Source organism: Melitaea cinxia, chromosome 10 (genome assembly GCF_905220565.1).
Source record: "Melitaea cinxia chromosome 10, ilMelCinx1.1, whole genome shotgun sequence".
Classification (NCBI taxonomy): domain Eukaryota; kingdom Metazoa; phylum Arthropoda; class Insecta; order Lepidoptera; family Nymphalidae; genus Melitaea; species Melitaea cinxia.
This window is the reverse complement of record NC_059403.1, coordinates 9676339-9730182: the sequence shown is the minus strand read 5'-3', so window position 1 is coordinate 9730182 and position 53844 is coordinate 9676339. Positions and strand designations below refer to the sequence as shown.

Genomic DNA, 53844 nt, shown 5'->3' with positions numbered 1-53844 from the left:
GGTTCTATAAAAAAATATTCCGCCATACTTAATTTGTTATATCTCAAAGAGATCAAAGAGCGTTTTCGATGAAAGTTCGCAGGTGGCTTTATTTCTTCAGAAATTAAAAAAAAATACCACTATAGAAGTATGAATCAATATATATAACTAAAACAAATTATCTACCTAAACCTACTTCTTTAATGTTATTTATACGTTTAGTATTTTTTAAGTAAATCACGAAGAACTAAACAATTAGACGCAATAGGAGACATTGCCCCACAATTGAATTGTACAATGAATTAATTAACTATCAAATGTGAAAAACTACTATAAGCCTTTTGTGAATAATGTGTATGTAAAAGATTTTAATCAAATATTCATTAGTCAAGATTCGAATTTGCTTGAATATAAAGAAGAAGTAGATTCTTTGATTCTTGTTCTTTTTCTTGACTTTCAATTAAAGAACAAAGAGTCAAAGAGTAAAATAGATCAAACGTAAACCTTAATTAATTTATAATATTATGTAATATAGTTTAGACAATAAAATAATTGACAATATTAATTAGGAAAAAAGTTATATACATAGAATTGCACTTATATTTAAACAGGCACAGGCTTCTTTCCGCGTTTTCTCTATATAGGAGAAGGATCAGAGCTTAATTCACCACGCTGCTCCAATGCGGGTTGGCAGATATATTCTCTACTAAGGTGTACATGATAACAACCGGGACCGACAGCTTTACGTGCTCTCCGAGGTACGATGGGGAAACCCACAAGGACTGCACAAACACCCAGACACCCAGCCACAAACCAGTGCTTTGACCGCTGCGCCAACGCGTCGTCATTCTCATTACATACAATTCTTACTTAAATATTTCATTGCCCTGAATTACTTAATTTTTATGACTTGGGTATGAATATTGATTGGTTTTAGTCAGACGATTATCATTACAGGTAGATAGATAAAGAGAGATGGTCAATATATATAGAGAAATAATTCTTACTGATTCTTCTCTGTAGAATCTACATTCCGAATAGGTGTCAGTTTCATAATGTTAGTTTATATAATGATCATTCAAAAGTGCTTTTGAAGCCAACTTGAGTAAAGACATTTTTAATTTTGATTTGGTATTGAACTTTTGATTTAAAAAATGTTATGAGTGTTAATCCTCCTGTGTTTTTATAGTGGCAATAACATATTTACGAATCGTTGCAGCCTTGGATTTATTATAATTGTTATTTTTCTGAAAAAAAAATATTTAAGTTTTTGTAATTAAAATGGAGACATTTAAATGTAGGGTAATAAAAAAAAGAATTAGAACTGTTTACATTTTGTATTTAGCTTAATGTTTTGTTTTCTTATGTTGCTGTATATACATGTATTGTAATGAATAGATTACGACTAGTTTTATAAATTTTGTGGTCTGCCTTAAAATAAATGATACAGGTACATTTTATTATATTCACATTTCTCCCCAATGACTTATTTAAATACCTTAATATACAATATTGGGATCACAAACTGTTTCTCGCACTGCATCGATCGTATCTGCGTATAATATACGATAGTTGTAATTGTTTGGATCTAAAACTTTTAATTGAAACTCTGGTAATCGATTAGAAATTACCCAGACGTTTTGTCGTTCCTCTTGATCAACTTTTATGTCGTTTGGAAATATTAACGTCTCTTTATTCCTCGCTATGACGCCTAGGTTTTGTTTTCGATACGGCTTTCTTGAATCCCAACACCCAACAGAGTCTTTTGTCACTAAACCGTAAAACATCACGCCACGTTTGTCAATAGCAGACGCAGAAGATTGGCCGAATAGTCCTCTACTTTCGCCCAATAATTTAAAATCGTTTGCGCTGTTGTTCACACGAAAGGAATCACGGAGAACTGATGTGTCCACATAAAATTCTCTGTAACTTGACATAGAGTGGAAATATAAAGTTCTTTGTTCATATTTATCGACAGGTGAGAGTGCAAGACCGAATATTCCGTCCGTCCATTGGAAGTTTAGACCATGCAGAGTAAAGTTAGACGCCAATGGGTCGGGATAGAAAAAATGATGTGAGAACTTCCAAAAACTCTCGTCACTTTCTCGGAATACTAGTAAACCAAACCGCCATGTGTCTGATATGTAAGCATGAAGATCAGAGCAGTCTTCTCTCCTTGTATCCAAAACTATGTTTGCATACAATGAATCTTGGAGAACGTATTGCTTAGGAATAACGTATCTTGATATAGGTGTGTCAGTTTTCAAATCGAATACTATAATACTTGGTGGACAAATTTGTTTAGGACTATCTTGAGAATCTATCTGTCCAGAATCCAGCACCCACAATCTACCACAATGATCAACATTCAATCGGAACACTGATGTCAAGCCAGTGCAACTACTATTTTTATCTGAAACAATTAAAGAAATTTATTTATTATATAAATAATTTTATACACGTTTTTTTTTCCTTCTTGTGTATCTATATACCTTGATCCGTTTTAAACAAATTTATGCATAACGCTAAATGTCAAAGCAAAAAAAAAAATCATAAATGAATTAAGAAAATATTTTCATCTTAAGTCACGTTTCCATACATTTTTAGGGTTCCGTACCTCAAAAGGAAAAAATGGAACCCTTATAGGATCACTTTGTTGTCCGTCTATCTGTCAAGACCCTTTTTCCCAAGAACGCATATAGCTATCAAGCTGAAATTTATATCAAACACTCAAGTCTGCTGTCCCTTGGAGCTGTGAAAAAAATTAAACTTCTAAGCCAATGCAATCAAAAGATACAGCCTTTAATGCTACATATTTTCGACACTCGCAAGGGAATTAAACACTACAGGGTACTTCCTTAAACTCAATATCTTGAAATTTTTTACGAAGCAACGTCGTCATATAGCACAGATAAAGGAAAAATTGCGGAAAATATAAATTTTTTGTTATATCATATAATAAAAATATTTTTAATAATTTTGTTTGTACTGAACCCTCGATGTGCGATACCGACTCGCGCTTGCTGGTTTTTGTATGATACGAGTATGAGCGCGGTAAGTGAGAATTGGGGCAATATGATTGTATTTTTTGTAAAAAATAAAATAGTGCACAAATAAAAGTGTATTTAAAAAACCGGCCAAATGCGAGTCGTACAAGAGCGTACGAAAGGTTCCGAACTATTATCTGTAAAAATGGCAAAAGAATTACGTTTGTTGTATGGGAGACCCCTTACATATATGTATTATTCTGTTTTTTTTTTCAAGTATTTTTTGTTGTAACGGCAACAGAAATGCATCATCTGTGAAAATTCCAACTGTCTAACAAACGGACGGACGGACAGCGGATTCTTAGAAATAGGATCCCGTTTTACCCTATGGGTACGGTACCCTAAAAAAACTTTACAACTTTTAAAAAATTGGTTGTCCGTAAAGTCGGTTTACGGACGATAGTTTTAAGTCATAACATCATATAAAAAAACGAAGAAAGAAAAACAAAAAAAAAAAACAAAAAATAGTAAACAATGTATGGTAGGCAGCCTTTTCGTAATCTTTATTGTTTTTCTAACATTTAGAATTTGGCACTATGTTTGTAATTAGTGGTGTCTATTAGTCCACATTCAAATTTGCTTCTACTATAATATATATGGTGAGATCTTGTGCCAAGGTGAGTAGCATTTTTCTGCTAGCCTTAGACATTTGCGGTAGTTAATAAAATAGTACCTGGGTCACCGAGCTTAGTTCGGTATTTCAAATTCAAATTCAAATTCAAAATTATTTATTTCATGTAGGCCAACCTGTGGCTCTTATGACACGTCATGAATCTACCATTTTTAGTCAATTATGTTTTTTGGAAATCATATTTAAATATGAATTACGCATTGATAAAATATGAATAATATTTTCCGATTTAACCGACATAATAAGAAAAAAATATGAACTCGTTATTTAAATAAGAAATCATGAGTGCAATTAGAAAAAAGGAAAAAGTCTAGAGACATGGGAATTTGAACCGTGGTCTTCTCAGTCGATCCCGACCGGCCGATTTCCTATCTGAACTATTACAACTTTATTGACAATTGCGAAATTTACATTCGTATTCTAACGATATTCTAGCCATTTTTTCATTGCCTAAAAACAGAGATAAAATGCCATTTTCTAAAAACGAATCCTAGTTATATCGATTTATTGCCCCCGAAATCCCCTGCATACTAAATTTCATGGAAATCGTTGGAGCCGTTTCCGAGATTCAGATTATATAATTATATACAAGAATTGTTCGTTTAATAGTATTAGATCTTTTTTAAATCATAGAAAACAAAAAACCTTGACAATAAAATTAAGCCCACGAGATTTCGCTCGCGTTTAATGACCCGTTTTGTAACACTTTTTTTTGTCCGACTACGGCAAGCCAAAAGCAGGGTTATAATTTTAGTAGTCTATATATGTATGTGTTTTTCTGTTCCCTCATATCTCCCAAACTACTTGTCATATTTAGACGAATGAGGTATCATTGGAAGTGTCTTAATTGTTCGCTAGTTATAGGCTATAAGGTGTCACATTATATTGAACGCGGCGTCCCTAAAGGAAAAAGTGATGTACTCAAATTTTTCGTTGTATTCGGGTTTTAGTTTTTAACCTTCTTTATCTTGCTTATACACATACCCTTTCGCATTACGAATAGGGTTGGAGCTTAATCTACCTCTATTTATTACTATGAGTAACATATTTAGACCATTATGATAACAACTAGGTTCGACAGCAGAGGATACCTACAAAGACGTCTAACTGGACCGAAAACAAATATTTGTACAAATTGTACAGTATAAAAATGAATATCCGCCCCGAGCGGTAATCAAACTCGTAATCGTCGGTGCTTATCGTCTTTGGGCGTTATTCGATAATAAATATTGAAACGCCTGTAAATTTTTTATTGCAAAATATATAGAACGAAAAAGTGATTTTTAATCCATAAATAATAAGTGATGATAATTAACAATGGAGTTAAAAATATATACTTTAATAAATTTTCATAAAATGAATACGTACTAAACGCTCTGTGGAAACTCCAATCTGGATAAGGCTTTAGACGTGGCGACGTCACTCCACCGTAGCGGGAAACAGTAGCCAGTGTGGCCGGAACTCCCTTTCGCCAGCTTGGTATCGTCACCCATATCCGAGAGCCCCATATCTCTAGGCCTAGCGGTAAGACGTTCTCTGGAATGAAATCCCTGAAAAATAGTATAATAGAATATCAAGTATCAAGTATTTGTTAATTATTACTGCATGATAATTGTGATGTTTCATTTCTCAAACTAACTTATCTTGGTGATCGTTACTTGTGGATAAAACAAAAAAAAAAAAAATACACCAAGACGTTCCGGAGAAAGAGCCCTTTGTCCAGCTACGGGATGTTACAAGTGGGATCAATCAATTAAAGAGATTAGAATCAAGTTTTATTCAATGGTTATTAACGACGTCTTAGTAGTTGTTACAGCTCTAGCCATACAGATGTCGCAGTCTGGGCGTTTGTGATTTTCGTGTATTTTCTAGACTGTTGTCACATGAATCACATATTATGGGTTGATTCTTCAGTTTGTATGTATTTAATGTTATTGATCTTTCTATATTTTAACTCTCTGTTATTTGTATAACATAAAATAATTACTTTGAAGTCTCTCCATTCACAAATTTATTAAGTTAACACGCTAATATATAATTGACTAGCCCATTGGCGCAACTGGTACAAATGGTACTTGTTAATTGGTATTTGTTACTACCCCAGTGTCTGCTACATGGTTGTGTGTTCATTTTTTATTTAATTTATTTTATGTGATCTCTAAACCTGAAGTGCTGAGAATTGAACCTCCGGACTGGAAACTACTGGACTTATTTTAATGAAAATTTGCACAGATTTTGTATGATATATGTAACTTTGTCCAACTTTAAAATATAGGCTATGTATATGTTATTTCGATATATATAATTATTATATTCACGAAAAAAATAAGACGGTACAAAGTCGCCAGGTTAGATAATATTTACCCATTCGCGATAGCGTAACGTCTGTGTCTGTCGGACGGAAATTCAAAGTCTACTTGCTTCCATTTGTACAGAGTGTTGAAGGGTGGAGTCTCAGTGTCCGATGATATCGACTGAAGCCGTGTTACTCCTAGCATCGTTAGCCATAAAGCCATACTCTCTGCTCGCATTTTATCTGAAACGATGAATATTAAAAATTACCTTTCAATTTTCTCTTCTTCTTTGAACCCCTTTTTACGAAAATTGTGCAGACGCAGGAGCATGAAATTTCGCACATTTATAGTTTATATAGAGAAGGAGTGCAGAATGCTATTTTTTTTAGTTATTCATGAAAAATACATTAAATCAATACAAAAAACATTACACACGCTACCATGTATTTGTAACTCACACGCATACATACTTTTTGTGTATTATTATAGACGTATAGTCTTTGATAACAGAACCTTAACAATATCTTAACTTATAATTAAAATTAATTATTGTCGAAACTAGGTAGTATCGAAAGTCTAAGGTAACCGATCATTTTAGCAAAAAGTCGATTTTTAGAAAACTCGAGCGTGTCAGATTATTTTATGTTATACAGTCGCTTCATTTTGATGTTCTCGTCGCACTGACCCTACATTTGACAATGATGTGGAGAAATTCCTTAATCTGACGGCTTAAAAAAATCTATTTTTACCCACCGCGCAAACCGGCAGATACATATTTTTCCATTATCAGAAACATTTAGGGCGCATATACTATTAATATCTGATGCCCTTTTTCTTTGTGACTGATTACACGCTCTCTTCAGCGCCGAAAGGATATACACAATAATACCTTTTTTTTTATTTCTAGCATTAAATCTTCACAATCCAATAGGTCGCCACGACACTCGAGTCAATCACTATTTAAAACTTAAAACTTGTGTAATTTTTGTACTAATTTAACGTTGAAAATTTTTGATGAGAAATAATAATTTTCGTCACTTACAAAATGCCCTAGTATTATCTTTTTAATTTTTTTAGTAGTAGTATTTAGTATTACCTTAATTTTTTTTTTGTTATTTAAAAATAGATATTCGTTTGTGCTAAATTCTAAAATTTTAAAAAGACTGACAAACAAGAAATAATTTTAGTTTTTATATTTTTTTATATAAACCGTAAACGGTCAGTATAAAAAACGTACATTTTTATTATTTTTGTAAAAAATATAATTAAAATGACTAAAGTTTTGCCATCATACTAAAAATCCACCCAGCTACTCCAAAGCGGGTTGGCGGGTATATTCTCTACTAGGAGTAACGATCGCTATCAGGCGTCTATGATAATAACCAGAACCGACTGCTGAATGTGCTCTCCGAGGCCCAATGGAGAAGACAAACAACCAGACCGGAATATTTGTACAGATACAATATATGTGTATTTCTGTTAAATCCTAATATTATTACTTCTTTTTACGATTTACTTGTTTTGTTTTATCAAGAAAAGTTAAGAAAATTTAAGAGAATTTAAAAAAATAAAAAAAAATATTGCATAAAACCAACGATTATTTCAACTGCTCCCGATTGACACTTTCCAAGGCAGGACAACGTCTGTCGGGTTAGCTAGTACATTATATTAAACAGATGTATGAAAGTATGATATAACGGTCACACATTTATTAAAAACTTTTACATAATTAATAACAATAAACATTAAGTAACTATAACTATAAAATCAATCAATATAATAAAATGATGCAATGAATTTCTAATTAACAAACAAATATTCATTCCATTCTTCTATTAACGAAGATTTTTTTTTTACTTTTGTCCATAGCATTTCATTAATCATGGTTTAGGCGATTAAATTTTCTCAATCGAATCCCTGTTGCGCGACGACATTTTGCTGGTGTCAGTTTTTTTTTACACTGAATGTAATTTAAGACAGTCTTATTCTGGTACTCTTTCTTGTCAATTTACCTGTGAGCGGAAAATTAATACCCTATTGTAAAGAACACTCTGATTAAGTAATAACTCTCTCTAATATTATAGGTTCTTAAATTATATTTCAGCTAGTTAGGTAAATATTAAATCTAATATAATTCAGGTGAGAACATTTTTGTTCTTTTTGTTTATTTATTTATTTAGAACAAATTACGAAACATACACTGATGATAGTTATCAAACATGTTTTACAAGAACATGATGAGTCCCGCTTTATTTACAAGTTGTCACAGCACGGTATATGGAAACAGTTAAAGAAAAATAAAATAACAAAATACATTTCTAATATATATGTTACAGTCAGAACTCTTAACCAGTCAAAAGTACTATTGACTAGCGAAATCAGTCAAAAGTACTTTTGACTGGACAAGTTGGTCAAAAGTGGTTTTGACTGAAAATTATTGGTTGTTAGTACTTTTGACTGCAAATTCGCGGTTAAAAATACTTTTGACTGACGCTCTCCGTCAAAAGTATTTTTAACTACAAAAAAGCGTCAGTCAAAAGCACTATTAACTCGTTAGATGTGAATAAATTTAGTCAAATGATCCTGATAAACCATAATAAATTTATGCCCGCGATCTTCTTGCGACTGCATGTCAATCAGATCGACTTGGCAGCGGCTCATTTCAGTGTGCAGGATTGTTTTCTAAACCTGACCCATCCTTTTCTTGCTTTTCTTCCTTTGGCATACTTCGCACATTGATAAATATATATTAATCATTTCTTTTGTAACATTGGCGTATTTTTTTGCCGTTTCATTCTTAAGTCTATCGCGACCACCATGCCCTATAGAAATATGAGCAGCATCAATAATGTCGTAGATTTCCTCAGCCGGCAAAAATATTTGATAGGTTCTGTGTTTGTAACTAATTTTTTTATACCACAAACTTCAATGTGTTAAAGCGTTGTAGTCTACTGTACTGTAATGGTGTTTCCTTTTCATTAAATTTCGCGTCTTCCACATCCATTGCAAACTTTTTTTCTTTTGTCATCACATTGAAATGACTATCTTTCACATCTTCCATCGCTTAAATTCTTTGCAAAAAGCCTTCTTTCTTTTCGTAGTCACTCATTTTTGTTCTAATATCAGCACGTTCTCCACTAATAATGAGTAATATAAAAGTTTATATGTGCGTTTGTCGTTATTTTTATCGACCACTTTAACTTTTTAAGAGTTTTGACTGATACAACCAGTCAAAACCACTTTTGACGGAATCATTTAGTCAAAAGTACTTTTAACCAGCTCCATTGGGCAAAAGTACTTTTAACTGATATTTTAGTCAAAAGTATTATTGACTAAAGCAAACGGTCAAAAGTACTTTTGACTGATTTTGCTAGTCAATAGTGCTTTTGACTGGTTAAGAGTTTTGACTGCAACATATATATATCTTATATATAAAATTTTCGTGTCACAATGTTAGTTACAATACAATACTCCTCCGAAACGGCTGGACTGACCCCTAGGTTATAAGGAGGGGGGGGGGGGTGAGGGATTTAAAAACATATATAACATATATGGAAAAAAAAAATTGCGGGGTTAGCTTGTGTATATATACGACTCTCGTTGATTCAAACCTGCGATAATTCGAACCTCTCTATAATTCAAAGTCGTCACGTTCCCTAAAAAATCTCTTTATATTTCGAACTAAATCTATACATTTTTATACACTTGGTAATTCGAACGAAAATACTATTGCCATGTAACGAAACGACGCGCTAATTCGAAGTCATCGGCGTCAAACACTCGACAATTCAAAGTTGCAGAGAAAAAAAAAACAGAAAGCTTGTAAGTAGGTACATTACATACAAATCCATATTAATTAAACAATTTCAATCAAAATTTAATAAAAATAATGAAAATATTATATTTAAACTATTGTGACTGAAATGCAAGATTAGAAAACAAGTTTGAGACAAATCGTTATTTGAGAATGCCTTCCAAACTTGATTTGGGGAAAAGTATGTATATATTGGGTCTACTTGCGCTCCTTTATCTAAGATTAGAACTATTTAACATAGGTTGTTAGATTTGTATTCGTAGGTCTCTCCCTCTTATATACTCTTTGGTCTCCCTTATATAAAACCATACTGATGTATATTGAGATACGGTTTGACAAAGTCAAAAGATGTTGGTAGATTCGAAGACCTTTGACATAGCCGACAAAACAAGATCGGGCGATAGTTGTCCGCAGACCCCATCTACCGCCTTTGTGAATAGGAACTATTCTGGCTTCCTTCTATTTTTCTGGCAGGATGCCTGTGTTAGAGACATGTTGTAGATGGCATATACCGGAAAAGACACTACTGCAGTACGTCGAACGAGAAAAACTTTAGGAATGTCGTCGGGACCCTAAACTGACGCTAGTGTCAAGTCTTTTTAATTTCTTTTCAACTTTTCCTAACTCTCACAAGTTAGATATTTCCAATGTACGTCTTAGGCCTTTAGTATTTTATAAAATAAGCTCTTAAATGACTAATTGTGATTAAAATGCATATTTATGTGAATAAATAACTTTAAACTCTTAACAATTTTTACTAGCGAATCGAAATGTACTATCGGTAACTTAAATGTATTTGTACTTTTCCTTTTTTTTTATTTTAGTACTTAACGATACTTAAAATGTTTGTGAATTGGTACATAAAACTAACTGACCCGGCGAACTTCGTATCACCATTTTATTAATGGATATTTCGTTTTTCTTTTTTTTATTTTTTTTTTTATTCAAATTTTGTCCTGACTGTAACAAAAAGAAACATCCAATTTGGTTCAGTCGTTCGGGAGCTATGTGCGTACGTACACATTGGCGCTTTCTATTTTATTTATATAAAAACTTATTTACTTGATAAGAATGCTGTACTTATCTTTAAAAAAAAAAGAATAAAATGTTGTGAGTTAACGCTGAGACTGAACATTGCAGAGAAAATGAATGAACAAACATTAAACAATTTTTATTAATTAAAACGTGTACCAACGGCAAAAACAAAAACAAATAATAATTTTTGAGCACGTGCCACATTTTGCGTAGACATTGAGTCACGTTGTTTCGTTCAGAATTCATTTACTACGCAATGCAAAATAGTGTTTCGTTATATATTTTATTCATATAATTACTTAGTAACATTTGTGTAAAGCCTAATATATATATATATATATATATAAAATAATTGAGTGTGATTATTGTTACTTTTTACAGAGTTGAATATTAATGCTTTTTAAAATTCTAAATGGTAAAAATAATTAAAAAGATACAAAAAGAAATGTTAATATAGATTAAAAATTATTTATATAATTTTTTTAAACTATATACAAACTAAATATAATTATTGTCTATCATTCAAACCAAAACTCGTAAAATAACAGTGTTTGCGAGCAAACACAGTTATTTTATCGAAATTGTTCGGTCGATATTTCCGTGTGTGGCAAAACGATTGTGTTAATAGCCTTAACTTTCACCATTGCCCATTACACCAACGGCTTATAATGTTGTTAAAACCATGAGCATGAGCAGAGTCACGAAATTTGTGATGTCTATAATGTGTATACTATTCTATACTATTTTGCGGACACCTACATAAGTCGTAACGGCTTATTTCAATTATTATAATGAAAATTTGCAATTTAATTCCAAAAAAAAAATACTCCTATGCTATATTACTAGTAAGCGTTGCCGACTAATCTACATAATAGCGAGTGTTCATTAAACTAAAAATATTTTTAGTGCCAAATTAAAATGTTTTTAAATTATTACTTAGAAAATATTGTTAGCATATTACAAAGGTACTTAGATATTAACCTAACTATTCAAAATTAGCGCATAAAGTAAGTTTGCGTACAGTGTCTAGTTATTTAAATGTTTTCAATGTTATATCGATTTAACATTTGCTTAAGTAACGTCAACGCAGCGAAAGAGTCACTTTCAAAAACGCTTCACTTCTCTTGAGTGAAAACGAGAAAAATAAATGTAATTAATAGAGCCCATTAAAGAATAGCTATCGTCAATTCTAGACGCTTCAAAGAAATCAAATGGCTGTGGATAAGCTCAATATCATATTCTTGTTTGTTTTAATAAAATAACTTAATAGGATTCTGTTTTTTTTTTAAATATAAGACTAGCTTTTACTCGCGGTTTCGCTCACATTGTACTTTTTTTTAATACAAAGTATCCTATATTACTCTAATACCTCCAAGAAGATGTATAAAAGTTTCATGATGATCGGTTAAGTAGTTTTCGCGTGAAAGCGTACCTAACAAATAAACTTACATTCACATTTATAATATTAGTAGGGATGTACCTATTTGTAAACAAAATGATTTAAGTTTCATCGGCTGAAGTTTGAAAAAGTTAGTTTCAAAAAGGCCTAACCTATTGTGTTCTATCAGGTAGGTATAATTATAATCTATACAAATAAATAAAATTGGAGTGTCTGTTTGTAATATAAAAATAACCGTTTTTTAACTAAATGTATATGGATGTATACACGGTACATATACCAAAATGATATTTTTTACAATTTTTGTCAGTCTGTCTGTCTGTTTGTTCCAGCTAATTTCTGAAACGGCTAAGTAACTGAGGCTACTTTTATTTCAGAAATATTTTTATTTTGTAAGTCTACGAGCTGACCATTTGTTTTTAAATTCCACGTGGACGAAGTCGCGGGCACAGCCATAGTATATTATAAAATAATTAATATATTTTTAAAACATTTTCCGTCGTTAACAAATCAAATAAAAATAACCTCTGTTTAATATGAGGCACTCTGTTTTTATTGATTTTGATTAAGTATAGGCAGATTACCTTTTCTTGTTTCTATTATTTCCATATTAATTGGACAAAACAAAATCTTGTATAAACAAACGTACCAGTGATTTACAATGAAATATGAATACAGTACAATTGAATATTTATACATGAATAACATACTAATTGTTGAATGTGAGTTAAAACTGTAATTTTATATTTCTTTTCACATTGATTATAATTGTGTAAACGAAAAAAACCGACTTCAATTACATCGACAAGTAATACAACGTAAGTAGACGAAAAAATTAACAAACGCACTAGCCGTCACTAAGATTTTTGAGGGTTTGCCTCGATATCTAGCTATCGCTAAATTAAGCTAATTGCTAAATATTTTGTTTACTAAATTGTTTGATAAATGTTATAAATCTGCATTATATGTTTAATGAAAGGAATAAAAAAATATAACTCCTATTTTCAAAAATAAAGTATAATTGTAACTTACCATTATTTCTCTTTTTATCGACAAAACTCAAATCATTTGTTTTTCCATATCTAGATGGATATGCTGGCGATCTGTAATATTCTCTCATAGATCTAGACGAGGGAACTTTAAATTGGTGTCCATAATTGTCATTGTAGTTGTTCCACTGCTGATTTACATTTTTAAATCCGTTATTTATATCGGCGAAAACCACTGACGGTGACGACCACTCAACGAACCACTGATGTGACACGGCCATTTTTGCTATTAAAATGTGGGTGCCATTAACCTAACAGTATTACGTGATTTACGATAAATGTTCGTGCACTATGCGGTAGTTCGATTTAATAGTAGAGTGCAGACTTACATCGTCAATCCGTGTGAACGTAAGTGCACCACCGGGTCTAATCTCAGTCTGTTGTAGAAGCGGTGGTCGCCCTTTCATAAACGGCTGATCACTTTGCCTTTGAATTAAAAAATATACTGCTCTTTACTATTAACATAAGTATATATAACTTCACGTTAACATTGGGTTATGTAATTTTATGCAAGATAAAACATTACAATTATATTTAGAAAAAATAAATGTAAAAAAATATATGGTAATTAACATTGAAAGTGGTATCGATGATTATCAGGGTCGTATATTACTTTTTACTTTTATGTGAAATGATACTTTACTTTCATTCGTAACATTCACATTTATTTTTATATAAAGCCTTGATCTAAAATCCTTGTAATAGTCTACGATTTAAATAACCTGGACTTGAGGGTTCTGTCGATAATTGTGTTTACTTGCAAGCGAAAAAACCGACTTCAATTACATCGACAAGTAATACAACGTAAGTAGACGAAAAAAATTAACAAACACACTAGTCGCCACTACGATTTTCGAGGATTTCCCTCGATTTCTTTGGGATTCCATTATCAGATCCTGATTTCCTTATCATGGTACTACACTTAGGATATCTCCTTTCCAACAAAAAAGAATTATTGAAATGGGTTCATTAACGACGAAGTTATCCCCGAACATACATAAAAAAATGTATATAGTCGAATTGAGTATCCTCCTCTTTTTTTGAAGTCGGTTAAAAATAAATGTAATAAATATCATAGGAGACTCAAATGCATAATTTATATCTTTCATCTATGATTATTATCATCTGCTTATTAACTGAACTACTTAATAATGGATATTTGTATTTTTACAAATATTAGTTTCCGGTTTGGATATCTATCCGTGTAGGTCTCCCCACAATCTCTCGGAGAGCACGTTAAGCTGTTGGGACCAATTTTGATCGTCTACGTATATTAAACTTCAATCCTTTCCCTAGATGCAGAAAAAGTCCTATACCAAGCAATGGACTGTTACCGGGTGAATCGTAGGTATTAAAAATAACGTTAGGTATATATTACATATTATCATTATTATATTAGAAGCTTAAAAATCTGATTGAGAATCCCACCTGTCTAAACTTTTCCTAATTTATCTGTGTGTTTTCGCTTATTACTTACATTTGTAAAGGCATCTTTCAGCTTAATACTTTTTTATACGTTTTAAATAAACCAGACGACGACTTTATTTGCTACTATCGCTAGTTAGGTCTATTACACATTATATAATATGTAACGTATTTCTTGCTACGAATCATCACAGTTTGTTATAAATCCCTTACTCGGCTCAGAAACATTAAACTACTTAACTAATAATTGTGTTTGCTCGCAAACGATCGACGAAAAAATAGTCAAGTAACTACGCGTTATCAAAGATTACTCAAAAAGCAGTTATTAGATCTCGATAAAATTTATATGTGACCACATGATAAACATAAGCTTTCGATTAAATTAAAAATTATCAAAATCTATACACCCAGTAAAAAATTATTGCGGATTTTCGAGAGTTTCCCTCGATTCCTCTGGGATCTCATTATCAGATTCTGGTTTCCTTATCATGGTACCAAACAAGGGATATCCCTTTCCAACAAAAAAAAAACAATTATCAAAATCGGTACATCCAGTAGAAAGTTATGCGGTATAATACAACGTAGGTCGACGAAAAAAGCGTCAAGTAAAAACGCATTATTAGACATAACTCGAAAAGTAGTTGTTAGATCTCAAATAAATTTAAATGGGACCAATTGACACACACCACCTTTCGATTAAAAAATTTTTGTCAAAATCGGTCCACCCGGTCAAAAGTTCTGATTTAACATACATAAAAAAAATACAGTCGAATTGAGAAACTCCTCCTTTTTTGGAAGTCGGTAAAAAAGAGTAGTATTATTTAGCCGCTATCTTATGTTAGGTTGAGGTACATCTACTATCGGGCAGCTCTAAAAGAGCAGAATATTTCCCGCTTTGCCTTACCTCGAAAAAACACAGCTACCAATTAAGGAAATTTAACGCAAAAAGTAAACATAAGGTGCAATAGTCCTCAGTTTCAGCTAATTGATTTGCGTATACGATAGTAAATTTACGAACTATGGCACCAATCAACAGCAACCATGTAGCCTGAAAGTATTTTATAGCGACTCTTGTTTTTATGCCATCAAATTAGTTATTCTACAATTTAGTTCTCAAAAATGTATGGAAAGTGCCTCGTGTTGTTAACTGTGTTCGGTGTAATATTTGCAATTTATCCGTATTTTGATACTCAAGACTTTATTTATAATGTTCCAAAGGTTTATAGAATCTCTATCACGTTGGATAAATTGTTAGAATATTATGAGAAAAAAATGTCAAAAGACCCAGAATGGTACATTGCCCTTAGAATGGCAAGAGGTATGTTTTTATAATTATTGTTAGTCATATCAGTTTACTTAAACTGTTTCAAGTATTATGTTGAAAATAAATAAGGCTTAAAATATTTAATTAAAAATGTAGAACAGTATATTCACAGAATAACGCTATCGTAAAATGTTACGAATTACTCGTAATATAATTGTGTTTGCTCGCAAACGAAAAAAAAAACCGACTTCAATTACATCGACGAGTAATACAACGTAGATCGACGAAAAATAGTCAAGTAACTACGCGTTATCAAAGATTACTCAAAAAGTAGTTATCAGATCTCAATAAAATTTATATGTGACCACATGATAAACATCAGCTTTCGATTAAATAAAAAATTATTAAAATCGGTACCCCCAGTAAAAAGTTATTGCGGATTTTCAAGAGTTTCCCTCGATTTCTCTGGGATCCCATCATCAAATCCTGGTTTCCTTATCATGGTACTAAACTAGGAATATCTTCTTTCGGACAAAAACAGAATTATCAAAATCGGTACATCCAGTAGAAAGTTATGCGGTATAATACAACATAGTATAGTATAAATTTAAATGAGACCAATTGATACACCACCTTTCGATTAAAAAAAAAATTGTCGAAATCGGTCTACACGGTCAAAAGTTCTAATGTAACATACATAAAAATAAAATAAAAAAATACAGTCGAATTGAGAACCTCCTCCTTTTTTGGAAGTCGGTTAAAAATTAAACATTGGCCAGTTGGGGCAGTTGACAATGTCTTCACTTTCCACTCTAGAGTTGTGGGTTCAATTCTCGCAATTAGGCTGATTATCATAGGAAATGACGAATTTATGTATACGTTGAACATAAAAAAAAAATAATGTTACCACAATATACTATACACTTAAATCATAAAACAGTAAAATAAAACTTAAACGTAAAAAATAAAAAGACAACCGAACGAATTATATGACCAATTAAAAAAGAACCCATAAATAATTCTCACTAGGTCAGCTGGAGTATACAATAAACGAGCTGGACAAATCAGTGCCACCTAACCTAAAGGAAAATTTACAGAATATATCGAGGAGAATGGATCGTATTTGGAACAGTACTGATTTTGCAACATTAGTTTACCGCAGTAAAGACTACGAATATGGTTTGTATCTTTCGTATTTTAGTATCAAGACCTTTAAATAGCCATCATACTGCTTTACATTTACCTACCTTATGATCTTTACATAATATGATTATTATCGTAAGTATGTGATTGTATACACGCTTAGACCTCTTTATAATGGAGCAAGGCCAATGTATGATTTTGTTTAATAAGAGTATTTCAATGGTTAAGAAGCTCTTCGTGGCAACTTCATTAATGCTTTAATGAAGTTGCCAAATTTTGCTTTGAAGGGGAAATCTCAAAAGAATCGTGTATCATAGATAACTATTTTGAAATTAATATTGTCTATCATTAAAGACTGTGCAATTAATCATACACGAAGTCATGGCCTATATATATTAACCAAATCTTTTTAAATGTTAAAGCGACTAACTCTATGGCATTTAAGGCCACATGCGAACATGTTTATTAAGTGTTATGAGTGTGATTTTTGAGTCATGATATAAAAATTGATTAGCAACGTAAAACAACATAGTTTATATAGCGTAAAACTTTTACATCCGGTGACCTCATTACACCTATATTATATATTATTCTATAAATTATTTATAATTATTCATGTGGATGGTTCCACACGTAAACTATGAAATTTCATTGAAATCAATGAATAAAAACAAGAAAAGGCGCTATACTCTACATATCTATATAGATCTGGTACCACAATACAAACACTAAAACCAAGTCATCAATGCGCGGCATACACAGATATTTTAGAAGCAGGAAACGAACAAGCCATACTTACGAAACTTATAAAACAAACTTATTACTTATAAAACTTTGTTTATAAGTGAGAATTAGAAACACAGTATTCAAACATTCGAAGTATTTAGTATAAAAGAATATAACGCCTTCATCACAGTATCTGCAATATCGTGAAACATCTAAACGAGCTTGTAATATTGTTTTCACCTCACACTATTAAGATATCACTGTTAAGATATTGGCGACGACTATCGACGACTCCTCGGCACGCTTTAAGTACTTTCCTTACAGAATCTTACAATAAAATTAAGGATGTAGTTAGATCGGTAGGTTAGGTTACGTACCACTACGTAGGTATATTTTCTAAATCTAAATTATATAATAAAAATATCATATCATAGTCTCATTAGTAAAGAGAAGAGAATTCCAGTCTAAGCACCTATGTACAAGTATGAAAATTCTGCCGTTTAATTCAATCCACTCAATGAAAAAGGCCTGCTAAATAAGTTAAAAGGTTTTTACTTTACATTACTTTTTTTTATAAACACATATGACTGTATTTTTAATGAATTTGCAAAAACTATCAGTGTTCCTCTACTATATTATGCTTGTATTATATATATAAACCTTCACCTAGAATCATGCTCTGTATTAAAGAAAACCACTTCAAAATACATTGCGTAGTTTTAAAGATCTAAGTATACAGACGGCGGGAAGCGACTTTGTTTTATATTATGTAATAATAATGTCCCATCTAGACTGTAAGACTTGGACAGGAATTGACACAGGTGCACTTACGACGTGAGTTTGCATCACGACGGTCATTCACTTTTACCTTTTATTCAAACCACCTAATCGACACGACCCGGTTACACAAATTTAATTTAAAACAAACTGACCCGATGACCTACGTACCGCCATATTTTTTCGAAAATACAACGATTTTATTTTAATTTATACAAACCTTATCCTGACAATGACAAAAACCAAAAAAGAATTATCCAATTTGATGCTGTCGTTGGCAAGTTATGCGCGTAAATAAATATCGGTGTTTTATTTGTAATTCTTTACACATACTTTAAACTTTTTGTACTGTTGCTCAAATGAGTATAGGTTTTAATAGAAAACACTTTGAAACTAACTTTCGGCAAATAATTTTGCGTGTTAATTTGATAAGAAAATAAGAGTGTTTATAGCGGTCCAATTAATAATAAATCATATTTTATTGACCCGCGATACAAAGCCTCTTATTTTCTTTGTTATAAACAAGGGGGGGGGGATATTCGCTTCGATTTTTTCTACTTTAAGTAAAATTTTATGATCTTTATCTTTATCGAGGATGCAAACATATTTATTTAAAAAATAAAATAATTGTGTTTGCTCGCAAACGAAAAAAAACCGACTTCAATTACATCGAAGATTAATACAACGTAGATCGACGAAAAAATAGTCAAGTGACTACGCGTTATCAAAGATTACTCAAAAAGTAGTTATCAGATCTCGATAAAATTTATATGTGACCACATGACAAACATCAGCTTTCGATTAAATTAAAAATTATTAAAATCGGTACACCCAGTAAAAAGTTATTGCGGATTTTCAAGAGTTTCCCTCGATGTCTCTGGGATCCCATCATCAGATCCTGGTTTCCTCATCATGGTACTAAACTAGGGATATCTCCTTTCCAACAAAAAAGAATTATCAAAATCGGTACATCCAGTAGAAAGTTATGCGGTAAAATACAACGTAAGTCGACGAAAAAAGCGTCAAGTAAAAACGCATTATTAGATATAACTCGAAAAGTCGTTGTTAGATCTCAAATCAATTTAAATGGGACCAATTGACAAACACCACCTTTCGATTAAAAAACAATTGTCGAAATCGGTCCACACGGTCAAAAGTTCTGATGTAACATACATTAAAAAAAAAAAAAAAAAATACAGTCGAATTGAAAACCTCCTCCTTTTTTGGAAGTCCGTTAAAAAAAACAGATTGTCTCCTTTAACCTTAAATATATATGGACAAATGACCTACTGATACTTTTGAGACAACATTTAGACAAACTTTCAAGTATTACCGTTTCCATTTCCCTCTGAGGTCACTGTTTCTGTTTAATCAGGTAACTGTTTGGACAGTTTGTAATTCAGTGTTTCACTATAAGCAGAAAGTGAAAATTTGTATCATACATATAAATTGTGTAATAGCGTTAAACGTTGATAGTTAAAATTTTATTTTATTTTTTTTGTCTCATTTAAAATAAAAGCTTGTTTTATAAAAAGTTTTTACTTATGTCTCTATTCGCCTGTATTACGTCACGTATACGGACATTGCTATGGTTCAGTCTATTCCATAATTGGAGTTATTTATAGCGTGCAATTTTGAACCTATTGTTTTCACGTAACTTTCAAAAGTTTGAATTCCATATAATTACACAATGATCCGAGGTTATATTATTCAAATTCGAACGTGTGTTATGCGTATGTTACTGTTAACGTTTGAATTTTGATGTAACCAAAAGATAAAAACTGTTTTAATCCACATAATTTTGCACTTGATTTACAAAATTTATTCTTTTTTATGGGTTTCGAAGATATGCTAAGTAATATTCATTGATAGTGTTTTGCTATAATTTAAATGAATAAAATTAAAAATCGAGATATCAAAACAAAAATCGAATACTTTGCTGAAATTTCTTGTAGAATAAAACATATAAGACGATTCAGCCGTAATATCCCACTGCTGGGCATATGCCTCTTTCCCCATGTAGGAGGAGGATCAGAGCTTAATCCACCACACTGCTCTAATGCGGGTTGGCGGATATATTCCCTACTATGAGTAACGATCGCTATCAGGTGTACACTATAACAACCGAGACTGACGGCTTAACGTGCTTTCCGAGGCACGGTGGGGAGACCCACAAAATCTTCACAAATACCCAGTTCACGGCAAACATCTGTATGGCCAATACAAATGATTGTCATGTCCGCAACCGCCAGCACAACAGTCACAAACCAGTGCTGTGACCGTTGCGCTAACGCGTCGTCGCAACAAATGAAACAAATAAGAAAATGCACATAAATGAGAAAATATCAAAAAAAGGTCAAGTTATTTAAACTTCACTCATTTTAATGTTCACAAGACAGGATAACTTGTTTCGGAATATCCAATTTAATGATATAAACAAAACAATGTAAGCAGCAATATTATGCATACGTAATATCTAATTGTATAACGGTCAACGACACAACAATTTATGGTTGTAGAATCTTTATTCTCATAAAGAATTACAATAAATTCAATTACATGATAAATTTGACGATATAAACAATTTGTAATTCATAACATAGTATTACTGCTAGTCCAACACAAAAGAAAAAATAAAACTAATGTGGGTAGAAATCCAACACTCAGTTTACACAGCGATGGAATGCGTGGAATATACACAGATCAAACATAGACCAGAAGTGGCATGGCATTTCAGGGCACTTAAGTTAATTTGTTATTTTATATATTATTATAATTATTTAATATTTATAATTATTTTATTTTATTCAGCAATTTTTTATTATATAATGTTTTAAACTTTTTTTATATGTTCGTAATGATTGTGAGTTTTTTACATCACTCGGAATTTTATTATATAATTTCACGCCTACAAACAAGATATTTTTTGCACCGTAATTAGTACTTGGTTCTCGACATATAAGGTTATTCGCGCTCCTCAAGAGAATTTTTTTTTTGTACTTGCATTTTTTTAGTGAAATTTATTTGTGTATCTATATTTTTCGTTAAAATTTTTCTTATTAATATACAAGTGTTGTACGTGTAAATTTTAGTAACATTCAATAATTAGTTTTTTCGTTAAGTAGTTATATTTAAATAGTACCTTTAGCAATTTATTTTGGGCTCTTTGTATTAAATTTAAATTGGATTTTGCTGCTGCGTCCCAGATTTCAACCAAATAATCAATGTGGGGTTTAAATAAGGTAGCGAACTTTTTGTGGAAAACATTTTGTTACACTACGTGAGAGTCCAGTTAGGGATATATGTTTTTTCTAACTTTTTCAATATGTGGTGGCCATGTCAGGTAACTGTCCAGTGTGAGTCCTAAGCATCGTTCCTGGTCAGTTCTATTAATTTCTGCATTATTTATCTTAAGTGGTTGATAATTGGGAATGTTTTTATTTTTAGCTTTAAATATAATATAATTAATTTTTAAAGCATTTAAGAGTGAAGAAGAAAGAAGATTGTATTGAAACCATTTATTAAGTAAATTTAAGTCATTTTGTGCATCTGTTATAATTTGTATGTATTGAGCTGCCAAAGAAAAAAAGACATGTATCATCAGCGTACAAAGTTACGTTGCCTTTTAAACCTATGTTATTTATGCTGTTTATGTATATTAGGAATAACATTGGACCCAATGTTGATCCCTGAGGGACGCCAAATGTAACTGGTTTCGGTTTACTCATATAATTTCCAATTTTTACCACCTGACTACGGTTTAATAAGTAAGATCTGAGTAAACTATAGTGCATTACCAGTTATTCCTAAATTTGTAATTTTTCCTAAAAGTAGTTCATGACTTACGGTGTCAAATGCCTTTTTTAAATCTATAAATATACCTAAAGCTATTTTCTTTTGGTCTATATTTACTTTAAGTTTTGTAATTAAGTCTATTGTAGCCGAGAGTGTATTTGATTTTTTTCGAAAACCATACTGATTATGGGATATCATAGTGTTAGAATTTAAGTATACTTCTAAACGATTATACATAATTCTTTCAAAAATTTTAGAGATAACAGGATGAACTGATATAGGGCGATAATTTCTAGTGTCATTTTTACTACCTGACTTAAAAATAGGAGTAACTCTGGACATTTTTAGATTTTCAGGAAAGGTGCCACGTTGCAGATAGCTATTTATACAATTGGTAAGATTGGAAAGGATTAATGTTTTAATGCTTTTGATAACTTTAGTGTTTATCCCGTCTATGCCAGCTGCCGTATTACAGTTAAGGCTATCTACTATCTTATTAATTTCATCAGTTAACGTTTGCGATAGATGAGACAGCTTTGTTGACGCTACTTTGATACCTACGAACACTAGTGGCTTATGATATGTAGTAGGTATTGCGCTAGCCAGTGTTTCGCCAATGGTACAGAAGAACTTGCTAAAATGTTCACATATTTCCGCTGGATCACTGATGAATTCTCTTTCGGTTTGTAGATGAGTTGGAGCAGTAGCTTCCTTCGACTTCTTGAAGCTTAAAATATTTATTAGGGACCACATTTTAGCGGGTTTATTTTGACATTTTTTTAAAAGATTTACAGTAATATTCAGTTTTACTGTTTTGTATGAGTTGCACCACGTTTTTTTTTTTTTTTTTTTTTTTTTAATTTCAGTTATTCTACTCTGATTGATGCTTTTTGTTATATAATCTTCTAAAACAGAATATTCAGATTCGTCACTTTCATTGATATAACATTTGACAGATGTGTAGAGTTTTTCATAATCAATGGCTTGATATTTTACTGATTTCAAAGGTTTCGTTCTATAGCGATGTTCCTTCTTATACCACAGAACACGTTTACAAAAATATCTAATTAAATAAGATAAACTATACTAGAGTATTAAATAATTTTTAAAACTATTTTGGTTTATTACTAATTGTGGACGTTTACGGTAATACAATATTTTTATCTTAAATAAATAATAAATGTATAAAAACACACTTAATCGTCTGTTCTGACGGTAAGCAACTTAATGGTAAGCAACTTAATTATTAGATTATTGTAGCTAATTTCATTAAAATATAATTAAATTAGATAATATTAAAATATTGTTAGATAATTTAATTACTTAAATTTAAAACAATTATGAAACCGTACATTTATTCGGAAAATTGTAAGTGTGTAATATATGAATTGCAAATTTTCAATGTTGGCACATTTTAATGAAATAAAATTGATAGCACGAAAAATCGGAAAAGAATGGCAAACAAAAAATACATAATGACATGAATAATTCAAACCGATCTTAGAGATAACAAGTGAATGTTACTTTTAATGAATCGTTATTGTATTACAACGTTCATAAAACGCTAGATTAACATTAGATAATTTGTAATTATTTTATAGTGTGTCCGTGGAAAATTAATATTTTAAACTAAACTAATATTTATATCGAATATGATGTAACACGAACCATTATTTACGATGTAATTTTATATCATCACTATTCACAATCTATTACATATAACTAATAAAAATGAATTGCTGAAACGTATGTGTACGTAAAGTTTCGCATGTGTACGTTAGTTTGTGTAAAAAATGGCGATACGAATTTCACAGAGTCAGTTAGTTATGGATAAAAATCGAATTATCTTTAACTGTTCATGACAGCAATTTATGTTTGTATTTAAGTAGTTTACATAATTAAACTCACAACAAACTTATATCTAAAAGGCTTAGCTATAAATTATTGATAGTATTGATGACTTTCTCCTTACGTAACTAGGAGTCTGATGTATACCACGCTAAAAATTAATACATAATCAATAAGTCATTTTAGAAATAAATAATTTTAAAAGTATAACGCTTATTCTTATTATTATATTATTATTGTTATAACGCTATATTCCATATTTATTTATGATAGTTTTACTAGTGAAGAGTTGCAGTGAATGGTTTTTCAAACGAGGATGTCATTTTTGTATGTGTAGACAGTGTTCCAAGACTTCCAAAAAATATTCTTTACCATCAACTTTCAAGTAACAAGCAGACGTGTGACATGACTATATTACCATATCCTTTAATTTAACGTTACATAAATATCATTTAAGTTGGTAAGACATGAAATACAAACGTCTGTATGTATTCGGCCAGCTTTCGTAATCACATGCGAGTCACGAGCTAATCCAGTAGTAGTAGTCTTCCTGTCTGTTCCGTTATAGATGGAATCTTAAGAGAAAACTTTATTTTTTTTTAATGAAGTAAGTATAATATAGTTTACCTAATGTATATTATACATTAATTCTGTACTCTAGATGCGCCTCGCGATTTCACCAGCGTAATTTCCAAGCCCGTGGAATGTCGGGATAAAAAACCCTATGTGTTATTTTGGCTCTCCAGATATCTACGAATCAAATTTCTTTACGGTCAATTCACTATCCTAACAAACTTTAATATATCAATCACTTCAGCCTATCGCAGTCCACTGCTGGACATAAGACTCCCCAAGTTTGCGCCAGACGTCCCGGCTTCCCGCAATCCCCATCCAGCCTACATCGGCAATCTTACGTAGGTCGTCGGTCCAGCGGGCCGAAGGACGCCCAACACTGCGTTTGCTGAGACGCGGTCTCCACTACAGGACACGTCTACTCCAATAGATATCGGTTCTGCGACACAGTTGACCAGCCCACTGCTACTTCAACTTGCTAATTCTGTGGGCTATGTCCGGTTACTTTTCCTCCCTCGTGGATAGTCTCATTGTTAATCCTATCTTTGAGAGAAACTCCAAGTATAGACCGTTGTACGTTAAGCGACTTTAAACTTGTGGACCAGTTCCTTCGTCAGTGTCCACGTCTCGGCTCCGTGTGTTAACACAAACAGGACGCATTGCTCGAAGACTTTTGTCTTCAAGCATTGCGGAATCTTCGAAGTTAAGACTCGACGAAGCCTGGCACACATATTCAGCTCGAGACACTTTCCGATGTTAAGAACACGTTTCTAAGAGTTTCTTCTACTTTATTTCATAAATTGTATCAACGCAATATTACATTGTACAATTTGTGTTTAAGCCTATTTGTTACATCATATAATGCCTATTTTCGTAATGCACGAATATATATATATATAACTGTTATATCATGTAAGAAAAAAGTCTACTGATTTTTATGTGTCTTAATTATTAAATTAAAAAGTATTGGTAGAGCAATGGTACCATCATCGCGATTCAATACAAAATTACTTTCTCGCTTTAAATAGAACCTATTGTGTGCATCGAATTTACGACTTCAAGTATTTTAATAATAAATTATGGGGCGATATTAACAACGTTATTTTCTCCATGATGTACTGGAGCGACAATAACAACATGGATTATGTATTAAGTCATGAGAAAGCTAAAGTTATGAATTCAATCTTAGTATGAGTTGCTTTATACATAGCGCACTTGTTACGGAAAGTGATAATCTGACATGGCAACTAAAATAACAGAAGTCAATTTAACTCAATACCCCTATGTTTTTAATCAATGACCACTTCAATCTATTATCAAATTTTTCTAACACTGTAACCTAAATACAATAATTAAGAAGCCCACATTACTGTTGATACTTTTTTTCCATTTGTTTTTATGCATATATATACCTACTTCTTTTTTTAATAGCAAAAATTTATGTTCAAATTTTAATAGCGTTACACACAAAAAAAAATTAAACTAAAAAAAAAGAATAGATGAAAACAAACACTATTATAGTCAAAGCATTAATCAGAGATAATGAGCTACAAGTTTCATGTAGAAAACTATTATATAAGGAATATTGAATACGCTTAACTTAATTAGAGATACGACTTAATATAATAGCTAATTGTTGAGGCAATAAATAGTTGTTAACTAGCTACAGCCTTCAGTATACGTAACACAATACAAAATGTTAGTGCATTTTTTGTTCCAGTTTTTCTGTAATTACGAACGATACTTGCGGTATAACTTTCATATAAATAACCATGCTAACGAGCTTGTAAATAGCTTTACGATTTAAAATGTTAACCGATTTTCTATTTCAATTTTTTTTTTTCAAAAGAAGTGCAATTTTTTAATCAAAATGTTTTAGAAATAAGACTAGCTAACGATAAGCTTAAGAGTCATTTCACAATTTTACGCTCTGCAAGTTTAGGTAAATTTGGTCGCATCGCGCGAGTCGTACGAGCCGCGCGATCTTTGTGCTAGTAAGTATAGTGTGACAACCAAAAGACCACCGTGATCATTGTCTAATGTATAATAAAAATTAATAACTATGATATAAAATGTTTTTTTCATAATTAATTTGTTAAAAATTTCAAGTATGTTATATAACAACAGTCAATAAATTTAAAATAAAAATAAAAAATCAATTTTATGAAACAATTTTTTTTAAATTGATTTAGTTTTTTCAGTTTACGAATGAATCTAATATTTGCGATATGAATAAAGTAGCATTTTATGACATCGACACCGACAAACATATTAATTAACAAATAACAAGACAAACAGATTGAAATGCCTATTTGTATTGATAGTGTGGGAAAAGAAAATTAAATTATACATTTGTTTACAGAAATTATCATTATATTATTTTACAGTTATTTTCGTAATATGTTTATTTTATTTATATTTTATTATGAAAGTATCAAATGCGTTTTATCCGCTATAACAACAGGCGCTTGGCGCGTGTGAGCGAAAGAGACGGCTGCGCAGAATTTGGCGTGGACCTTACCTCTAAGAGCGCTAGCGCTCGACTGATTTACCGGGCTTGATGCGTGGTAATATATACTATCATTTTATTATTTAATATAAAATGTATTAAAAATAATTACATCTTTTAAATATTTTTTTTTGTATTCCTTAATGATGTAAGTTTACTTTGATGAAGATAGTTCGTTAAAATTTCTTAGTTTTCTAAAAGAAATATCGCTTTTAAAATTGTACTTATTTGGGAAATATTCGTAACTTTAAATTTTTTTTATCGTTTAATAGAGATACAAATGGAATAAAAATCTATGATAGTGTGCAACAAAATTATATTCCACATATTATGATATTTTTTTTAAAATGGTTTCAACGTAGAGGTTATTGAAAAGTAGGACTTCAAAGTATACATTACGACCGTTTACCTAGGGAGGAGGCTGATGAAAAGATTAATAATTTTATACACATAATATAAATCAAAATTCTGATCTGACTATGGACTACAACAAAGGTTGCTTTATTATATTTCAAGAATATAAATTACATTATTGCATCCAACACTGAGATTAACGACGTCAAAATATTACAATTTTGCGGATTGTTACCGATTTTTGTGAAATGGCTCTTAAATTAAGTGCAATAGGGATACAAACAATGTTTAAAAGATTTTTTTTTTTTTTTAAATATAAATCAGAAATAATAACAAGAGCTAATCGTTATTACATAAATGCGGTTATGGAACATCTTCTCACACTTCTCTTCACTGGCATTTTCGTCTTTCCTTAAAAATGTATCTAAAAAAACCACAAAAAAAGTCACCACTCATAGTCATAGTCCTCCCGTGACCATGATTGCTGTAAACGTAAAGTATTCAAAACTTCGGACATTTAAAAAACCTAATAAACCGCGATAAAATACGAAAAAGTTGTTTCATGATTATGTACATATATCAATCAGTATTATATATTGTTCATAATTCATAATATGTCAAAGTTCATGCTTGCTTATAAATATATGCATTATATGTATACTGCTATGTTTATTACATAATTCGTTTCTTTACATTAATTCTTATGTGACTAATTTACATAACATAAATAAACGAAAATCATTTGTACCACAGTAATATTACTAGATCAGGCACAAAAATATGAGCCTCCTTTCTTTGTTGTCTGGTTTTAATTTATTGTTTATTTATTACTAGCGAAAATGTGCTTGCATGGTTGCAAAAACTATCAGTGTTCCTCTGTTATATTATACATGTTTTACACATATAAACCTTCATCTGGAATCACTCTATTTACTAAAGAAACCCGCATTAGAATCCGTTGCGTAGTTTTAAAGATCTAAGCATTCAGACAGCGGGAAGCGACTTTGTTTTGTACTATGTGTGACAACCATATTCAATTGATATTTTTAACCATTAAATGTGTTATATTTACTTTCAATTATCCTTTTTAGTTGCCAAGGCCATTTTTGAAAATATCGATGTGTTTTCTTCGGTTCTGGAACCGATCACAATCGGTACGATGGGAACGCAAAAACCGTTTCGCTTTGATTTCGAACAATATGTTCAAGAGGCCAGAACAAAAATGCCGACTAGAAAAGCAGCAGGTATAGTTACATTATTTATTATTATAATGATTTAAAAAAATATTTAAATATCTATAAAACTAATATATATAACAAATAAATAAAATTGGAGTGTATGTATGACTTCATCCGCGTGGAATTTAACAAAAAATTATTGTTCAGTTCGCAGAGTTTAAAAAAAAAAAAAATCTCCAAAATAAAAGTAGCCTAAATTACTCCTTATTACATCAGCTATCTGTCAGTGATCGTCCCGTCAAAATCGGTCCAGCCGTTTCAGAGATTAGCCCGAACAAACAGAGAGACAGACAGACAAAAATTGTAAAAATATGTTATTTTGGTATATGTACCGTGCATACATACATATGCATTTAGTAAAAAGTGGTGATTTAATGTTACAAATGACACCAATTTTATTTATTTCTATAGATATAATTATTTAGTTCTATATATATATATATATATATATACTTATTTTCTACCTACAGGTTAGTGTTCTTCCTATGTATCTAACACACTGAAGTGGTGTCACTCTATTTCACAGGCCTGAATCCTACGCCTGTCCTTAGCATCGTGAACAAAGACTTTGCCAGTGGTATTTCACACTTGTAGATGGTTCTTTTCAGGTTGTACTTAAAGATGTTCTTCGTCCTGGCACCCACCGTTCGCCTAATGAACCTGCCGATTGCGTCGACACCGTTGTCAGTGCAGTAGACAAAGGTGTTAGTGTGTCTTGTCACCGCTACTACTGCTTGGGGCACACTGTCGTGAATTTGGAGCCTCTCGATCTTTATTTGGATGATAACGACCTCGCCGTAGTTTTGCTCTTCGGTTACATAGATGGCAATGACGCGTGATCCTTCGCCGATCAAGTATCCACGGTCTATTAAGATTTTTTTTCTTCCTGCGTATTGCCACAACAGTGTATCTATTTATTCTGGACGGTATGATTGGATGATTACATGTTTACCTAAACCTCGCAGATGGCATATACAATATATATGGGACTCCGGTATGTGCAGTACCACTCGTGTGAGATGTTGGTTGTCAGGTAAAGTCTACAGTACCTCATTTCGAACAGATTTTCTCTGTCTATATAAGGCAACTGGCTAACTTCTCCGATGAGAAAAACTTCGTTTGCCCCCGATAACCGTGCAGCCATCACTATGTCTCCAAAATAATTCATAAGGGCTTCGTCCATCGTAAGATTGTTACACTTTGTGTTCGCTTTAAACCAGTTACTAAAATGGAGGCCAAGTGTGCACCCTAGACCTGGTTTTGTCGCCAACGCGGTGGGTTGGTTTCTCTTTAAAAACTTATGCAGCTTCTACCGTCGTGGTAACTACTATTTCTACATTGTCATTGAAGTTCCCAACTATGTGTGTCGTTTTCCGCAGACCCGGTTATGAGTTAAAAATAAATAAATAATCAAGTGTATTTTTTTTAGTCTTGGTGTAGTTTTTACGCCTTACTGTGAAATCGGAAGTAGAAATTTTAGAAGCATGACATTTTTATTTATAGTTTTGATTGCATATAACATAAATAAGTATTTCAGCGTTTACGGAAATTATGTGTGTTAAAATAGGAGAATAGTTCGTAATACTAAAACTACCTAAAAATGGCTTAAAAAACTTAAGAGAAGACTGCTAGCTTTATGAGCAGTCTGGTAGTTCTAACGCACGTAAGGTGAACCATAAATGTGGTACAAAGAGGTCATGAATTGTTGTAATATAATGATTATACACAACTTTACCCCCTCTATCAAAAATATTATCAATTACTACGCGGGCAGTTGCTAGTCCTATTATAAAATATTTTTTTTGCGTGTGAAGGTACATCTAAGATTTGTTTATTTATTTATTTGAATCATGGACAGAAATGTTCTTCTTTATTATTTTATTATATCTTTCTTTTAAATTCTATAGTCATTGAAATTAATAAATGTGTAATTGAGACAGTCGATGTTTTCGCTGTAAGCCCTGACACGGTTAAATCTTTAAAGGTCGTTTTCTAGTTCAACAATTAACCGCATCGGGGCGTTGATAGAATATTGGTTTATAAAAAAAGTGAAAGAGCCTTGACCCATTTGTGAGCAAATGCTAATATCTCATTTCTAAACATCTACTAAGCTAACGACCATCAAACTATATGTTTTGTGTATTTTAGACGCTTGCATGATGCAATTGCTGATATCTGCAATGGAAATGCAGACGGCACAAACCGATGGAACCTGCGAGTTGTCTCCGGAATGTCAAACGCAAGTAATGCAAGGATCTGGACTAGCATTTCAACAAACCAGTCGAGTTCGTGCGATGATTCTATCTCGTCTCTTTGATTGTATGGAAGGCGTTGATATTTCGGCGTTGATTTATAAGTTATGTATCCAAATTTATAAGGAAACAAAATCTCTGGAAGCATGGGATCATCCGGCTGGGACTAAAACATTGTTTATGCAGCAAAGTAAGCAGTATTCTTCTTGATAACTGGTTAATTTGCGAAAATATTAATTAAGTCTACTTCTCTGATATTTTATTTTTTGTTAATTGTAATAAATTGTTGTTTTAAAAGATATTTACAAAAAAAAATAGCAAATGTGTAGAAACGTGTCATAATAAAACTCAAACATCAAAACATAAATTGACATTTATGACGTTATTCGTATCGTATGCTAGTAGTAGATATAGATATCTTAAATAAACGGTTAAAACCGCAAACGTTACTCACAGCGTCACTAAGTGCCAGCGTGAGTTGTTTCACAAGATTACCGACGCCATAATTTTTTAACACCATGGCTCTTTTATCGCTTCATAAGGAGAAAACTCTAATAATTATTAGCTTTCATGTTTCAGTATTATTATGTGGATCTCAAGGCTACGGAGAGTTTATAAAACCACGATGGATGAATAAAATATTGTCATGGCAAGAGCCGAAAGGATGTTATGCAGATAACCGTCAGCCGTTTTTGAAACTTAGCGGTTTTGTAGGACCTGCATCATCACCGCCGCCAAAAGACAGAGAGGTATGTATGTATCAGGGGCCAATCCTTGTACTTAACCGAAAGTAAATTGACACATCACGATATCTTTGCTGATTAATTATTTATGATATCACAATTATAAAATTGGGTAGGTTCATGACAGTGGCCTATTTATCAATTGCCTAGTCGCTAGATCACATTAAGACAATCCTAAGAATAGAATAGTAAATAACAGCAAACGTTAGTAGCGTTGTCTTTATTCTGTCAACTATTAATGCAATGATAACGGGTAATCTGCAGTAAAAAGTACTTCTCTAGTGTCAAGCGTCAGTTCCCAGAATTTGAGATTTTTCGACAATCTGACTAGATTTTTCACGATGGGCTACCCAAACAGTCGATTCCAACGTGCATTGCCAACGCTATTAATTTACTATTAATCAATTTATATAGCCAGGCAAATCATCAAACGTTAAGTAATATGACGGGTATTAGAGGACAATGATCTATTAGATCTGATAAAAAAAATTTACTACCTAGGTGTAAATGAAATTACTGTCAACATTTGAATAATTGATAATTTAACTTTACTAATCTTCATAGGAAGAATATCGTGTGAAGAAAGCTGCGTCGTCTGATGGAGGTTCCTGCAATTCTTTGACGTCAGCGATGGCTTTGGGTTCTCTTGTAATTTACGTCCGAGCACTACTAGAAACTGATCAAGCATTTCAATATGATGTACTTTTATAAGAAATGTATTGTGTTTATTTCATAAAATATACGATTAGTATATACTTACTGCGTCTTTTTGATTAATTTCCAATTTATATTAACAAAACCAATAAAATACCGCCTTATAAAATTGTAATCATGAGACGTCTTAGTCATTAATAGGTAAGCGTAGGTACACTTATCGTTGAGATAATAATTATTTTATTTACATAATTCAGTTTCTGAATTAGAAAGTGACGATAAAGTAATCTGAGATCAATCATCAATCATCATCATTACAGCCTATACAGTCCACTGCTGGACATAGGCCTCCACAAGTTTACGCCACAAATAACGTGAACTCATGTGTTTTGCCCATAGTCACCACGCTGGGCAGGCGGGTTGGTGACCGCAGTACTGGCTTTGTCGCACCGAAGACGCTGCTGCCCGTCTTCGGCCTATGTATTTCAAAGCCAGCAGTTGGATGGTTATCCCGCCATCGGTCGGCTTCTTAAGTTCCAAGGTGGTTGTGGAACCTTGTTATCCCTTAGTCGCCTCTTACGACACCCACGGGAAGAGAGGGGGTGGCTAAATTCTTTAGTGCCGTAGCCACACAGCACAATAATAAGTAATCTGAGACCTGATCTTTATTAGCATTTTGAATTAATTCCAGTCGTAGTGCAACCAATGGAAAGGGCTATATTTAGTATTTATCCGCGACGTGAACGAAGGTTAGCGGCACAGCCCAGAGGATTTGTAAGTTAGTGACAGTAAGCACACAGCTCGTAGAGTCGAAAGTCAATAAAACAGAAATGTTCTCAAGTGAAGATCACGCACTGACGAGTCCTAAAAAATGGCCAAGTACGAGTCGGATTCGCACACCGAGGGTTCCGTACAAACCAAATTATTAAAAATATTTTTATTATATGATGTAACTAAAAATTTAATTAAATTTTAAATGGGAACAAAACAAAAAATAAATTGTTAAGCCATTCACCAATGACGATGTTTTAAATAATTATGTTTGCTCGCCAACGCTAAAAAACCGATTTCAAATAAACACATCGACAAGTAATATAACGTAGGTACACGAAAAATAGTCAAGTAAATGCGCGTTATCAAAGATTACTCAAAAAGTGGTTATCAGGTTTCGATCAAATTTAAATGGGATCACCCAGGAATTATCGAAATCGGTACACCAAATGAAAAGATATGCGGTATAAGTACAACACAGGTCGACGAAAAAATAATTAAGTAAATACGCATTATTAGAGAGACTATGGGCAAAACACATGAGTTCTCTCCATTTTTGGCGCGAACTTGTAGAGGCCTATGTCCAGCAGTGAACTGTATTAGGCTGAAGTGATGATAAGTGATGAGATGTAAACTCGAAAAGTAGTGGTCAGATCTCAATTAAATTAAAATGGGATCACATGATATGCACAACCTTTCGATTAAATTCGATTAAATCATCGAAATATTTCCGGTCCGTTGAAAAGGCGTTTGTTTTTGTTTTATTTATACATAGAAATGTCACATTGATAATAATAATTATACCGATTATATAAGTCTATACACTTTAGTCTTATCTGTAATATTTTACTATTTACTATTTTTACTATTTAGTATTTTACTATTTTATAATACTTATAATAAAATGGTAGGAATGTCAAAACTGTACATTGAATATTTTTTTAAAAGAATACTTGGGGTGTGATCTAATATCGATACCGAAGCCAAAAATATAGTTTTTAGAATTTTTGTCTGTTTGTCTGTTTGTCTGTATGTATGTCCGGTATAATCTCAAAAAGTAGCGCATGGATTTACTTCTTTGGCACGAATATTATTAAGAAGTCGGGTCAACATATAGGCTACATATTATCATGCTATCACCTACCGGGAACGAGCAGTAAACCTTTATTTCCTCAACGCATTCTGTAACAACGTGTAATCTAAAGACGCATATTTGAATGTTGTTGTTATTATGTTAAAAACCATGCTATATAAGCTAGCTTCACACTATAAAAATCACGCAATATAAGTAACTAAGCCGATAAACATAATTAAATGAATATAAGTAGACAAGACAATTTTAAAGCAGCGTCATCTATAAGATTTTTCTGTAGATATGAAATGTAAAGAAGAAACGGGTAAATGAATGTTATTTGAAAAGGTATAATCGTAGGTATTTTTGGTGCTGAATAGCATTCACGGCAGCAGCTAGTTTTACTATATAATAAAAAATATTCGGTAGTCCGCATTTGTACATTTTGCGAAAATTATTTTCTTAAGCCGACTTCCAAAAAAGAGGAGGTTCTTAATTCGACTATATTTTTTAATATATGTGTTACCTCAGAACTTTCTAATGAAAAAAAATAATGTTGCAAGAGTGAGATTAGCCAGTAATATTAGTAATATTACATTAAAACTGTATTTTTTCATGGTTTCGTGTGAGTGAAATCGAAGGTGCGATAGGATGTTCATTTCAGCCTATCACAGTTCACTGCTGGACGGTGGATATTACGAGTAGTATAATATATTCTGGTAATGAAATCTCTTCTGCCTGCGGCAAAAAATTCAATTAAACGTAAAACGTTTAAGTGTTATCTGTAAATAATTGGTTAAAAGTATTTTTGACGTCATTAGATTACGTAGTTGTAAACAACGTTTTTTTTTTAAAGCAGAATTTCACAACTTTTTATAATAATTTTTTGGAACAACCAGGAAATTCATGGTCGTAATTTAGTACAAAAAGAATGTACTTAAAACATTTTTTATTTAGATTACTTACAAATTTGCCATTTTTATAAAATGGTAAATGGTAGTGAAAATGCCTACCTTAAAGATACACATTTTCATAAATAAATAAAAAAAAAAACAGAAATCCCAGTCAAAAAATGATATTCTGTCTATTGCTAATTAAAACAGTTACGTTTTCATGGAACTATATGTAATTCAAAAATATGATGAAATACTAAGTTGACGTATTTTTATAACGTATTTTATAATATACACGGAGATACTTTAAATTATACTTTTAATTACTTATAAATGGAGAGCCTTTTTTGGTTATACTGCGATAACTACTGAACCGATCGGAATAATACTCTTATACTATAAGGCACAACGTGTTTCGGAGAAGTCTTTAGTATATGATATGTTATAATATAATAAATAATAATAATAAATACTTACAATATACAAACACGGTCATCTGTTCCTAAAGTAAGCAACTTAATGCTTGTGTTATAGATAACCGCCGACTTGTATAGCTACATTTTTTTTTTCGATAAACATACATATAAATAATGAATATATAAATAAATATAGGTATATATTACCAGACACGGGGTGGGAATCGAACCCATAACCCCCGGAGCAGAAAGCAGAGTCACTACAAACTGCGCCAATGGGCTAGTCAATATGTTGTGTGTGTGTGTGTGTGTGTGTGTGTGTGTGGGTGGGTCTTCCTGACAGGCTCGAGGGTCTGTCTGGGTACGGGCCTCGAGGTTCCCTCTTTACCCGGGCTTTATTCACATTATTTCGGCCCTGTTGGGCCAGGGTCTCAATGCCTGCAATTAGGGTCTTCGCCTTGTATATGTTTCCTAGTCTAGCGTCGGTCAGTCCTTTAACGTCGGTCAGTCCATTCTTACGACGGGATGTCCTCCCCCGCGTCGTCCAGATCGTTGCCACCACTGTCCGCGCTGGCTCGGCTCGGCGTTGGTTGCAGGAGCTCGCGTGGTAGAGGACGCCCTTCTGGCGGTCTTGCATGTAGCGGGGCAATCCCGTGGAGGTGCACCTTTGTCCGCGCGAGCGACCATGGCGCGCGCCAGTCGGCGCACGTACTCCTCCACGGTGGACGTCCTGGTATTTCTGTGCAGTACGGTGTTCTCGACGTACCACGGAGCTCCTGCAATCAAGCGCAGGCAGCGGTTCTGCTGGACTTGCAATCTTCTGGCCTGGTGCGCCGAGCAAAGAGCGTACCAGGCCGGGGCCGCATACGTCAGGCGCGAGCGGACGTAGGCACCATAGATACTAGCGTAATCAATACATGTGTCGTGAATTTGTAGGTAAAATAACTGCTTCCTTAAAATATAAAAATAGTATTATATATATCATTGTATAGTATACATTAAACATTTGTCATTAAAATCAATCGTCAAATGAGCCTTGAAATTTTTACAATAATAATATTTTGCTTAATTGCTCCCGGTTCTTAAAGACTCAAGTGTTTCAATGATCACGTCAACCCATAGAAATGTCTTATAAATTATGTATTGTTTCAAGTAACCAATTTGAAAAATAATATGTACATATATAATTCTTAAATTCTTACTTAAGGGTGAACTGCATGTCATCATTCGAAGAACTGTAGTCCTTTTTGAGAAATATCATGATTTATTTTTACTCTATTTTCATCTACCACGTCATTTTACTACAAATTGACAGACTGATTCAGCAGTGACAGTGTGCAGCTTGATTCAACTTGAAAGATAGATAAAGATATATTTTATTTTGATCTATGTAATTATTATATTTAAGAAAAAAATAAGGCGATACGGAGTTTGCCAGGTCAGCTAGTAATATAATTATGTATATTGCAGCATACCGTAGAACTTCCGCTGTATTCGGAATTAAATGTCCACCAGTTCTTGGCTTGATTACAATAACTAAGAGAGCGAAAAATTATCAATTTTTATAAAGATTCTTAGTAAATTACTTATTAATATAGTTATAATTAGGTTCTTCTAATTATACAGCTACAGAAAACAATACATATTAAAACATTGTTATTTGATATTAATACACATAATTAATAACTGATTAAATCTTATATTGCTTAAAAATATGAATAGATAAAATATTCAACTTTAAACGATTACACTTAATTTTCCATTATAGTATTAGTAATTTAATTATCCATTATTAGTAAGAATTTGCATTTTTCGTAGTGTTTATATTAATGATTTAACTAGCAATACCTGTGCGAATAATAATTCGCACTAAATAAGTAAAAAATTTACCGCCAATCATGTTGAAATTGTTTCACAATTAAAGCCGTCAAATATATATTTTAATAATTAATTAATTTACAAAAACAAAAGCAATAATAATTTTTTAGTTGTGAACGCTGATAAAGCAAGCAATTATCTATAATATGATATTTAATTTATGTGAACTAATTGTAAGTTTTTTTTTTTCTAAAAAGGGAGGCAAACATCTTAACCTTAGCGTATTAATTTAATTATATGATGAATAACTAACAATAAGTTGATTCCGCTGACCTATTTACTGATCCGATTTTTAATTTAAAACCTTCGTAATGCATTGGGTTAAAACAGAAATAATTTACATCTTATTTATTTATTTATTTTTCATCTTTTATTTTAAATCAAACTTATATACTATTATACTGAATACTTAAACTCGTGACGACATAATATTTTTGTGCATTTTGTATAACTAATAAAAAATAAAAATGTAAATTAATGTTTAAACTAGTTTTAAGACTAATTTCAGTATACATATATCTGTTTGCCACAGAAAATATTCAGCCTCTTTCCTAAAAGGATATTTTCTCATACATATAATAAGTATATAATTATCATCATTACAGCCTATACAGTCCACTGCTGGACATAGTCCTCCACAAGTTTACGCCAAAAATAACGTGAACTCATGTGTATTGCCCATAGTCACCACGCTGGGCAGGCGGGTTGGTGACCGCAGTACTGGCTTTGTCGCACCGAAGACGCTGCTGCCCGACTTCGACCTGTGTATTTCAAAGCCAGCAGTTAGATGGTTATCCCGCCATCGGTCGGCTTTTTAAGTTCCAAGGTGGTAGTGGAACCTTGTTATCCCTTAGTCGCCTCTTACGACACCCACGGGAAGAGAGGGGGTGGCTATATTCCTTAGTACCGTAGCCACACAGTACGTATATAATTATGCTTGTGTATTACATTTATGCAACGAAAAAGGAAGCTATAGCAAGATTAAATACAAATATGTAATGTGATATGTAAATTGATATAATCAAAAAAATCTACACTTAACATTAGCATGTTAATTGGATTTTAATTTCATATTCATTCAAACATAAGAGCTTTTTATTATTAAGTATCAACAAACGTTTCAAATAAAAACAATTATTCTATATGTTCCAGACTACAACGTTTAACATCAGCCTGCTATCACAAATATGTGAGACTTTACCTGTGAGAATTGGTAATTGGATTCCAAGCAGCTGTCGCTGTTACTTCAGTGCTCAATAGCTTTTATGGCGACCGTAAAGTAATTAGTAAAAATCAGCCAACGAAAAGTAGCACGTCCCTTTTATTTAGGTTTGCAGATGATGTAAATGGACGAAGACACATTTAGCTCTTTTTATACATTTTTCTAGGGCATTTGACACCCTTGAACATAGCACCTTAATAGAAAAGCTCAGTCATACAGGTATTAAAGGCCCCGTATTAAAATGGTACAAATGGTAAAAAGTATTTAAGAAACAGATCCTATTTTGTTAAAATAGAAAATATTACAAGTGATGTAATATCTGTTTCTGAAGACACAGTTCAATTTGAATTCAGCTTACGTATAAATACTTTTTTGTAATTTTGTAAAGTGATAATTATTATACTTATTGAGTGCGAATTATTTGCACTGGTATAGCTAGAATATTTAAATTTTGTTAATCGTATCAGTACGCTGATGACACTTGACTCTTAATAATAGCAAATTCAAACGTAAACAAAGCCCTAGAGAAAATGCAGCAAAATTTTGATTTACTAAATAAGTGGTGTCATGACAACGGGCTTGTCACATCCAAGATAAAACTCGTTCACATATACTCACCATACACTACGACGTTCTGTGAAACAAATAATACATTAAAGGTAATAATCATACTTGTTTTCATCTAAATATCCACAAATGTAAGTGCCCAGTCATAGAAACTATTGAAAAACATATATGATTATCTTGGATTGGTCGCGAACTGTTATTTTAATTGGAGATCTCATATAAGTACTGTATGTGACAGACTCAGTCTTCTTGGCTAATATAGTTATGGTGGTGTGGCAGTGAATTCTAAATTATCTTGGAGTTTTTTTTTTCTATTTTTTGGCATATATCTTGTAATGGTCGCGATTTGTTTAAATTTTGTAGTTTGAATTTTTTTTTGCTGACCTGCCTCTCCTCAACTTACTTTTTTGGAATTTTGCCAGAGACACAAAATTCTTCTCGGAAACGGGGGGGGGGGAGGGTATTGTAACATATATAATTTTACTGATTTATTTTGGTGGTGTAATTGCTCTTTTCTTCATGCTAGGCGTTATCGTATATTAGCGCGGTCCTTGTGACATGTGGTTATGCGTATGGGGCCATAAGTAGGGATCTGGTGTGTAAGGTTAAAAGTTTAGACATGTTTGTGTATTCCTAATTTTAATTTTAGAATTAAAAATTTGTCATCTTATTTGAACTACAAGAGTGTGCTTGATACTTTGTAATAAATTAATTTAAATCTGTTATTTTTGATTTCATCATCCTTTTATTGAATTTTAGTATTTTTTTTTATTCATTCTTTAATTCGTCACATTAGAAATTTAATTTCTCTCTAGATGAATTTTTTTAGCGCGTGACACTTGGAGTGGAGTCCGCATTTTGGCAAACGCAGTGTGGGACGTCCTCCGGCCCGTTGGACCGACGATTTGCGTAAGATTGCCGGTGTAGGCTGGATGAGGATTGCGGAATACCGGGACGTCTGGCGCAAACTTGGGGAGGCCTACATCCAGCAGTGGACTGCAATAGGCTTATCAAATATAACACTATACAAAGTTTTCAAGTTAGAATCTTAATAAAATCGTAACTCTTAAAATAAAAGAACAATATAAAAATACATAATAACAATAAACTTTTAACATATTGCAACGTGTTACCGGTAGAAATTTGTTTTAGAAAGTAGAAATAGTATAGTGTAGAAATTTTTCTTTTAACGTTATATTGAAATATAAATTTAAATATAACGTTAAAAGAAAACTTTTTTAATATGAACATACAGCACAAAATTGACCATAAAATTAATACATGGCTACAATTCCTGCAACAAATAATGTATATAGTGAAAAGACCACGGAATATTTGATTCCGTGCTTGTTGAATGGATAAGAAATGGCCTTTAAGAACAGAATCACTATAAAAAATATAAGAAATGAATTAAAGTCGTATTATCTGAACAGCCTGTAACTGTTTGCAACAAACCGGTATTGCGCCTCGATCGCCTTCCCTGCGTACGCATTTATACCAAACTAAAATATTGTAGAAGACTTACCTTAGTTCGTAGAACTACCCAACTTATTGTTAATTGCCTAAGTAAACTGTATTCAAACTTAACACTCTGGACAAATCCCCGCGATGTTTGGTGTGTATTATTGTATTATTTTTTATGTAACATGAGTTTAAATAATTTTTTAGCATTTTGAACTAATTCCAGTTATAGTGCAAGCAATAGACAGGGCTATATTTAGTATTTTCCGCAAGAAGAACGAAGGCTAGCGATACAGACCAGAGGATTTGTATGTTAAAGTGACAGTAAGCACACAGCTCGTAGAGTCGAGAGTCAATAAAACAGAAATGTTCTCAAGTGAAGACCACGCACTGACAAGTCCTAAAAAGGACAGAAATCTTGAAAGGAGACACTGGAAATCGTTAGGCGAAAGTGAAATTATCAGTTTAGAGGTCTATGGTGGAGGCCTACTTTTAACAGTGGACATTCGACGGCTGATTCGTGATGAAGATGATAATTATGATTAATTAATCTACTAAAAAGTTTCGCTTTCGAATTTTCTCACGAATGTCAACGACAAAATGTTTTTATTGCTGTCACAATTATTAAAAGTCATAAATATAACCAGCAGTCAAAAACGTCACTATTTTATTAACACTAAAAAATTAGTAAAAAAATTGTAATAACTTTTTTGCAAGGAAATGTTAAAAACGTCGATAAGAATTATGTGTACAATAACAAAGTCCATAAACACGCCGATACCAGTATTTGGTGAGTAAAAGGAAACGATTTCTTCCGGTTGAATCCTTTATAGTTGTTTTTTCAAACGTTTTTATTCTAAAGGGATTGAAGGACGATACGTATCTGCGCTATATAGCGCTGCGCTTAAAACGAAACAAATAGATGAAGTAGAAAAACATATTCGTGCTTTCGAAAAAGAACTTGTTAAACCAAAAATACTAGAATTCCTCGAAACGGGCATGATTTCTTCAACTGAAAAAGCAAAACTTTTAAAGGAAGTCGGTGAACAAACAGGTTACAAACAGCTCTAACAGTAGTTTTATCTTGTCATTATTCGTCATTACGAACATAATAACCAAACTTATATATGTTACAGGAATGCCTCCAACAGCAGTGAATTTTTTAGTAATCGTAGCCGACAACGGTCGCTTGAATTTATTGAAGCGTATCATTAAAATGTTCTTCGCGGTCATGCAGGCTCATAGAAATGAGGCTTTATGCGAAGTTATAACCGCTAAGCCTCTTGACGAAGAGTCACGCAGAGCCCTTATGGATGCCCTTAAAAAGTTTGTAAAGGAAAAAAATATTCAACTCACTGAAAAAGTAGATCCAAAGATTATAGGAGGCGTAATAGTTGGTGTAGAAGATAAACACATCGATATGAGTATTTCAAGGAAGATTCAAATGTATACTGATATTATTAAACAATCAGTCTAATGTACATTTTCATTATTTTTATTGAATTCAAAAAAGGAGAACTTAATTTGACCGTATATATAAGTATATATGTTTTTTTATGTATGTTCGGCGATAACTTCGTCGTTTATGAACCGATTTTGATAATTCTTTTTTTGTTGAAAAGTAGATATCCCAGGAGTGATGGTACCATGATAAGGAAACCAGGACCTGATCATGGGATCCCAGAGAAATCGAGGGGAAACCCTTGAAAATCTGCATAACTTTTTACTGGGTGTACCGATTTTGATGATTTTTAATTTAATCGAAAACCGATGTTTATCATGGTCACATTTAAATTTCATCGATATTTGATTACAACTTTTGGAGTAATCTTTGATAATGAGTATTTACTTGACTATTTTTTCGTCTACCTACGTTGTATTACTTGTCGATGTAATTGAAGTCGTTTTTTTTTTCGTTTGCCAGCAAACACAATTATTATTAATAATATTTTAGCCTATTTTTCAACAACAATTCCAAAACAATTCCGAACTATAAGTCGGTCGACACTTTTACAAATTTTTACTTACGTTAATATCGCCGTGCATAATGCAGATTTAGATTTGTAAGTAAGATTGTATATATATATATATATATATATATATATATATATATATATATATATATATATATACATACTACACCGTTACTCATTAACCGTCATCCTAAATAAAGCCTAGGTCTAATGTAAGGTAAATTATAAGGTGCAATAAAAATATTTTATAAATAGGAAATAATTTATTTAATAATAATACTTATAACAAACTTTCATGATAATTAATTATGGCCAATTATACCACGTAATTCTAATAATATTATAATATTCTTTGACTTTTATAGAAAGGCGACAGCACCATATTTATATATACGCTTTTTATGGTAAGGTAATATACGATCGGCGTATTTACCAATGTAGTCGCCCTTTGAGGGGTGCTTGCATGGTGAGTTTTCTAAAAGTACTGGGATTTTCTCAGCGTGAATTCTGAAATTGATTCTATCTGAAGTGATCGATCCTGTCATTACTCTTTGAAAACTCGATGTAAGTACCCAAAGTTCTTCTTCTCCTTTCATATTTTTGATAACTTTCATACCACTAGAAAATTGTAAAGTTTCTTTGTTGATTGCGATTTGATGGAAATTGTGCTTAGAGAATTCTGTGCCGGAATTCCAACACCAGATACCGGGAGGTTCCATCAAACCAAAGTATAAAATGCCATTGCTGTCCATTGCTTCTGCTGCTGATTGGTTCGGCCGCTCTTTAGGAAATTCCTGTAAATTTTAAAGACACAAATAAAGTACTATGTTTCTTTTTAGGTACAAAAAACATGAATGAGTTTTAACCAAATAGTATAACCTAAGCATGTTATTTACTGTAATATATACACCAAACATTATAATGTTAATTTATTAAATATGATTTTTATGTATGAAGTTCATAAAGGTAAATACTAACATTTATGGACTGGGGATCAGCGTTAGAATCATTGATGAAGGAGTCATTTCTGAGCACGCTTGTTCGGACTACATTCTCCGTTGCAGAAGCTAGCGCGTGGAAGTAGAGAAACCGATCATTTCCAATTATGTATGGAGACAGCGCCATACCCAATATACCGTCCATGAGGTCGAAACTTTCCCCTTGAAATATTTAAAAAATATGTATTAAAATTATTTATTTATTATTTATTTTATTTTATTAACATGCATGTAAGAATATAAAATACAATTACTAATAATAAGATGCTACATAAACTCGTTCTAGTTTTACCGGACATCAGTTTTGTCGACATTATCACTAGGTACGTACTTACGTACATAATATATTCGACTTTAATGTTGAAGTACATCATTTTATTTTCAAAGCATTTATTAATTATATAATAATCATCATACATCAATTGGTTAAACGCTGCAAGCCGATAGACCGACCAAAGACCAAAGTTTAATTTGATTCAATTAAATTTTTAAAATTTATTTTAATTTATTTGTGATATGGTGTTATTGTATATTAATAAAATATTTTTTTAGGTATCGTTTTATGTTTTTTGCTGTTAAAGATTCCCGTAAAGCTAAAGAAAGTTCTTTTATAAGATGTGATATTATATAGCTTAATTTTCTTTTACCGTACAAGTTATTGTTTTTCGGTAACAGTAACATATAATTACTTTTTTGTCGGGTGACAATACTATTGTGGTCTAAATTCTAAGTTTTAAAGAGTCGTTAAAAATTCTTCACTTAACAAGGTGAGCTTCTTATCTTATTATGTATAGGTATTATTTTACAATAGTGAAATAATTTGTGATAATTATTTTTGAATTAATTTTTTATTTTAATAGGTACAATTTCTTTTAAAATTCGTAATTGTAATGTATATATTTTATCTAAGTAAGTTTTGTACGTTCTGCTATAACTTGATAAGCCATAACTTATTATCGACTCAACCAGAGATTTGTAAAGTTGTAGTCTAATTGAGTATGGTATTTTCAATTTAAGTAATGGAAACTTCGCCAAGATAGCTCTTAGTTTGTCACTGATGTGATTTATATGGTCTTTCCAATTAACTCTGTCATCAATAATCAATTATAGATAGGAATAATGAATGTCTTATTAATACATAAATTAACTCGAAGTTGTATAGCCTATAGATATCTTTTTACACGGTTCAAATTGTCTCTGAATCCAACTTTCATCGCAATCAGAGCAGCAAACTCCGCAATAAATAAATTTATAATATAATTTATTGAGCTTATATTTATAATAATAGTTAAATAAATTGTACACGACTTCAAGATAGTATCTCTATATTAATCGTATTGTATGTTATGTCCTGTTATTTATATAGATGGTATTTATAGGAAAAATATCCTAAATTATCTTTAGGCGTTTGTAGTCAATGTTATCAGATTCTTAAAACAAGGTTTTTGTCTTATTTATCCGATTCATTTGAGAGATTTATGAACGCGGGTGATTGATTTATCTGCTAATGATTTATCAGTGAACTACCTAGCTTACTCCATAAAGCCGTTAAATCATTTTCCATTATTACGAATTCAAAATGACCCAATGAATAGATGACATTGTACATCTTGGCCGTTGAATTTCGAAATTCTAAGCCTTCCCTTTAAAATGTTCATCAATCTTGGCAGGCAATTCTTGGCAATTTTGAAAACGTAATTTGGAAACTTGTTAATAGTGATAGTAGAAATATACCGTCAATAGTGAAGGTTCCATATGAAGGATAAGGATACATGTTCTTGCTCGTCATTCTCCACGAGCGGTCTCGTAGCACGTCGACCACTAACAAACCAAACCCAGATACGTCAGCCACGTACACAAATGTATCAGAGCAGTCACTTGGTGTTACGCCTCGGACGTCAACTACCTGTGGACATAAAAAATGACGAAATCAAATTAATAAAAATATAACCAACTATAGGATAGGATAGGCGTTTAAACTTGCAAATTTAAATCTGAAAATCTTGAATAACCTACGATGTTTGAAATATATAACGTACTTAAAATATCTTGACCGGTGGTCATAGTTTTTAATGATTACTGGTACATTACTAAAAAGTTTTACGAGATGTGTAGAAACGTTATAAACCTTGCTATCTGATTTTGAAAACATTAAGATAATTACAAATACTAAAAAGAATTTAAAATATCTTTAATAACTAAAATATTTCAGTTATCATTTTAAACGACATATCGTTAATACACGGAGCGCGTTCCCACCACGTCTAATTTTAATTTTCATGTTTCACCAATATTTTTAGACAACAACGCTCAGGACTCATCTTCAGGACTAATTTTTCTACCATTATATAAAATATTAGTTACTCTGATATTCATTATTTCTTAAATTATTGTGATATCCAAAAAAAATCTATTTCGATCAGGTATTAATATCTTAATAAATAAAAGCAACCTTAAAATTAGTAACAAAATAAATTCTTGTTTTTCAAGTAGTTTAAAGAATTTTAGATAGATTACAAATTTATGCACAACTTAATTCCAGCTAATTATTTATCAACATTTATCGTCATTAGTAGTGATAATACGTTCATACTGTTTAATTTTCTAGTCCGTAGCAATAGCATTTTTTATCACCTACTTTTTTACTTACAAAGCTACATTTGCTGAAATTTATCAATAATAATAGTATTTGAAGCACTCTATTTTTAGTATGCGTTTAGTATAATCTTACCATGGTATAAAACATGTCTCTTCCCGCTGTCTGTCCCTATGTATGCTCGGATCTTTAAAACTACGCAACGGATTTTAATGAGGTTTTTTTAAATAGATAAAGTAATTCAAGAAGAAAGTTTATATGTATAATAAAACCATAATATGGTAGAGGAACACTGATAATTTTAGAGGTTTCTAACGTATCTTTTGTTGTTGATAGTGTCAGCATTGCACCCGTGTGTAGCCGGGGCGGGTCGCTAGTTAGTATAATTATAGTATTAAAAAGTAAATATTTCATTAGTGACTATGACCTAAACTTCGATTACTTACGTATAAATTACATTGCATAAGGTATATACAGATAACTTACTGGAGTGATAAATAACGAAGTGGCGATATAGCTCGAATTATTTGGACGATGTCGGTATATGAGCTGGTCAGTGTTTAGATCGAAGGCCAGTAGTTGTGGGGGACAAACTGCGTTTTCTCCTATTTTTCCCGTGTCCATTACCCACATTCGATTACATCTGTCTGTCTGAAATTGACATAATATGATTTGATTCCTCGAGATTTGTATGACTTTTACTTAATTAATTTTAATCATTACATAGTATAAAACGAAATCGCTTCCCGCTGTCCGTATGCTTAGATCTTTAAAACTACGCAGTGGATTTTGATGCAGTTTTTTAGTAAATAGAGTTATTCCAGAGGAAGGTTTATATGTATAATACATGAATAATATAGTAGAGGAACACTGATAGTTTTAGAGGTTTCTAATGTGATGTCGTAAATAAACACATTTTTTGCACTTACATTGCAAATATATATTTTATATTTAGTATCAGCATTGCACCCGTGCCGGAACCGGGGCGGGTCGCTAGTATTTGATAAGGCAGTTTGCAATGACCCAGTTTTCCTCCTCTGGGATTGTGATTTAAATTAAAAAAAAGATGCATCTATATTAGCTAACTGTTACTTAAACATAGGATCTTGGGAACAGACGATTTTGTGTGTGTATTCAGCATATTTACTTCTATCAATATTATCTATTTAATTTTTTTAGCAATATACTTATACATATTAAAACAAACACTAAAAATTATTTTTTCTTCAAAAGAATTTGAGTAAAAGAGTCTTTACTTATTGTGACATTAGAAGGAAGTCAATGTGGCGTAGGTGCTAACACATAAAATTAAATATTGGCTTAGGACGTAAAATTATGTGAGTGTATGTAAGTAGTAAAATGTAATTATTGTCATTTCTTAAACATATAAATTATTATCAACGCGTTTTCATAATGTTATACGGAATTTTTCATAATATAAGTATAATTTAGTAGTTATTTATACAGAATCTATATTCCGAATCGATAGCTTCACTTTAACCGTAATTAATTCATCAAAAACAAATATTATTTGTTATTTGAAAAATGACGATTCAAAAGGGTTTTTGAAACCTTGAATAAGATAAATTTTGATTTTTAATGTTTAACATTTCAAATAAACATACTTACAACACAAATGCCTTTAATTGATTTGTCTACAAGTATTTTGTGAACGCTAAATCTCCCAATTATATGACACAAAAACAAATAGGAAATAGAAGATAAAATTAATATATAAGGTCAAGTGATGTAAATTAGTACAACAAAAACGTAACCAGGTCATTAATTTATCTAATGTTTTTATAACTTAGCTGCGATATAATTGTTAACGTAGTTTATCTAAGACGAAGCGCACACTGAGACGCAACGCAATAATATCTAAAATGAATAGTTTGGTTTAGAAAGAGTAGTTAGAGTGTGTTAATTAGGGTATGTCTAAAATACGCTTCAGCCTATAATACCTCACCGCTGGGCATAGGCCTCTTTCCCCATGTAGGAGAAGGATCGGACCTTAATCCACCACGCTGCTCCAATGCGGGTTGGCGGATATATTTCTTACTATAAGTAACGATCGCTATCAGGTGTACATGATAACAACCGGGACTAACGGCTAAACGTGCTCTCCGAAGTGCGGTGGGGAGACCCTCAAGGACTGCACAAACACCCAGACCACGACAAACATCAGTATGGCCAATATAAATGTTTGTCATGTGCGGGGATCGAACCCGCAACCACCAGCGCAACAGCTACAAACCAGTGCTGTGACCGTTGCGCCTAAGCGTCGTCTAAAAAATTAAACGTGAATGTAAATAAATTAAAACTGAACTACAAATTATGGAATTTGGCATTGTTTAAAAGAATATCTAATAACAATAAAAAAAATGCTGTGTGGCTACGGCACTAAAGAATTTAGCCACCCCCTCTCTTCCCGTGGCTGTCGTAAGAGGCGACTAAGGGATAACAAGGTTCCACAACCACCTTGGAACTTAAGAAGCCGACCGATGGCGGGATAACCATCCAACTGCTGGCTTTGAAATACACAGGCCGAAGACGGGCAGCAGCGTCTTCGGTGCGACAAAGCCAGTACTGTGGTCACCAACCCGCCTGCCCAGCGTGGTGACTATGGGCAAAACACATGAGTTCACGTTATTTTTGGCGTAAACTTGTGGAGGCCTATGTCCAGCAGTGGACTGGATAGGCTGTAATGATGAATGATGAATAAAAAAAATGAAATAAATATACTAATTTTTTTTTCACTGCCCGACGTTTCGCATATGATTGCTGTAAAGTACCCGAAACGTCGGGAAATTAAAAACCTTAATAAGCCGTGATAAAATGCGAAAAAGTTGTTTCACTATAATGAGTGAAATTCGCGTACACAATGTAAAGCCTAAAATAAAAATTCCTAAATCTGCCCTAAAAATCAGGAGTTGGGAGTGTTGGTTAGAAACACGAAATAAGAAGATGGCCCTTAGCATTATAGCGCTTTCTCTTTTTTTTTTTTTTTTGAAAGATCGCCTTCTTAAACGCTTCTATAAATTAGAATATCTTCGTTCTTAAGTATGCTTAGTATGCTTGATAAAAGTCTTACTTACAGCTACTCTGAAAACAGACGTCATTCCATCACAATTGCTTCCTTGATTGTCATGCCAAGAATAATCTGGGTAGCCTCTTATCAAACCATCATCCTCAACTGTACCTAATGTCACGGGGCGACCTTCGTCGAACCTCGGTATTGCCACGAAAATTCGAGATTTGGCTGGCCCTTAAACGAAGAAACAAACTAGATAATTTAGTATCTATTGCAAAAAAATTAATTGCGCAGTTTATTTTTTTTTATATGTAAAAATTAAAAATCCAACTCATAATGAGCAATCTAAGTATGTTAATAAGCATTAGCTTTAACAAAATGCACAAAAAACTTACGATTTTTAATTGAAATTGAATTTACATGTTTTATACGTAATTATCAAAACTCATCTCTAAAATTTTCGCAATATAAAAATTAATTAATATTTTTTATTTTTACGTTTTATTTATGTAATTATCAAATAAAGAGACAATATGTACAAGTTCACAATTATATGTACAAAAAAGACACTAAGGTTTGTACAATGCTACAGTTTACAGTTCATGACGGGTTCAATTTTTATACAATGTTTTTTAAGCTTTTGTTTAATATTATTGTTTTTGATACATTTAACCAAATATGATGGTAGTAGATTTATTAATCGATGGACTATGTAAGAAGTCGTTTTATCCACCTACATTGCTGGCACGAGTTGTGTTGAACTGGTTTCTCGCTACGGTCCGTGTAAATGTAGGATTCTTAACACGCTTCCTAAACTTACTATTCCAGAATAATAATGGACATTCATAGTCTTGCCCTCACGTTTGATTACATCGCAATATTTTATTAAAGCGGTATTAAAGTACATAGTCTTATATTTTCAAGATCAGTGCTATTATCAGCATAGTTGATATGTTATGTTTTTAAACTTATTAATTCACTGTCTTTCTTAGTATTTTCATTCTTTATCAGATTCAAACGAGAACTCGCAATCTGACAACACGAGACGCGCAAAGTTTAAATTAGTCGCTTAGTTCTCGTCGGTATTCTAAAATTTTATATTTTATGTCGCTATTCTTCATTATATCCCTACCTTAAAAAAAGATGAATGAAATTGGTCACGTCTTAAGGTGTCTTGGTATGGCTAAGTGATATAATAATTCATTTATTTACTTGTATATACGTAAACAGATTAAAATTTCTATTTACTTAATAGGCGTATTAGGTAATTTATATGTATGTTTTATCACCTTTTCTATGTTGAACGTCGACATCAATCGGAATCGAATTTCCAGGTATAAAGTAGCGATTTGCTAAAGCTGTTGCTCGGGCGGCCTCACTAGGGAATACAAAGTCTAACTCCGCCCACTGTTTGACGATCCTGAGATCCTTAGCCCCTAGTCCTGACCAGCAACAAGCTAGACAATATGATAATAAGAAAAATCTGTCTATCCCGTACGCCATTTCAGTTTTATAGATGTCCAAGAGATATGGATCTGTAAAAAAGAAAAGAGTAATTATTAAAAAGGATGTTTAAAATCTTAGAATTGAGTCGATTCTAATCATAACATTTTTCTAAAAACATGAATTAAATGAGTGGGTACTCATTATTTAAAATGGTTCAGATTTTTTTCCATTAGACTATATATTATGTCTCGATACTGTTAATGTAAACGTCACAAAAACTTTTGCCTATATTTTCATTCGCATAGATCTGAATTATCTCATTTTATTGACATCATAAAAAGTCATAATATCACACGTTTGTAGTATGTTTAATTCAGTCTTTACACACACACACCCACATATATATATTTTCTGCATAAATATATATATGCAGAAAATTATTAATCAATTTATCAGTGATAATGTTTTCTATATAGTATATATATGCTCATATTTATTTAATATTATTTACGGTAGGTACAACTACCTTATTACTTTACGATATAAATTATAAATTAATATTTATATTTATATAAAATAGAATTACCATATTGACTAAGAAGAGATCTGCATTCTCTGTTATGATGTGATGAAACCATTTTGATTTACTAATTGAAACACACTGATCCCATTTGCTATATTTAAAGTAGTTTTGTCATTTTCAAAATATTTAAAACGAGGTATTGTCACTGAACAGGCGGATAGGCACAATTGAAAAGATAAGGATGCTAATCACATTTAAATATTTAGCACTGTTTATCAATTCCTGTGTGATATTGAAAGTATAATAAAATTGTGCGTATTAAATTTCCGTCGGATGTCACAAAACTGTAATAATAAACATTTCCGATGCACACAACTTGAATTTCGATTCTTCGATAATAATATAATTAATAAAAAACAAAACAGAAACATTTACGGTTCACGATTACGGCAAAAAGTTAAATAAAGAATGAGAACAATTTAAGAGAAACGTGTAGGTAGGTACGAGCTTAATATAAAACTAAGCGCCGGTGTTGAACCTAAGAGATTTGGTAACCGTTACAACTATTTCAATAATTTATTATGCAAAATTTAAAAGTCATTCTTTATTTTAACTCAGTTTTTAGTGTTAATTGTATTGATAAAGTATGGCACGGTTGCTATAGAAAATATAATGTTTGTTATGTATGCCTTTTGACAATAAAGATTTATTCCATATTTTTACCGCTTTAATATCCCGACTAGAAAAAAGTTCAGGCTCAACCAGATCATGTATCTGGACCGGATCAGGATTGAATGAGGCATACCTGATCCGGCAAGCTCTATCAGGACCAGGTCTGGTCCAGACAAGGATAGCCCTATGTAAAACATAATCAAGTATGGTAGGGCATACTGGATCAGGACCCGGTCCGGTCCAGATAAGGACAGCCTGATGTAAAATATAATCAAGTATGGTAAGGCATACTGGATCAGGACCCGATCCGGTCCAGATCAGGATAGCCTGATGTAAAATATAATCTAGTATGTTAAGCCATACTGGATCAGGACCCAGTCCGGTCCAGATCAGGATAGCCTTAAAGAAATTACGCGAACTGAGCCTGAATCGCGCTATTAATGTTTTTAAGCGCATTTAGTATCTATACAGTTATCAGGACAGTCTAGCAGGGAGTCCATTTCTACACAGTGGAGCAGTCGTAAGTAATAGGAAATAGTTAATTAATAGTTAATTATTAGAAGTTAATAAATAAAATTTAATTAATAATAATAATTAATTAATAACATAAAAATAAATAAAAATAATTAATATTTAAAGTAAAAACATAAATAAATAATACAATGGAAAAAATAAACGGAAATAAATATCATAATAATTGTAACATATTTATAATGTCAATTCACTTTTTTTTTGTTAAACAATTTTTTTCAATAATATAGGTACGTTCGTGTTTTTTAAAAGGACCAGACCGAACCGGCTGATCAGGATGAGATGAGATTTCCTGATCTGGACCCGATCAGGAAATCTCATCTCATCCTGATTAGGTCCAAACAAATCATCTGCGTTACATGCTTTATCTAGTCCTAATCAGGCATGCCTGGTCCGGTCTTTTTAAGGAAGACGAAAAAATTTCTACTCGGGATGTTGCTGTTAATAAACATTAAATAGATGTCTATCTCGTCTATCAATACATTAATTGTTTTCCGATAAACGTTAGGTCGGGAAAAATGAAGGTATGTTTTATATAAATAAGTGACACAGACTGTTACTAGTATCATTATCAAGAACGAATACACGTATTTTAAAAATATACTGAGAGCTATTTAAAAGAATTAATTTAAAGTATTTAATGTAAAACATCGATATAAAAATATATCTAACACTTATTTAAACAAAAGGAAATGATTATAGGCCGAAAATTTTAGGTGAACACTATACTCCAACTCTTTCGCGATTAACTCTTAACTTTTTTAATTTTATTCACTTATCACCGTATATTGTAAAAGTCCTACTGAAATGCTTCAATGATCAGACCGCGTAATATAGGTCGGGATATAAGGAAAAATCGTTGACCAATAAGATAATAATTGTTGTTGCAAGATAAAAGCAATATAATAATAATAGAAAATGACTGCGTGACTAAAGATGGAACGACTATTTTCATTGTTCTTTTTATTGCGTTTAAAAACATTTCTACTGTAAAACAATCGGACGGATTCCGTGTTCGCACGAACTCTTAAATATGAATCGTCTCATCGTGACATTGAACTTGTCTTGTTGAGTTTTAACAATTTAGGCACCGGCGTGGGGTAATGACGACCGTGATTTGATAATCACGGTTTTGTTTCAGTATGAAGTACTGACATATTCATGTGTTAAACTTATAATTTTAATTTATCGTTTGTAATATCAAGATAAAGTATATATATAAATATATAATATGTAAGTATATAA

General features: G+C 32.1%; 4 protein-coding genes across 4 annotated transcripts; 2 read left to right on the top strand and 2 right to left on the bottom strand.

Annotated features, from left to right (window-relative positions):
- Window positions 1-1301: 1301 nt before the first annotated feature.
- On the bottom strand, window positions 1302-13475 carry LOC123657261 (protein yellow-like). The gene is made up of 4 exons (XM_045592834.1): window positions 13232-13475; window positions 6022-6208; window positions 5026-5207; window positions 1302-2392 (listed from the first exon to the last, which is right to left on the bottom strand). The coding sequence occupies exons 1-4, from the start codon at window positions 13467-13469 to the stop codon at window positions 1479-1481; spliced, it is 1521 nt and encodes a 506-aa protein (XP_045448790.1). The 5' UTR covers window positions 13470-13475; the 3' UTR covers window positions 1302-1478.
- A 2317-nt stretch (window positions 13476-15792) lies between these two features.
- On the top strand, window positions 15793-32654 carry LOC123657054 (UPF0764 protein C16orf89 homolog). The gene is made up of 6 exons (XM_045592652.1): window positions 15793-15991; window positions 16967-17116; window positions 28754-28906; window positions 31049-31342; window positions 31732-31901; window positions 32460-32654. The coding sequence occupies exons 1-6, from the start codon at window positions 15793-15795 to the stop codon at window positions 32604-32606; spliced, it is 1113 nt and encodes a 370-aa protein (XP_045448608.1). The 3' UTR covers window positions 32607-32654.
- Window positions 32655-41573: 8919 nt separating this feature from the next.
- On the top strand, window positions 41574-42310 carry LOC123657260 (ATP synthase subunit O, mitochondrial-like). The gene is made up of 3 exons (XM_045592833.1): window positions 41574-41619; window positions 41692-41883; window positions 41966-42310. Exons 1-3 carry the CDS (start codon window positions 41574-41576, stop codon window positions 42304-42306), a joined length of 579 nt encoding a protein of 192 aa, XP_045448789.1. The 3' UTR covers window positions 42307-42310.
- A 740-nt stretch (window positions 42311-43050) lies between these two features.
- On the bottom strand, window positions 43051-51573 carry LOC123657052 (major royal jelly protein 1-like). The gene is made up of 7 exons (XM_045592650.1): window positions 51460-51573; window positions 50717-50962; window positions 49492-49661; window positions 46883-47047; window positions 45535-45706; window positions 43781-43962; window positions 43051-43596 (listed from the first exon to the last, which is right to left on the bottom strand). The coding sequence occupies exons 1-7, from the start codon at window positions 51509-51511 to the stop codon at window positions 43162-43164; spliced, it is 1422 nt and encodes a 473-aa protein (XP_045448606.1). The 5' UTR covers window positions 51512-51573; the 3' UTR covers window positions 43051-43161.
- Window positions 51574-53844: the final 2271 nt, after the last annotated feature.

What these genes read in the sequence shown, in the direction of transcription:
- LOC123657261 (XM_045592834.1), bottom strand. Translation starts at nt 13,469, where the DNA reads ATGGCCGTGTCACATCAGTGGTTCGTTGAGTGGTCGTCACCGTCAGTG. An exon ending in CGTTACGCTATCGCGAATGG is followed by an intron (nt 5,208 to 6,021) that starts GTAAATATTATC and finishes ACTATTTTTCAG; the next exon opens with GGATTTCATTCCAGAGAACG. An exon ending in GAGTTTCCACAGAGCGTTTA is followed by an intron (nt 2,393 to 5,025) that starts GTACGTATTCAT and finishes TAATTGTTTCAG; the next exon opens with ATAAAAATAGTAGTTGCACT.
- LOC123657054 (XM_045592652.1), top strand. Translation starts at nt 15,793, where the DNA reads ATGTATGGAAAGTGCCTCGTGTTGTTAACTGTGTTCGGTGTAATATTT. An exon ending in TGCCCTTAGAATGGCAAGAG is followed by an intron (nt 15,992 to 16,966) that starts GTATGTTTTTAT and finishes AATTCTCACTAG; the next exon opens with GTCAGCTGGAGTATACAATA. An exon ending in CGCCGCCAAAAGACAGAGAG is followed by an intron (nt 31,902 to 32,459) that starts GTATGTATGTAT and finishes TAATCTTCATAG; the next exon opens with GAAGAATATCGTGTGAAGAA.
- LOC123657260 (XM_045592833.1), top strand. Translation starts at nt 41,574, where the DNA reads ATGTGTACAATAACAAAGTCCATAAACACGCCGATACCAGTATTTG. An exon ending in CACGCCGATACCAGTATTTG is followed by an intron (nt 41,620 to 41,691) that starts GTGAGTAAAAGG and finishes TTTATTCTAAAG; the next exon opens with GGATTGAAGGACGATACGTA. An exon ending in GGAAGTCGGTGAACAAACAG is followed by an intron (nt 41,884 to 41,965) that starts GTTACAAACAGC and finishes TATATGTTACAG; the next exon opens with GAATGCCTCCAACAGCAGTG.
- LOC123657052 (XM_045592650.1), bottom strand. Translation starts at nt 51,511, where the DNA reads ATGGTTTCATCACATCATAACAGAGAATGCAGATCTCTTCTTAGTCAA. An exon ending in ATCTCTTCTTAGTCAATATG is followed by an intron (nt 50,963 to 51,459) that starts GTAATTCTATTT and finishes TCTTTTTTACAG; the next exon opens with ATCCATATCTCTTGGACATC. An exon ending in TGGAACCTTCACTATTGACG is followed by an intron (nt 43,963 to 45,534) that starts GTATATTTCTAC and finishes AAATATTTCAAG; the next exon opens with GGGAAAGTTTCGACCTCATG.